At 44.6% G+C, this 72,089-nt stretch overlaps 1 long non-coding RNA gene across 1 annotated transcript; it reads left to right on the top strand.

Moving 5' to 3' along the window:
- Positions 1-7,795: 7,795 nt before the first annotated feature.
- LOC310852191 lies at positions 7,796-46,287 on the top strand. Its single transcript, XR_014568023.1, has 2 exons — positions 7,796-7,949; positions 46,089-46,287. It is a non-coding gene; the product is annotated as an uncharacterized lncRNA (long non-coding RNA).
- Positions 46,288-72,089: the final 25,802 nt, after the last annotated feature.

Below are 72,089 nucleotides of genomic sequence, written 5' to 3' on the forward strand. Positions count from 1 at the left end.
CCTTGGGGACTCAATTTACAAATGGAACAGACCCAACAGGAAGATTCCAAGGGAAACTTCACAAACTGAAACACCTACTTACAGGTTTGCAGCGTTCTGTTTCCAAGTTGTTCATAAACTAAGCTGTTCTAAAACCAAAGTACCACTGTACACTGCTTTCAGTTCCATTATGGAGGAAAGATGCTGAGTTCTGGCCTATCAAGCAAAGAACCTCATGGCAAGTACCTACATTAGGTTTAGCTTAATATCTCAATAACTGGCTCTGTTTTTCCTTTAATATGGAAGTAACACTAAAACACGGGTGGCGCTGTGGGTTATACCACAGAGCCTAGAACTTACCAATCAGAAGGTCGGCGGTTCGAATCCCCGCGACGGGGTGAGCTCCCGTTGCTCGGTCCCTGCTCCTGCCAACCTAGCAGTTTGAAAGCACGTCAAAGTGCAAGTAGATAAATAGGTACCATTCCAGCGGGAAGGTAAACGGCATTTCCGTGCACTGCTCTGGTTCACTAGAAGCAACTTAGTCATGCTGGCCACATGACCCGGAAGCTGTACGCCGGCTCCCTTGGCCAATAAAGCGAGATGAGCGCCACAACCCCAGAGTCGGCCACGACTGGACCTAATGGTCAGGGGTCCCGTTACCTTTTTAACACTAAAATACATCTGACATATCTGTGTCGCAAACAGACACAGTGGGAGGGGCTGTATAGAAATGGCATCATTGTGGTCTGCTGAAATTTGGGCTGCTACCCAAGAGTGACTGAGAGAAGACCATTTGCTTACTATAAAAAGCTCAGTGTTTCCCCACAATTCATCCCATCCTCTTCTAACACTAAATATAGCACCTACTGGTGTTCTCTGCAGAGTTGAAGTGGGGAGCTTCTTGAGTTTTCGAAAAGATACACTCATTTCTTTATTTCCCATTGGTGTGTGTGCATCTGGGATCTCTTATTCCAAGATGTACATCACATGCACATGTGTGTTTGTGTGTGTACATGTGTGTGTGATGTATTTATCTCCGGGGGTGGGGTGGGGGTTGTTAGAAGAAGAAGAAGAGTTTGGATTTGATATCCCGCTTTATCACTGCCTGAAGGAGTCTCAAAACGGCTAACATTCTCCTTTCCCTTCCTGCCCCACAACAAACACTCTGTGAGGTGAGTGGGCCTGAGAGACTTCAGAGAAGTGTGACTGGCCCAAGGTCACCCAGCAGCTGCATGTGGAGGAGTGGAGACGCGAACCCGGTTCACCGGATTACGAGTCAACTGCTCTTAACCACTACTCCACACTGGCTCTCTTAGAGAAACCCAACATCTTTTAGAGAAACCCAACATCTGCAGGATAAAATGAGCCTCTTGACGCCGGAATTGTCATCAGTGATGACTTTGACAAAACGAGCAATACATAATTTGCTAGCTCCCTCACAAAGCTGAGACAGATTGACGAATAAAACACCAGAGGAGTCGCATATGGGACGAGTACTGGTCCTGCGTCTGAATTGGAGCATGTGCAGGTGGTTGCTTAGCAGTGGTTATAAGAAGCAGGACATCCCTAATTTGGAGGGCTGTTTGCATCTGAAAACACTGAGCGCTCAAGAGCGATGAGTTCCCCACAGTAAAGCAGAGCTGATGCTTGCCAAAATAGCAGTTATTTTTGTTCCATGGTTAACTTGAACAAACTAGACAGCCCAAGGCAAAGCAGTGAGTGGGTTACACTCCAGCGAATTGGCCATTAATGGTGGCTTAGTAATATATCCGGGGGGGGGGGGGGGGGAGCCCTCTTCAGCAGCAATCCCATGGTCCCTCATAGTTAATGATAAACCTGCAGAAACAGAAGCACAATCAAGTTATTGCTTTTACAGGTGTAGACTGTATAATGGGCAGCCTTGGAACAATCTCTGCTTTCTGAGGCCTTGTATGAAGGATGCTCAGATGAAGATGCTCAGAATTTAGCCAGTCACCTGCCACATATTTCAGGACACACTTGCCTGCTCTCCATCCTAGTTTGAATTTAATGTGCATGCACCTCTGTGCAGTCCGTCATTTATTCTTCCTGTTGGAACAGCGCTCATCATCCCTTTAATATTAATAATAGCTGCTCTTATTAAGGAGCATCTAGCTGTCTGCTGTTGAAAACGAAAACTGGACTTGGATTGCTTTGATCCAACATCCAACAGCTCAGTGCTTTTGCTCCCTTTTTTAAATGGGAAAGCTAGTCATTTTTGTATACAGTTCCCAGGCATTTTAACACATTGCTGTTGGGGTTTTTTATGGATGGGATCTAGGCAAAACTAAACACTTTTTTTCTATTTGTTTAAAGAAATCAAACATGCTTAACTTTGGCACAACTTTGCTCAATGTTAGTTTTGGTGTGTGTATATATATATATATATATATATATATCACCGACTCATCAGTTTACTATTAGCTCAAAAGTTAAGTCTTTTGACGTGTGGCTAAATTGTTCTCGTTTTCTCACCATACCTTGCTCAGGACTGCTCTTAAAGCAGTCTGCCTCATCCAACACAAAGACTGGACTTGCCTTATAACAACAAAAGAGATGGGAAATCAGTACAACCAGGGCCGAAGACCTGGCAGTCCTACTTTTTCTGCCCAGAGATATATGGAAAGGGGCATTTAGTCATAGCTACCTTTTGGGTTAGCCTAATCCTAATCCAAAAGACCTGATTGGCCAGAAAACAGTAGATTAATGGAAACATTTGCAGATCTTTTCTGAGTTCAAATTGAAGTGTAAAGTGTGTGAGAAATGGGAAGGCGTATGTGGTTTTGAGATTATTTTTGTGTGCATTAAAATGCTCGATATTCTCCTTGGGAGGACTTTGGACCATCCTTCACTGAACAGGCCATATAGACCATTCAGATTTGTTTATTCTCTTTGCTCACAGTTCTCCTACTTGGTTAAGAGTGTATAGATTGGCTTGGGGTGGGGATAGGAAATAATAGGCAGTTCTGTTATTCAAAAGCCATTATTCAGAAATGAAAGTGACAATTTCCTTTTTTGTCTAAATGATCAAATTGTGGAGGCCTCATTTCAGCCACTTGCAACTGGACTCCATGTATATTGAACCTGGCAGCCCGGTGGTATGCCGTGTCCAAACTAAAATGACCACAGCCCATCATAGGTGAATGCAGAGTGTCTTCCGAAATGGAATTCCTACACACTGACTGGCTGTCTTTATTCCTTTTCATTACCTCCTATTAGTGGCTTTTCTGACTATCAGGGACATAATCAGAAACTCCAAGAGTCTAAGCTAATGAGTGTGTCAGAAGTCGGTACAAGAAACAGCATGGTGTGCCTTGACACTGAATACTTAATAGGCCGTCCTCGGAAGCCATGGAAAACTACAGTAATTGAGAAGCGAAGACGGTTTGACTCCTGCAGATGACGTTTTATGAGCACTGCGCAGGTTCTGCTACACTAGGGATCTTTGAAATGCACAACATTAGGTTATTACAAGCCCTTGTAGCTCTGTGATGTCAACAAGTCTTACACTTTACTTTCAGAGGTCTCAGAACCTGGTCTTTCCAAGGCCTGAAAGCTTGTACAATCAGCTATTGTCATATCAAGCATTTTAGCCTATCTAAATGAGTAAGGGATCAGGAGTGATTATTCACAGATGCAAGTGGTGCTGTGGTCTAAACCACAGAGCCTAGGGCTTGCCGATCAGAAGGTCGGTGATTTGAATCCCTGCGATGGGATGAGCTCCTGTTGTTCGGTCTCAGCTCCTGCCCACCTAGCAGTTTGAAAGCACATCAAAGTGCAAGTAGATAAATAGGTACCGCTCCGGCGGGAAGGTAAACAGCGTTTCCGTGCGCTGCTCTGGTTCACCAGAAACTATTTAGTCACACTGGCGACGTGACCCGGAAGCTGTCTGAAGACAAATGCCAGCTCCCTCAGCTTGTAGAGTGAGATGAGCATGCAACCCCAGAGTCATCCGCAACTGGACCTAACGGCCAGGGGTACCTTTACCTTTTACCTTTATTCACAGATTATGGTTCTTCAATACAATATCTTTCTAGAGTTCACACACACATGGCAAGTTTTACTACAGAACTGAAGAACCAACCCCAAGTCTTAGGATGGTGATGTTTCTGGCATGCTCTGTTCATAAAAATGACGCTAAGGTACATATGATGCAATATTGTTTTCACGCTTTTTCATATTTCCTTCTCCTTCTCCTCCCCTCCCCCTTTGTCTCCTTCACAGTCAACATTTAAACTTCAATTTTCTCATAGGGTCCTGCATTTCTTTTTTTGTTTATACTATTTTCTGAAGTCACATGACTTGGATTCATTAATCAGAAGGAATATCCCTTCAGTCTGTCAAAAATTCCACGGGTGGAAGAGGTTGTAGACAATTTTCACTGATGCTCCCTTCCTGTGGCCAAAAAACAATGTCCTCTCTTCTACCAGTGGGAATGAATGGAGTTCCTCTCAAGAGATTCTCATGATTCAAACCCATGTCTTTCACTGGTGCTGGGAATCTTAATTGGATAACAATAAGTGTTAAAGGATGAGGAATTTATTTAATGAAGCAGGATATATTTTTAATGGCATTTGAACAAAAAGTTGTATTTAAAAAATGTTGTATTTAAAAACAGCGGATGGCACTGTGGTCTAAACCACTGAGCCTAGAGCTTGCCGATCAGAAGGTTGGCGGTTCGAATCCCCGCGACGGGATGAGCTCCCATTGTTCGGTTCCAGCTCCTGCCCACCTAGCAGTTCAAAAGCATGCCAATGCAAGTAGATAAATAGGTACCTCTCCGGTGGGAAGCTAAATAGTGTTTCCGTGTGCTGCTCTGGTTCACCAGAAGTGGCTTAGTCATGCTGGCCACATGACCCAGAAGCTGTACACCGGTTCCCTCGGCCAGTAAAGCGAGATGAGCGCTGCAACCCCAGAGTCATTCGCGACTGGGCTTAACTTTCAGGGGTCCTTTACCTTTTACTAATGCATAAGTTGAAATATTAAGAAATGTGTTTTCATAACTGGTGACTATTCTGAATATTATTAATCTTGTGTTTGTATTGACTGTACTAGGAGCTGTACCCCTGCTTGCCCCACTTACCAGACACCCCATCACTGTCCCCATGTTAACCTCCAGAGTTTCACAATACACGTAACTACTAAGCTCCCTTTTCACCTTTCCCAGAACCCTTTCTGAAGCCACATCTCTCTTCTATTCTGCACCCCCACTTTGCACCCCTGTTTCCACCTTCACCCCATGCCTCCCCACTTTTGTGCAATCCCTCTTGCTCACAGGGCACCTCCTGCATCTTCTCCCACAAACTTCAACTACTAAGCACCCCTTTCACCTTCCGCTAAATTATAAAGAAACAATTCCTTTCTGTTCTCCAGACCCTTTCATGCCCCTGCTTACATCTTCACCCCATTCCTATGCCTCGTACTCTCCGTGTGCTTGCAACAACTCCTCATTTCCAGCTTCACCTATTTTCCTCTTTCTCTTCCTCCTTCTTTCATTTGCTCAACTGCCCCCGCACACAAATTCGCCCCATTTCCATGCTTCCTCCTTTTTCTTATTTTGCACCCCTCTTCGCACATGTGCGCTCTCTCTCTCTCTCTCTCTCTCTCTCTCTCACACACACACACACACACACACACCCCATAATTATCAGTGTTGCTGTGGTTGCAAATGCCTGTTCAATTGTGAAAATGCAGGTTATCTCACCATTTCCTGCAGAGCGTACCCCTCAACTGCCCTGCCGAGACCACATAACACCAGTCCTGAAAGACCTACATTGGCTCCCAGTACGTTTCCTTTATTGCCTTAGGAGCAATGCCACATCACATGGCACCATTTCCAAGAATTCAGGGATGCATGACCAACAGGACGCTGTGCAAATCTCTCTACACAGCTTCCTGCTGACTGGAATTCCCGAGAAGGCCCAGGACCAGCTAAGAAGCATCCGCTTGCCCAAAATTTCAAAGAAGTTTCTCCCCTCACTCCTGAAAGCAGAAGAATGGTCCCCATTTTGTCTGAGTTAGACTGTTGCATGTCGAGGTCCCCAAGCCACCCCTCAAATAACTCTCAACACTCACGTAATTTTTGTTTAAGGTTTTTTGCATAATTTTGGCCACAACTTTATTAGCATACATGATTGTTAGTGGTTGCTTAGGCATTGGTTAAGACTATCTGTCCCCCCTGCCTGGGGACAGAACTGACTTCTGGATTCCACTGAAAGCCAGTAAGAGAAAACAATATTGGGGAGAAATGGAGCTGAGGCACAGGCCCTCACTTTTCCCCGCATGCTCCCCTGGGCTTACTGGCCCTAGCCCCATTCCAGGGATTCGGACGAAAGCATGGCAAGCCCCTGGATTCCTTTAACGGAATTCCCTTTCCGCAGCAGCATCAGAGGGGCAGGCCCAGCTAATCCTTACCCCTCCTCCAACCAATTTATAACCAATGCCTAACCGCAGCTTACAAGTTGTGACGATATGCTACGCAGTAGGCAAAAACCAAATGGCCCAGCCAATCGGCCAGATGGACAAAATTCCTACCAGGCCCCTGCCCCAAGAGCAGACAACCCCATGACAGGCATAGCAAGGTCAATGCAAAAACCCCTAATTACAGGGCGGGTGGGCAGGTGTTCTGATGCACGCTGCAAAAGAGAAAGTTCCAAAGCTGCGTGCACAGGATAAAGGCAAAGGTAAAGGGTCGTGACCGACTCTGGGGTTGCGGCGCTCAACTCGCCTTGTTAGCCGAGGGAGCTGGCGTACAGCATGACTAAGCCGCTTCTGGCGAACCAGAGCAGCGAATAGAAACACCGTTTACCTTCCCGCCGGAGCGGTACCTATTTATCTACTTGCACTTTGATGTGTTTTCAAACTGCTAGGTGGACAGGAGCAGGGAGCTCACCCCGTTGCAGGGATTCGAACCACTGACCTTCTGATCGGCAAGTCCTATGCTCTGTGGTTTAACCCACAGCACCACCCGTGTCCCTTCGTGCACAGGAAATAAAGCCTTAAATCCCTCCCACCAAATTGCAACACACAAATTGCCCCAGCAACTCGACCACTGAATCATTGCCACGGGCCAACCTTTCAATTCTGCCCGGCAACAGAGGGGTTGCCTGGCAGACCCCACCACAACCCACGTTCTCTATTAAGGGAGAACAGTCTTTCTAAGGACATTGAGGGGGTTTGCCCCAGGCTTATTCGGCACAATTTACAAGACAATTCTTGGTTGCTAACTCCTATTCTTCCAGGAGTGACTTCCCAGGCTTGTAGCATCTGAAAAAATGGGCGCCATGGGCGCCATCTCATACTCCCAGCTCTGCTAATTTACCTGGAGGTGAATGAATTGTTTGGCACGTTGAGTCAAGTCTTTTCTCTGCTTTGTAATGGCCCACCTGAAGAGTGGATTTCTTTTATGCTCTGCCTTTGTTGCATCCATTCACCAAGTGTAAAGGACCTGAAGGTTTAAATGAAAACTCCAGTATTTCACCAAAGCCTTAAAAACAACAACAGCGCTGCAATGCATATATGAGAGGCTGGAATAAGAAGAATGCCTGGCTATAAAAACTCTGATAGCTTTAAGGCCAATGTGATTGTTAGGGGCGTTATTCACTGTCACCCTGTTTAGTAGGATGCAGGCGTGAGTTTTTAGTTCTGTGGCATTTTGCTGACTTTACAGTAAAATTGGGTTTTCCTCCTCAGATTTTAATGTGCTATGTCAGGAGTAAATTCTGTAATAGATGCCTGGGACTTTCTGTCTTATGGACTGATTTTATAACAAATCCCCCCCTTCTTTTCCTCAGAGAGGGTAATTAATGGGGTGTACTATTATTTCCATATGAGATAATGTTCACAGAAGTTTGTCCATTGATGTTATGTAGCTTTGCAAATCCTCTCTCCCCCCCCCCCCACACTTTTCTTTTTAGGAGGACAGCCAAGATCTTAAAGCGACACAGACTCAAGTAAGAGATCCAACTTTATTTTGTGGTACACTGAAAATTTCTGTTTCTTGTCACGAATACCATGATGCTTAATACAAGCATGGTGGAAGTGTGGTAGTGACTATATCATACCCTCCAAGAGATCACAGCCCAAAACCGAGCCACATCTGCCAGACCACACTCTCAGGCGTGTCACATGACTTGTGTGGAGCCCCAAAATGGGATGTTCCAAATAATAATAATAATTTTTATTTATACCCCACCCATCTGGCTGGGCTTCCGCAGCCACTCAGGCGGCTTCCAGCAAATTATTAAAATACAATAATTCATCAAATATTAAAAGCTTCCTTAAACAGGGCTGCCATCAGATGTCTTCTATAAGTCAGATAGTTGTTTATTTCCTTGACATCTGGTAGGAGAGCGTTCCACAGGGTGGGCACCACTCCCGAGAAGGCCCTCTGCCTGGTTCCCTGCAACTTCACTTCTAGCAGTGAGGGAACCACCAGAAGGTCATTGAAGCTGGACCTCAGTGTCCGGGCTGAACAATGGGAGTGGAGAAGCCATGTGGGTGGCGTGCCATGCCCCCGGGACATGCGCCAGCCCTGCCCCGGTGCCAGAGCATGAAGTCCCACCACTGCATGTAGAGCGCATTGCAGTATACCTACATACATTTATAAGGAAGATAAGCAGCAACCTGCTCATGATAACAACTAGGAGCTCCAGGTGAGAGTTGAGTGCAGGCTGGGCACCAAACTACCCCAGAACTGGCACGACATGTTCCCCACCAGAGGTACTACAGCTCCCCTAACACCCCCCACACCCCTATCTGTTGCACACACATTAATAAATAAAGCAATGCTTTTTTGTTATCCTTTCTTAAATCTTTCCCCGTTTGGAGCTTGGTTCAATTTCCTATGACGAAAGCCCATTTTGATTTCCTATTAGGAAACTCGGATGGATTTGTTTGGAATCCTTTAGAAAGTATGCCAGGGTTCACAGCATCACAACACTGTTTGGCTAGCGATCAGTCAGAAGTCCAAAGATCAGGACACGACTCCATGTGGGCTTGTAAGCATTGGCGGCGGGGAGGGGGAAGGCATCGCAGAGACAACGGTTGGGACAGCACATTCCAAATCAGCAAACAACCCTCTTGTTTGTACTGAACCATTTACTGAGCAAGATTTCCACCACGTAGATTATGGGAGCATACTTAACAGAGGAACTATGGCAAGGTAAACCCTGATGAGTGTTTCATTACATATTAGTCCAGTGGGGCCTCACTGCTCTCTACAAGTTCAACGTACTGAGGGATGAAAGGATCAGGGATCAATTTATAGAGTAAAAAAGAAAGAGAGAGAGAGAGAGAGAGAGAAGGACCAGCTCTCACTGAACTACCACTTTTTCTGGAAGGAGATGATTAGCTACTCTATAAAATACTTCCCCTTGGCCAGTTAAGATTAGCACTGCAGTGAGTGTGAGCATCTGATGGTGCCTTAGCCGCTGTTCATGTTTCCAGCAAATGAGCTGTAGAAATTATTAGACCCCTAAATGAGTATTTCAAAGGCAACTTCAAATGAGGAAAGTGCCAGTGTGCACATTTGAAGTATTTTTCAAGCAAAATAATAATAATGTCCTCCATACACACCCCACCCTTCCTCCAAGTTGCTCAGGAATGAGCAAGCTGAGATGGAGGCACAGCAATGTTTATTTATTTAGCTAAAAGTGAGGCACGGGGCCAAATTATACGCAATAAGGGGGCATGGGTGAGGGGGAAAGAACTCTCCTTCTCCCCTGCCTTGCCTCCCGCCCTCCAGCTGAAATCAATGGGTCAGAAAAGCAATTAGGTCTGTCTGAATTTTGCCCATAATTTGTATTTACTGGAACTTCAAGGACATATTGCACCACAGACAAGCTGAGTTAGTAGTCGTTTCCTGTCCCTCATAAGCCCTGAAGATGGTATTCCTGTAACTAGCATAAGAATCGGTTAGGCAAGAGATCTCAACAATCTCCGAAACTACAATTTGCAAGGTTCGTATACAGGTCTGTCGTGCAGCTATACCTTAATGTTGCAAAATAGTTATTTAACATAAGCTCAGCAGGGACTGATGCCAGGGTCACTCACACCTTAGTCCCACATTGTTTCTCTTCTGCCCATGCCCCTTCTTGGATTCACATGCTGCTCCTCCAAATGCAATGCCAGCTTCCTGCATTGTCTCTAGTCCTTACTTTGTGTGTTGCTGCCCCTCTGCACTGTTGAATCTGCTGATGTTCAAGGCAGCATGGACAGCCAACCATGGACAGTGGGGTTGAACTGAGCCCTGAATTTCTAAAAAGAAAAAAGGGCTGAATCTGAACTACCCACCCTGTGATCTGGAAGCGTACCCTTCTAATCCCTGATTTGCAAGAGTCACTATAAAGGTAAATGTAACGGACCCCTGATAGTTAAGTCAATCGCGAATGACTCTGAGGTTGTGGTGCTCATCTCGCTTTACAGGCTGAGGGAGCTGGTATTTGTCTGCAGACAGTTTTTCCAGGTTATGTGGCCAGCATGACTAAATTGCTTCTGGCGAAGCCAGAGAAGTGCACGGAAACGCCGTTTACCTTCCCGCTGGAGTGGTACCTATTTATCTAGTTGCACTTTGACATGCTTTCGAACTGCTAGGTTAGCAGGAGCTGGGGCCGAGCAACCGGAGCTCACCCCGTCACGGGGATTCAAACCGCCGACCTTCCGATCGGCAAGCCCTAGGCTCTGTAGTTCTCTATAAATATAGCCTGTAACACCATTCAGTTCATATATATATATGATAAAAGGACACGGGTGGCACTGTGGTCTAAACAACTGAGCCTTTAGGGATTGCCAATCAGAAGGTCAACAGCTTGAATCCCCACGAGCTCCCGTTGCTCTGCCCTAGCTCCTGCCAACCAACAGTTTGAAAGCACACCAGTGTAAGTAGATAAATAGGTACCGCTGCGGCAGGAAGGTAAATGACGTTTCCATGTGCTCTGGCTTCCGTCACTGTGTCCCGTTGCACCAGACGTGGTTTAGTCATGTGGACAAATGCCGGCTTTCTCGACCTGAAAGCGAGATGAGCGCTGCAACCCCATAGTCGCCTTTGACTGGACCTAACTGTCCAGGGTTTACTTTACCTATTTTATATATTCGATTCCTTCAACCTGGATAAGCCAGCTCATATTCTGGGATTTGAAATCCTCATCAAACACAGAATCATTGAATTGTAGGTCCAACCCCCTGCAGTGCAGGGATCTTGCCCACAGCCATCCTTGGGTGGGCTCAAATCACCAACCTTCTGGTTAACAGCCAGAGACACTTGGGCTTTAGAGATCTGGAGTTCAAGCCTCACCAGGGCTGCTAGCCATATTTTTCAGACAATCACCAGCTCTCCCCTTTTGAGATTAAACACTTTACAGTTAAATTCAGGGAATAGGAGTAAGGCATGTGCATCACTAGAGAATCCCGAAAAAAGATTCCATGAGTTGGGATGAGCCCTTGTTTGGGTAGGGTCATTGTGGCTTAAGTGTGAGGGGAAACCCCTGAGGTCAATTGTTTTAATGAGTTACTCAGTGGTGGAATTCACATTGCACCTTCTGAAAAAATATGCTTTCCTCTTCCTTTACCTCATATGCTTCAGAGGGGAGCTGAGAACCAGCCAGGGCACAAAGATCAGATAAGCATGCATGGAAATCAGCCCGTATTTTTAAAGGGGGTTCCTGATTTAAACAGTGGCAGGAAAACATCCAGAGTGAATGAATGTCCTGGATGGAACCAAGAGTGCAAACTGCCCTCTGAGGCAAGGTTTAAGGGGTGATGAGGACAGCAGAGGCAGTTATGGGGTGAGGAGCCTGTGGTGTGTAATGTGTGCATGACAGCAACAGTGCAAACGAAAGGGAGTCTAACATCCTCTGGTATATTTGTGTTCCCTTGAACTCTCCTGGTTTCGGACGGAAACAAATGTCTAGTCCAAACAAACAGCATATCTCAGCTGTAACCCAAAAGCACGGGGATGCACCCAGGACTGACACCCATCCCTTACCAGCAGCCCAACGAGGCTGTGCCTTGGCCTTCCAATAAGATACAAGCTCAGCTTCTATCTAGGCCCTCAAGGAATTTTCCAGCACTGGGTGTCTCTGTGTCAATTGCATTCGAAAGCTGTCACAAGTTGTAAAAGAATCGAGAGGGAAGCTTGGGTTTTGCCATCTCAGCTATCCTGCTCCAGCACATTTTAAAGGAGATACACACACTCGCCCTCCCACTTTGCCCTGTTTTTTGTTTGTTTGTTTGTTTGCTTGTTTTCCCTGAACTTCATTTTAGGTCGTTTGCTCAGTGTTACGTATAGGATTTTTGCAAAGAAAAGAAAAGAAACTAGACTAATTGGCTTGCTTTAATGCCCCCAAAATATATCAAACACCTTTATAATTGCTTTTATATATGCATAAAAGTTCCCTGCTAGGTTTGCCATCAAGGTCTCCACTTTATCTGTCTCATCTGCTGCTTTTGAGATCAGAGGGTTGGGCTCCCCCCTCCCCTCCCCCTCCTCTCTCTCTCTCTCACTCAAATCACATCATTGTCTTTTCAATATCGCTCTGTATGTATATTGCTATGGCCCCTTTCATATAAGCTAATAATCTTCTAAAAGATGAGAGAATTGTACCTTAAGCATTTACATTACTGTGGCCAGAATTGTGTTTTCTTCTCCTTTATTTGCGCTGTCAGATACCGTGAAGAGGCGGCAGAAACCTGTCTTTAGGATTTTTATTTTCTTTAAATAATTATAATTTTCTTTAGAATCATAGAATCATAGAATCATAGAGTTGGAAGAGACCAAAGGGCCATCGAGTCCAACCCCCTGCCAAGCAGGAAACACCATCAGAGCACTCCTGACATATGGTTGTCAAGCCTCTGCTTAAAGACCTTCAAAGAAGGAGACTCCACCACACTCCTTGGCAGCAAATTCCACTGTCGAACAGCTCTCACTGTCAGGAAGTTCTTCCTAATGTTTAGGTGGAATCCTTTTTCTTGTAGTTTGGAACCATTGCTCCGTGTCCGCTTCTCTGGAGCAGCAGAAAACAACCTTTCTCCCTCCTCTATGTGACATCCTTTTATATATTTGAACATGGCTATCATATCACCCCTTAACCTCCTCTTCTCCAGGCTAAACATGCCCAGCTCCCTTAGCCGTTCCTCATAAGGCATCGTTTCCAGGCCTTTGACCATTTTGGTTGCAGTTTGACAAACGTTCCAGTTTGTCAGTGTCCTTCTTGAACTGTGGTGCCCAGAACTGGACACAGTACTCCAGGTGAGGTCTGACCAGAGCAGAATACAGTGGCACTATTACTTCCCTTGATCTAGATGCTATACTCCTATTGATGCAGCCCAGAATTGCATTGGCTTTTTTAGCTGCCGCGTCACACTGTTGGCTCATGTCAAGTTTGTGGTCAACCAAGACTCCTAGATCCTTTTCACATGTACTGCTCTCAAGCCATGTGTCACCCATCTTGTATTTGTGCCTCTCATTTTTTTGCCCAAGTGCAATACTTTACATTTCTCCCTGTTAAAATTCATCTTGTTTGTTTTGGCCCAGTTCTCTAATCTGTCAAGGTCATTTTGAAGTGTGATCCTGTCCTCTGGGGTGTTAGCCACCCCTCCCAGTTTGGTGTCATCTGCAAATTTGATCAGGATGCCCTTGAGTCCATCATCCAAGTCGTTGATTAAGATGTTGAATAAGACGAGGCCCAAGACAGAACCCTGTGGCACCCCACTAGTCACTCTTCTCCAGGATGAAGAGGAACCATTGATGAGCACCCTTTGGGTTCGGTCAGTCAGCCAGTTACAGTCAGCCAGTGGTAGCATAGTCAAGACCGCATTTTACCAGCTTCTTTACAAGAATATCATGGGGCACCTTGTCAAATGCCTTGCTGAAATCAAGGTAGATTACATCCACTGCGTTCCCTTCATCTACCAGGCTTGTAATTCTGTCAAAAAACGAGATCAGGTTAGTCTGACATGATTTATTTTTCAGAAATCCATGCTGACTATTGGTGATCACAGTATTCCTTTCTAGGTGCTCACAGACTATTTGCTTAATGATCTGCTCCAGAATCTTCCCTGGTATTGATGTCAGACTGACTGGGCGGTAATTATTTGGGTCCTCTCTTTTCCCCTTTTTGAAAATAGGGACAACATTTGCCCTCCTCCAGTCTGCTGGGACTTCGCCTGTTCTCCAGGAATTCTCAAAGATGACTGCTCAGACAATGAGATGTTTTAATAGCGCAGCCCTATACACTTCTACTCAGAAGTAAATCCCACTGGGTTCAATGGCGTTTACCCCCAAGTAAATGGGCATAGGTTTCGATCTTATTATTTGATTTTGATGCCTGGTGATGCCTGATTTTGATGCCTGGCGATTATTTCCTGCTTTGTTTGCAATGAGCAGAACTGTGTGTTATTTTGGACAATTTACACAATCAAGTATGTTGGGATAACAGCTCCTTGATTCACTCATTCAGCGTCTTTGTTTCCATATTCAAGGAGTGATTTACAGAGGGTGGAAATGAGAGATCTGTAATCTCAGGGAATATGAGGGACTCTTGGCTGTTTCATCCACCCTAAGATGTGAGACCCTGCCTGTGAACCACAGAATCCACTAAAAATTTGGAAGGAACCTCATTTCTCCATTGACATCTTTGCCTGATGCACTGCAGATGATTCTAGGGGCACATTCATGTCACACGGGGCACTGAGAAGTCTCAGAGTCAACCTATGTGAAGGGAGAACTCCATCAGGAATACATTCAATGCTTCTCTGTAACTTCTCATTTCACTGGTCATAATGAGTGAGCTATATTTCAGGAAAGTTGGTCCAGCATTATAAACTCTCACACTAAATCACCCCAGTGCCAGGCCTTCCAAGTGTCCCTACTTTCCAGGGACATCCCGGATTTACAGAAGCTGTCCCAGTTTCTGATTTGATCCTGGAATGTCCCACTTTTCCTTCAAAGGTAAAGATACCCCTGACCGTTAAGTCCAGTTGCGGACGATTCTGGGGTTGCGCGCTCATCTCGCTCCATAGGCCGAGGAAGCCGGTGTTTGTCCGCAGACAGCTTCCGGCTCATATGGCCAGCATGACTAAGCCACTTCTGGTGAACCAGAGCAGCGCACGGAAACACCGTTTACCTTCCTGCTGGAGCGGTACCTATTTATCTACTTGCACTTGACGTGCTTTCGAACTGCTAGGTGGACAGGAGCTGGGACCGAACAACAGAAGCTCACCCCATCGTGGGGATTCGAACTGCCAACCTTCTGATCAGCAAGTCCTAGGCTCTGTGGTTAAGACCACAGAGCCACCTATGTCCCTCGCTTTTCCTTAGGTTGTCCCTACTTTCATTGGAGAAACATTGCAGGGTGTGGAAGAGGACACCCCTATATTTATGAGAGAAATGTTGGATGGTATGAAATAAGCTCCAAGGAAGTCTCAAGTTTCCTCGGGAAAAATCTGAAAACCCACTGCTGTAAACCAGGATCAGTGGGGGTGGGGGGCAAACCCACTCTCCAGATACAGAAGGAAAGACTGGAACCTCATAATCTCAAGGCACCATATCAAAGCTGGTACCACACCAGCTTCGCGGTCATGAAACACATGCAGTGAGGCCTAGTTGGGACAGTCTGGTATAGACACATAGGGCTGTATCCAGCCCAGAAGTCTTCCAAAATGGAAAATGCATTTCCTCAACTCTGAAAATTTCCTGCACACCCTCAATATCCGTTGGGGGGGGGGGGGCAGAGAGCGCTCAGGGAGGGGAAGGCCAAGTCACATTGCACAAGTGGAACTCTATGTAGGCAACATTAGATACAAGCCACAACATTAAAGCCTTAGACCAGTGCTTGCTTCCAAACCTGACCTGCAGTTTCTAATGCCTTCTTCTGGACATACCTGTCTACCTGCCCAGTGCCTGCTTTGCTTCACCTCCCCCAGACTTGCTTCCATTCAGTGATTCCTGACATTGATGCAGATGCACTCCGAGACTGCTAGCCTTGACACCTGACAGCTCAGATCTTTACAATCAGCAGTTTAAGCATCAAGCCACGCCATATGCTGTAGGCAAAGACAGCATTTGTCCAGACTTCATCCGAGCTAATGCTGGTGGGATCAGAGAATCGGAGAACTGTAGAGTTGGAAGGGACCTTGAGGGTCATCTACTCTAAACCCCTGTGGATGCAGGAATCCAGCCCACAGCCGTCCCTGGGTGGTCTTGAACCTTCCCAGGGCCAGTGTGGTGTAGTGGTTAAGAGCGGTAGACTTGTAATCTGGGGAACCGGGTTCGCGTCTCCACTCCTCTACATGCAACTGCTGGGTGACCTTGGGCTAGTCACACTTCTCTGAAGTTTCTCAGCCTCACTCGCCTCACAGAGTGTTTGTTGTGGGGGAGGAAGGGAAAGGAGAATGTTAGCCGCTTTGAGACTCCTTCGGGTAGTGATAAAGCGGGATATCAAATCCAAACTCTTCTTCCAGTTGGCAGCCAGGCACACTGACCCATTGCATCACAGATTCCCTTTGTTCATTCCTATCCATAATATAGTGTTGCCACTTTCTCCTAATGCTCAGGTGGTGATAGTGGCAGCAAAACCTGGGAGGTCAAGGGTGGGATCTATCAGACTGCAATGTTCTACTCCAGTGCAAAATAATTACCCTGCCTCCCTGTGTTGTTGTTTTTAAATGCATGGTTTGGTATCAACTTTTCGTTTAGGGCTGAAGCAAACGAAAGAGCAATCAGATTTTCCGCAAATCACCATTTGCTGTGATTCAGCGGTAAAAAAGTGTGTTTTCCAGGGCAAACGCCAAACCCCTCAGACCTGAGAGAGACCCCTAATGGAGAGAATCTTGGACAGCCTCTGAAAGTCAGCATAGAACTAGATGCACCAAGGTTTGAATCAGTAATACGGCAGCATCCTCTGTTCCTGAGATTTATAGCATAGTTGGGGAGGCAGGGGGGCAGCTGCCCCCCCAATCAAGTTAATCAATAAAGAAATACCTAACTAACTGACCAAGCATGTGGCAGATAGCTCGGTTTTGCCCCCCCCCCAGTCCTGCCCCACTAACATAAATCCTGGCTACGCCCATGTCTTATGCTGTGTCAGACAATTGGCCAGTCCAGCTCAGAGTATTGTCTACTCTGACTGCCAGGGGCTGTTCAGGGCTTCAGGTGGGAGTTTTCACTGACCCTAGTACTTATCTTAGATTGGATTGTGCCCAAATGTGTTTAGGATGAAGTGGGATCAGACCTTCTGCTTGGTTTCTGGCTGATTTGTTTTCCACACCACCCATTTTCTACCTACCGTGGCAAAACCCCAGTTGATTCTGAGGGAGCTAGATTACCACCCTAGACTTTATATAGGTCACACTGCACTGTTTGAGCAGTGCTGCTCTTTCCTCTGCGCAAAGAGAGAGCGGTGTCACAGTCTTCTTGATGGAGAGCTCTCTGGAAGTACTTAACCAGTTGTTTTACTCTCTCTCTCTCTTTTGCTGCACCTTGGAAACTTTGTTCTTCATTTAATAAAAAGTTAAACACTTTAGCAAACAACTTGAAGTGGGTGCTCTTATATATCATCTTCAGTTTATATCCAGCATTCATTTATGATTTTATTTCAAGTATGCAGGCAGTGAGGACTAATCTAATCTTAAAATCTAGCTAAAAACAAGTTTAATTTCTACAGAGCCTTGACAGTTTCCAATTAAAAAGCAAATTGACTATTTTGCAATACCGATACACCAACATCCTTCGCTTCCCCCCTTGTAATGGAACCAATGTGCCCGTCTTAATATCTCCATTTAGCTTAGAAAATGTGTCCAAAATATTCCTGTGGAAATTAGGAAATGATTTTCAATATTATCAATGCTGTAAATGCAATAATACATTATAATCTTCCATTTCCAGGCTCTTCCTCCATGCAAAACATCCCAAGGCAAATTGCAATCAATATGAAGCTAAACTTAGCACGGAGGCATTTGCCAAGCGATGACCACATGCTAGTTCAGACCCGCTGCTGTACAGGGTTTTTTAGAAGGATTGGGTTTATTGCATGGTGGTTCTGTACACTGCTTCAGAAGAGGCTAAGGGAAGTGGACTCTTAGGGAAGTGGTTCCCACACCATTTTGGCCCCTGTGCCCTATTGCATTGCTAATGAAGCTGAAGAGGTGCCTGGGCAGTTCCAAGTCAGACTGCAGGTGGATGTGGATGTTCCTCTGTGCATAAACAAAGTTTCTCTCCACACACGAAAATACAATATACATTAGAGATAGGTGTGGGGGACAAATTTATTTGAGGTTGTCTACCAGCTCCCTCTGGTATGCAGGCTGAGACCCTACCTGCCCGCGGACTGTCTCGCCAGAGTGGTGCATGCTCTGGTTATGTCCCACTTGGACTACTGCAATGCGCTCTACATGGGGCTACTTTTGAAGGTGACCCGAAAACTATAACTAATCCAGAATGTGGCAGCTAGACTGGTGACTGGGGGCAGCCGCCAATACAACATAACACTGGTCTTGAAAGACCTACATTGGCTCCCAGTATGTTTCCAAGCACAATTCAAAGTGTTGGTGTTGACCTTTAAAGCCCTAAACGGCCTTGGCCCAGTATATCTGAAGGAGTGTCTCCACCCCATTGTTCTGCCTGGACGCCTTCTGGCGGTTCCCTCACTGTGAGAAGCAAAGCTACAGGGAACCAGGCAGAGGGCCTTCTCAGTAGTGGCCCCCGCCCTGCGGAACGCCCTCCCATCAGATGTCAAAGAGATAAACAACTACCTGACATTTAGAAGACATCTGAAGGCAGCCCTGTTCAGGGACGTTTTTAATGTGTGACATTTTAATGTATTTTTAATCTTTGTTGGAAGCCGCCCAGAGTGGCTGGGGAAACCCAGCCAGAAAGGTGGGGTACAAATAATAAATGATGATGATGATTTGAAATTTACCTTACTTGCACTTCCTGAAACAACATATGTACTGAAATTCAGACAACCTGAAAATTCACACTTTTCCAAATTTTGCACTGCAGCTCTCCAAAAATGCAGATACCATGGTAAAGTATGAATGAATGCATATATTTAGGGGAAATATTTTGCAAAAGTGTATATGTTAAACAAAACAGCACAGAAAAATATGAGGAAAATTCGGGAAATTCGTACTGAAAGGCTAATGAATTTTTGTGAGGACTTTAAAAAAGAACAACCCTCAAACCGTTATGGAAATGTGGAGAACTGATCTCAAAATTGGAAAAATGAGAAACTGAGAGAACCTAAACAAACAAATTGACCCATCTCTAGTTAGGGAGAAGGGTTCTAGCCTACTGTATTCCCTGTGTTTTTCGGAAAGCTTCTCCCCATAGAGAACCGTTTGATCAGATGTTTTTATGCCTGCATTGTGAAATGGTACTGTGCCAACACCAGTTTACCATGTCAGTGGGGTCAATGAATTGTGTGTCTCTTAAGGCCAAACTCAGCAAAAAGTTGGAGTTGCATGACTGGATATTCCAGCTTTTAAACAACCTTTAGAAAGGGGAGGGAAGTGGCAGGAGACCCCAAAATGCATCAGGACTACTGTGCTGGGAAAGCTGTTTATCCCCCTGCCCTGGACTCTGCCAGGCCATGTTCCCAGTGTAAATTGCTTTCCCTCCCCAAAAAGCTGTGATTTCCCCAATAAGGGAAAAGCTACAGGTACCTGGAGAATCTTGGAAGCTCCTCAGGAATGAGAAGTTCAGGAGTGTAGCTACATTTCCCCGAAATACAATTTTCTCTTCACTTTGATCATCCCACAACGTGTACTCACACAGAATGCGTTCCAGTGGACTGGGCAACAGCCAGGCCAATAACCCACGTGAACCAAATCTGGAACCCAAAACACACTCACAATCCTCCCAAGAATATTAGAGAATTGTACAGTTGGAAGGGACCCTGAGGATCATCTAGTCCAACCCCCTTCAATGGAGGAATATGCAGCTCCCCTGCTGAGTGCTTGTGGGCCCCAGTCCTGCCACTCACCACCTGGCCTAGGGTGAGGCCTGACGGGCTCCATAAAGATTTTGATTTATGTGGGAATTGTTTTCCATTTGGTTGTGTTTTTTGATGTGGTTTATTTATTGTTTATGACTTTTGATATTATGTAAATCTTGTCATTGTTTTTAACTATGGAAAGGCAGCATACAAATAAGATGATGATGATGATGATGATGATGATGATCCAGTTTACCTGAAGGAGTGTCTCCACCGCCATCGTTCTGCCTGGACACTGAGGTCCAGCTCTGAGGGCCTTCTGACGGTTCCCTCACTGTGAGAAGCCAAGTTACAGGGAACCAGGCAGAGGGCCTTCTCGGCAGTGGCACCCACCCTGTGGAACACCCTCCCTCCAGATGTCAAAGAGAAGAACAACTACCAGACTTTTAGAAGACATCTGAAGGCAGCCCTCTTTAGGGAAGCTTTTAATGTTTAACAGACTGCTGTATTTTAATACTTTGTTGGAAGCCGCCCAGAGTGGCTGGGGAAGCCCAGCCAGATGGGCGGGGTATAAATAAATTATTGTTGTTGTTGTTGTTGTTGTTGTTGTTGTTGTTGTTGTTAGGGGTCAAACCTGAAAGCTTGGCATTATCAGCCCCACACTGTAACCAACTGAGCTACCCAGGCTGACTTAACCCATTTTAGTCATTTTCTCAACAAACTGGATTCAGGCCTCCACTCAAGTTGGGCTTGGCCGTCTGTCAGTAACCATCTGCTCCACCCCATTCTGATGTCCCCCAAAATTTGACACCTCCTTACTTTCTGATCCTTTTCTCTTTTCACTCCCCATGGCCAACTGATGTCTAAGTTTTATACCACTGCCCTTGGACCATCTAAAACACAGTATGGCCTTGCAGTGCCCTGGACAGTATTGGGTTTAGAATACAGGTATCAGGGGGCCAACACAACCACTTTAAGGGCTTTGTTTGTTTTGCAATCAAGCAGCATGTAAGTTTTAAGAGGGACGTGGGTGGCGCTGTGGGTTAAACCACAGAGCCTAAGACTTGCCAATTGAAAGGTCAGTGGTTCAAATCCCCGCGACGGAGTGAGCTCCCGTTGCTCGGTCCCTGCTCCTGCCAACCTATCAGTTCAAAAGCACGTCAAAGTGCAAGTAGATAAATAGGAACCGCTCTAGCGGGAAGGTAAACGGTGTTTCTGTGCACTGCTCTGGTTCACCAGAAGTGGCCTAGTCATGCTGGCCACATGACCCAGAAGCTGTACACCGGCTCCCTTGGCCAAAAAAGCGAGATGAGTGCCGCAACCCTAGAGTTGGGCACGACTGGACCTAATAGTCAGGGGTCCCTTTACCTTTAAGTATTATGAAATAAATTAAAAGGATTGTGGCATAAAACAGTAAGGTAAAGGTAAAGGTACCCCTGCCCGTATGGGCCAGTCTTGACAGACTCTGGGGTTGTGCGCCCATCTCACTTAAGAGGCCAGGGGCCAGCGCTGTCCGGAGACACTTCCGGGTCACGTGGCCAGTGTGACGAAGCTGCAGCTGGTGAGCCAGCGCAGCACACGGAACGCCGTTTACCTTCCCGCCAGTAAGCGGTCCCTATTTATCTATTTGCACCTGGGGGTGCTTTCAAACTGCTAGGTTGGCAGGCGCTGGGACCAAACGACGGGAGCGCACCCCGCCGCGGGGATTGGAACCACCGACCTTTCGATCGGCAAGCCCTAGGCGCTGAGGCTTTAACCCACAGCACCACTCGCGTCCCTTTTGCATAAAACAGTACGTTGGCCCAGATGCCCTGTAATCCTTGGCCAACTCTGCAAAAGCACTTGGCATTCAAGGCCTGGCAATGACCATATTATCCAAGGCCCATCATTCTTTTTCACATTGTATGTTGTCAGAATCAGCACCCATCAGAGAATGTGCCTCTTAGGGATGGTGTGGGAGGTACTGTATACATCTTGCTATCTATGCACATTCAATGTTTTAGACTACATGTGTTCCTAGAGAATCATTGTTGGTTATTGTAACATTAAAATAATTATATACAGCTAAAATAACCTGCAGGGGGTGGGAGGAGACTAATTTTAATTATCCAAAAGCACCGCACCCCTTAGAATCTTGTTGTGAGTTTTATCCACCCCACACTGGAACCAATTCCCTCCTCCCCACTACTGAAGCCTAAAATGGTGCCTCTGCCAGCAGAGTTGGAACCATCTCGAATGCGGACTTCAAAATGATAAAATGGTCTGGGTTCCAAAACTTCTGCTTGTATCAGAAAAGGCAGCCCGATCACTGCCAGCCACAAAAATCCCAAGAGGGGGCAGGAGACACTTTTGATAAATTAGCAAAGTCAGCTCTCAGCACTTTTGTTTAAACCTTAAAATACATGCTCTGCCATCCAGTATTTGTACTCTGCCAAAGTTGGATGACAGAGCAGGTTCTCTGTCTTGGTGCATCACTCGAACGAGCAAAATAGACTTGCCTGTCATTTCCAAAGCAATAATATTTCACATCATACTAGTATCTAAAAATACGTGTAAGAGGAGAATTTAGATGCAAAGCAGGGGAGGGTAATAAAAAAATATGGAGAACACCTTTCACTTCACCATTGCGTACGCTAGATATAGCTGCATAGATCAATAATGAAATGTATTAATTCTTAAATGCTGTACCTACCAAGAAGTGAAAATGTAGGAGAAGAAAGAGGACCAGAGTCTGGGGAGAAGAAGGAAATTATGTGCATTTGCTTATCGGGGAGAAGGGGAATTAAATGCCAAATGTATTTGACTGATCACTGTTGGGACAGAAGTCAGGATGATCCTCTGATCCTATACAGTAAAACAGTTCTTATACTCTTATGAGTAAAAGAAAAGTTCCAGAAGTTCCAGGGGATGAGGGACAGACATACTTCTCCCTGTCATGCTTGTGTGATGCACAATATGTTCCACACAAACACCCCAAATGTTGTGTTCAGGAGCATTTAAACATGCTACCTGACAAATGAAGTATGTTATCAGGGCCAGAGTTAGGTTTGATGAGGCCCTAAACGACTGAAGGTAATGGGACCCCTTTATATGTCCAGCTGTCCTTTGTCAACAACAAATTGCCACTGTTTTTTTGTGTTGAATATATGCTATATAGGGATGTGGGTGGAGCTGTGGGTTAAACCACAGAGCCTAGGACTTGCCAATCAGAAGGTTGGTGGTTCGAATCCCCGTGACGGGGTGAGCTCCCGTTGCTCGATCCCAGCTCCTGCCAACCTAGCAGTTCGAAAGCATGGCAAAGTGCAAGTAGATAAATAGGTACCGCTCCAGCAGGAAGGTAAACGGTGTTTCTGTGCGCTGCTCTGGTTCGCCAGAAGCGGCTTAGTCATGATGGTCACATGACCCAGAAGCTGTACGCCGGCTGCCTTGGCCAGTAAAGCGAGATGAGCACCGCAACCCCAGAGTCGGCCACGACCGGACCTAATGGTCAGAGGTCCCTTTATCTTTTTATATGCTATATGGTAATTTATGGACCTAATAGGTATCCATAAATGTGGATTTTATCAAAGTCATTGTTCAGCTGAAATGCAACTAAGAAGAAGTAGATTAATAGTGTAGGCACCCTATATATAGAAATGGGCAAACCAATGATATTTTAGGGAGCAGGCTAGCAGGCAGGGCACATTACGTACATCATAGGAGCCTACACAACACAAAACACTGTTGCTGTATGTAGGTTTTATTTTATTTGTTTTTTTATCATATTTTGGAAACGTACATCCAGTCTTTTTTTCCCTTTAATTTTTTTGGGGGGCCCCCAAGAGAGTGGTGCCCTAAGCTATAGCTTGTTTAGCTTATACGTAAATCTGGCACTGTATGTTGTGGAGCAACCAAGCAAGAGCTGCAACATGATTGTATTGTCAGGCAAGAGGGCTACTCCAGTTGACAAAGCATTTCTGCCCCAGTGACAAAATGTCAAGGTTACAAGCAAGTTAGGCAGCTCTGTAAGGGACTTTTTTATTTTATTTAAGCATCAGCTAAAACTTTAACAATGGGACACCAAAAGCAAGGTAAAGGACACCCAAAGCACCGTGTTGTAGTTATTTAGTCATTTAGTCGTGTCTGACTCTTCGTGACCCCATGGACCAGAGCTCGCCAGGCACTCCTGTCTTCCACTGCCTCCCGCAGTTTGGTCAAACTCATGCTGGTAGCTTCAAGAACACTGTCCAATCATCTCATCCTCTGTTGTTCCCTTCTCCTTCTGCCATCAATCTTGCCCAACATCAGGGTCTTTTCTGGGGAGTCTTGTCTTCTCATGAGGTGGCCAAAGTATTAGAGCCTCAGCTTCAGGATCTGTCCAGGAACTAAATCTCAGTGGGGCAAGTTACAGATAGGTAGCCGTGTTGGTCTGCCATAGTCAAAACAAAAAAAATTCCTTTCAGTAGCACCTTAAAGACCAACTAAGTCAGTTCTTGGTATGAGCTTTCGTGTGCATGCAGTGTATCTGAAGAAGTGTGCATGCACACGAAAGCTCATACCAAGAACTGACTTAGTTGGTCTTTAAGGTGCTACTGGAAGGATTTTTTTTTGTTTTGTCAGTGGGGCAAATCCTTTAAAAACTTAGCAGCAGATAAGCCCATGGAAACTTATTTTTTCAGCTGTGCCCTGGCTAGGCACTCTTGAGACGCAACAGTAAACTGCAACCAGAAACCTAGACAATATCCCATTTTTGGAGAGGAGGTTAAAAGTAACCCACAACCCCAAAATATAGTTTGACATACCGCTGACCTAGCTAGTGGAAAAGCCAACTTAAAATGAAGAGTAGACTGAGCTTTTAGCTCAAGTTCAGTGTAATATTCATCTTAGATTGTAAAGAACAGCACATAGGCTATGTGTCAGGATAAACCTCAGTCCAATTTAAAACTCTCAAATTTCAGTTCAGTTGGCTAAATCTGGCTACATCTGGTTGAGTTTTTAAAACTAGAAGGTAACTTGCATTTTAACAAACCTTGGTTAAAGATGGCTTTGAGATTAATTAAGTGCAGCATATAAGCAGAAGGCTGAGGCTAAATTTCAGTTTGTCACAGTCCAAGTTAAATCTCAGTGCTTTATTTAGTTTCAAAATCATTTAAAAACTAGTCCAGTTTGCAACCTTCCGCTAGGAGTCAGACTCACACATCCCTTGAGGGGCTTTAACTTCCCACATTCTCACCTTAACTCCCCACTTAATTACCACCCGTTTTCCACTCCCCTGACAAAAACCTCAATTCACAAGGGGATAAACTGACCTAGATCCATCCCTGTTTCAAATTTCTACTCACCCCTTTGTGCTTTTCAAACAAGGCCCTTCTGATCTAATTGGATTACACAGCACCTGTAGAAATCCGGTCGGCGCGATAAATCTAGGGCAACCTAGCAAGGGAGCCTTCGCCGATGTAGCATTTTGGCTCCAGTGACAAAGCAGCAATGCAGCAAGCAAGTTAGGCAGCTGCATGAGTTCAGCATCAGGGAAAGGGGGCTAGGGCACTAACCCAACTATTAAATCTAGCAAATTCAAAGTTCCAAATAAATTAACTCAAACAGCAGTAGCAGGTGTGCAGGTAGAAAGCCAGCAAGGGTGCATAGACTAGGCTTCCAGATGTTTTTGGCCTACAACTCCCATGATCCCTAGCTAGCAGGACCAGTGGTCAGGGATGATGGGAACTGTAGTCTCAAAACATCTGGAGGGCCGAGGTTGAGGAAGCCTGACCTGGGCTATCCAGTGAATTTTGCAGTATGTCACTGTCACATGTGAGTGCGGTGTAATTTGCTCCTCACACTTGAAAATCGTTCTTGAAAGCAGGGTTGCTGACCTGTAGATCATAGAATTATAGAACTGCATAGTTAAAGGTACCCCAAGGGTCATCTAGTCCAACCCCCGTGAAATGCAGGAATCTTAAGTAAAGCATTCATGACAGATGGCCATCCAACCTCTGCTTAGAAACTTCCATGGAAGGAGAGTCCACAACCTCCCAAGGGAGACTATTCCACTGTTGACCAGCTCTTAACTGTCAGAAAGTTCTTCCAGATGTTTAGTCAGAATCTCCTTTCTTGTAACTTGAAGCCATTGGTTCGAGTCTTAGGCTCCAGAGCAGGAAAAGGCAAGCTTGTTCCCTCTTCCATGTGACAGCCCTTGAGATATTTGAAGATGGCTATCATATCTTAAGGAAGAAGAGTTTGGATTTGGATTTGATATCCCGCCTTTCACTCCCCTTCAGGAGTCTCAAAGCGGCTAACATTCTCCTTTCCCTTCCTCCCCCACAACAAACACTCTGTGAGGTGAGTGGGGCTGAGAGACTTCAAGGAAGTGTGACTGGCCCAAGGTCACCCAGCAGCTGCATGTGGAGGAGCGGAGACACGAACCCGGTTCCCCAGATTATGTGACTGCCGCTCTTAACCACTGCACCACACTGGCTCTCAGGAAATCAGCCCTGAGTGCTCACTGGAAGGACAGATCCTGAAGCTGAGGCTCCAATACTTTGGCCACCTCATGAGAAGAGAAGACTCCCTGGAAAAGACCCTGATGGAGGGAAAGATGGAGGGCACAAGGAGAAGGGGATGACAGAGGACGAGATGGTTGGATAGTGTTCTCGAAGCTACCAACATGAGTTTGACCAAACTGCGGGAGGCAGTAGAAGACAGGAGTGCCTGGCGTGCTCTGGTCCATGGGGTCACGAAGAGTTGGACATGACTAAACAACTAAACAACAACAACATCATATCTCCTCTCAGTCTCCTCTTTCCCAGGCTCAACTGTTCCTCATAAGGCTTGGTTTCCAGACCCTGAGAAAGTTTTCAAATAGTTTTCAGAAAGCTTCACATCCATGGCATACATTTAAAGCATATGGCTTCCCACGAAGGATCCTGGCTCTTGTAGTTAACCCCTCACCAAGCTACAGTTCCCAGATTCTTTGCAGGAAGCCACATGCTTTTAAATGTCCTATTCCATCAGGGCTCTCCTTGTGGCAACCACCATGTATGTGCGAATTATTTCTCTATGTTGAGCAACCTAATGCTGAGAGATGCTTCCCACCTCCTCTTCTTACACTTCTGCCCTCTGTTCAAGAGTCAGCAGCATTGCTCATGTTGATTATGTCACCTATTTGTTCAGCAAGCAATTTACTAGCTTCCTTTAAGAATCAGGATACCATTTAAGGTTTAACTTCTAGTGTTTAAGGCACTTAAGGTGCCAGATCCAATTTACTTATGGCTGCTGATCGATGGGGACTTACTCTTTGGAGCTTACTCTCATCTTTGGGGTACTTCTTGTTTGTTCCCATGGCGTTTTTGTATGTGAGATATACGTGTTTCTTTAACCAAGTGCCTGGGCATCATCTGCTCCAAGCACAAACCTGCAACACGGGCCCCTTCCTCGTCAAAGGGCCGTGGCTGTTTTGATATATTGGAGGACTGATCTGTGTCCTTAATGCACTTTTGTTTAAGTTCTTTGGCTTTCAGGCTACTTTATTGGTGTGCATATGGCATTTTTATATATTAATTATACCCATGTGACAAATGCGCTATAGTGAGTGTCCCCTGTCTCTGCTATATATTAATCAACTGAAGGCAGCTTCACACAAATGGAAGGAAATGGGGCCTTGCCTCTGGCCCCAGCCACAGTGTCACTGAGTTTTCTTAGCTCCTACCTCAACATCCAGGGGACGCAGGTGGCACTGTGGGTTAAACCACAGAGCCTAGGGCTTGCCGATTGGAAGGTCGGCGGTTCGAATCCCTGCGACGGGGTGAGCTCCCGTTGCTCGGTCCCTGCTCCTGCCAACCTAGCAGTTCGAAAGTACGTCAAAGTGCAAGTAGATAAATAGCTAAGGTAAACGGCTTTTCCGTGCGCTACTCTGGTTTGCCAGAAGCAGCTTAGTCATGCTGGCCACATGACCCGGAAGCTGTACGCCGGCTCCCTCAGCCAATAAAGTGAGATGAGCGCCGCAACCCCAGAGTCGGTCACGACTGGACCTAATGGTTAGGGGTCCCTTTACCTTTACCTCAACATCCACACATTGAACAGGTGGAATCAAGCAACAGGGGAACATCTGTGCATAGACTTTACAGGCACAGACTTCCAGGTGAGCTAGAACACAGGGCTGTGAGGGTTCCAGCCCAGGTGGAAGACTATGTGCATGGACATCTACATACATGGCTTTCCTGCATTAGGTATCCATACTCAAGGCATGGGTGCTAGGGGTAGGAATGCAACAAAACATCAAGCAGAGGGCAACAGAATGACTATACTTCTGGTTAATCACATGGAGCTTCTCCACCCACCCGCTGCTGCTTGTGGGGCTGCCCTTGAGGCTGGTCCAGAAGCAGAAGCTGGTGTGAAATGCAACGGCACAACTGCTCACTAGGCAGATACTTTCAGAAGCAAGCCGGCAGTAAATCACACCACGCACATTGCAGTCAACTCTTTATTAGCAAAAACATCATCTGCAAGGACCTGGTGCACTGTCAGGCCTAATGAGCACAGCAACTCAGTCTTGGTTGGTCTTGCCCCCCATGAAGCAGTTGCTGAGGACCCTCTCCTCACAGCTGCCTAACTCCCCTCTTCTTCAGGGTTTCCCCAAGCAATCAGAAACTGTGCCTGTGTGTGTCTCTTTGGTCCTCCGACTGCATGCCTCTTCTGGTTCTGGGACACGAGGGAGAAGGGGAGCTTGTCACAGCAGGGGTGGAGACACCGATAGCTATTCACCAGCCTGACTTCTCTCTGCCTCTTAGTCTCTCGCTCTCTTCCACAGACTCTCTCAGCTCACTAAACCCTGTTATATCCTGTAACCTTCCAACACTCTCTTCCCAGTCTTCTCCCTCTTCTTCCTGTGACCACTCATCATTGTCCCACCATCACTCTCTGGGCTCTGAGCCTTCTTCCCTTGGTGCTTCTCCAGCTGGTTCCTCCCACCACCCAGCCAGTCCATGACAGATACTCTCTTCAGTTAAAGCACCCCATCCCCAAGAATTGCAGAGCTACCTCTCTCAGAGTTGCAATTCCCCAAACTCAACAAAACAGTTCTCAGAATTCTTGGGGGTGCTTTAAACGTATGGCATGTGCACAGCTTCTGATTCACTGCAGGACATAACTTGACCAAACCAAAGAGGCAGGTGAGCAAGCGGAACTGGGAAAGATTTGGCCAGGCAGCCTAAATAAATAAAACCATGCAGACCTGAAATCCACCAAGCTTTGTTCCTCAGGCAGGGACAGAGAGAAGTGTCAGAGAGCTAAAACAGTAGCCAAGGAGGATGTCTCAAAAGGTACTCACTTCCAGATATACCCCAAATGCCAGCATGTTGGTCTTCTCCCATATTTTCCCAGCTATTGTCTTTGCAGATAATAAAATGTTGCTGAGTTAGCTGGAGTCAATAGAGTCAAGAAATATCCAGCCCCTATTTCCACATACAGTGGTACCTCAGGTTACATATGCTTGAGGTTACAGACTCCGCTAACCCAGAAATATTACCTCGGGTTAAGAACTTTGCTTCAGGATGAGAACAGAAATTGTGCACAGTGGCAGCAGGAGGCCCTATTAGCTAAAGTGGTGCTTCAGGTTAAGAACAGTTTCAGGTTAAGAACGGACCTCCAGAACGAATTAAGTTCTTAACCCGAGGTACCACTGAACTAGGATGTGCAGGACTGAATCCTCTAGAACTGACAACTGTAGGAGTACCTTGAACAATGTCACTGCTTGTTTGGTCCTATACCTACATGCCTGAGGGGGCAGGTATATGCAAAGAAGAGTTTTTGTGAGAGGATGGTCTGTGCCCCTACATACAACTCTGTGGACCTGTATGGAAACCGTATAGCTAAAGGTCTTCATAACTTTCACCTAATAAGGCGCAAGGATACTCTTGCAAGGTGCTTAATCAACTATTTGCATACTCAGTCCCAGACATGCAGGAAAATTTGGGCAATTTTCAAACCCCTGATGGGTCCCTCAGAAAGTGTGGGGAGGCAGAATGTTAAGCACCTGGGAGTCTTGGCTTGGAGTATCTCAGGCTGTGTGGATGAGAAATTTAACCACCTGCATTGCAAAGAAATGCAAACTTTGCAATCGCTGCTAGAGTGGTTTATATATTGCACATGCACCTGATGAAACCACAAAGAAATTGATTACAGTAAAATTATCACTGAAGGCCAGGATACCAACCCAGCCCTCCTTTTTTCCCTGTAAGGGTTGGATATGTTCAAGTTTTGTTTATGCTTTTTTAGCTTTTATGGATCATCCTATCTGAACACTCATTATTGACACTAGCAATCAGATTTTAAGTGCAGCTAAGTACACCATCTGGCTTGTCTTTCTTGTCTACTCCTTTGTAGACATACATGGAGATCTGCTAATCTAAGAGTGTCTGGAGCTCATTATAGCTGCACCAGTTGCACTGCAATCAGCTTAGTATGCATTTCCCTCATGAACCCTGATTTTCAGTGTTTAACAACTTGTGCAAAATTGCATCAGACTAAAGCACAGAATACAGATTTCCTCTCTCTCCCAGACCACACACACACACATTTATTTCCCCTTAAGAATTACAGAAATTAAATGAGTTTAATTGTTTCATTTAATTTCCCCCCCCTTTTTATTTCTTACACCAGCAACTGTCTGATATAGCAGGTCAGTCATTGTAGCAAACTCATGATTAAGGAACTTAGATAAGTTTGGTGCAATATCTGAATGGACAAATCATGGTCTGCAATCAACAGACAAACTGGAACCAGAAATGGATTTATTTAATTTTTAGGTATAAAAATATTGATAGACTGCCCAATATAAAATAGCAGGGTGGTGCACAGCTAAAATTTACAAAAAGTGTAGAATGCTGTAAAAACATTGCAGAATAATCGTAAAAATGACTGGCTCATCTTAAAAGAAGTTAAACAACTGTTTAACTGTTGTGATAAAAGTATTTGCACAAGCTTTGAAGGTTAGCATTGAGGGTAGCTGTTGAATCTCTGATGGAAGAATTTCTCAAGGCATGGAAGCAGCAACCCTAAATGCCCATCTTCTAATTGGAGTTAGTCAGGCATTTAAAACACAGGGGGATAGCTAACAGTTGTTAAGTTACTAAGTTTGTGGTAACTCTGGTTTGGCATACTGAGCCCACTGACATTATGGCCATCACTTTGTCTCCAGAGGCTGGTGATGCAAGAGCCAGGAGTATCCTTCTGAAGTAGAGAGGAAAGAAAAGGTATGGAGGAAAGGTGATGTCAGGGAACTGTCATCGGAGCAAGAGGCGGAGGCAAGGCTCCAAAGTGATGCTGGAGAAGGGCCCAGCAGGGAGAGAGGCAGCTCATTGGCTGGGGAAGGAAATCAGCGTAACACCAGGGGTAAAGGGGGGCAGATGGGGGAATCGGCGAGGGGGCTGCAGGACTCCTCGCCGGAGACCAGCAGGGAGACCACGGGTCCTCCACTGCCCACACCCACCCTGTGCAGAAGACTTCCGTGCAGGGAGAGTAGGCAGAGACTTGGTGTCAAAGAACTTCTTTGCTGGAAGAGGTTCAAGAAACGCCTACTGACGGATTCTGCCAGCGACTGAAACAGCCACGGAGTGAAGGGCTGTCCAGACAGAAAGGGTTTAACCAGGTAACCTAGCCAGGAGCGGCGGCAACTTACGCACGAGCAACCCCTATAACCATTACAGGTATGGAGGTAAATCACGTTGCAGTTATTTTGTGAAAACTGTGTAGGGGTGGAATCAGGTTAGTATACAGTGGTACCTCCGGTTACGGATGGGATCTGTTCCGGAGGCCCGGTCATATCTCAAAAAGTCCTCAAATGGAGGCACCCTTCTGTGCACACACGTGGCGCGATTGAGCGCTTCTGCGCATGTGTGCTGCACACAGATCGCTTCTGTGCATATGCACATGGTGAAACATGGAAGTATACACTTCCAGGTTTGCTGTGTTCACAACCTGAAGATTATGTATCCAGAGGGCTACATAACCCAAGGTACCACTGTATTACAGATTGGGGTTGGAGCTTAAAGGAAACATATACAGGCCTACTAGTGATGTATGGAAGTGAGAGCTGGACCATAAAGAAGGCTGATTACCAGAAGAACTTATACTTTTGAATTATGGTGCTGAAGGAGACCAATTTCTGTTCTTATCCTGAAGCAAAATTCTTGACCTGAAGCACTATTTCTGGGTTAGCAGAGTCTGTAACCTGAAGCGTATGTAACCTGAAGCGTATGTAACCTGAGGTACCACTGTTTTGTCAAATTGCCCTTGGCTAAACTGTGATGTAGAGACATCACCTTGCCAACAAAGGTCCGAATAGTAAAAGCTATGGTTTTCCTAGTAGTGATGTATGGAAGTGAGAGCTGGACCATAAAGAAGGCTGATCGCCCAAGAATTGATGTTTTTGAATTATGGTGCTGGAGGAGACTCTTGAGAGTCCCATGGACTGCAAGAAGATCAAACCTATCCATTCTGAAGGAAATCAGCCCTGAGTGCTCACTGGAAGGACAGATCCTGAAGCTGTGGCTCCAATACTTTGGCCACCTCATGAGAAAAAAAGACTCCCTGGAAAAGACCCTGATGTTGGGAAAGATGGTGGGCACAAGGAGAAGGGGACGACAGAGGACGAGATGGTTGGACAGTGTTCTCGAAGCTACAAACATGAGTTTAACCAAACTGCGGGAGGCAGTGGAAGATAAGAGTGCCTGGTGTGCTGTGGTCCATGGGATCATGAAGAGTAGGACACGACTAAACGGATAAACAACAACATACAGGCTTACAGCTCTAAAATTCATATACAGTTGTACATCGGTTTTCGGACATATCCATTGCCAAACGTTTCAGTTTTTGAAAGCCGAAAACCTGGAAGTAAATGATTCCATTTTCAAACGCGCATTGGAAGTCAAACGGCTTCCGTTGAGTTTTTTCCAATTATCTCCATAGACTTTGCTGACCGCCCTTTGTGCCTCAGTTGTCGAACGTTTTGGAAGTCGAACGGTCTTCCAGAATGGATTATGTTCAACAACTGAGATACCACTGTATGTGGTTCTCATTGGGTCAGAATGCGTCAGGAATTTCCCAGAATATTGTAGTTGGCAGCAGTGTCCAGACCGAAATCGGCAAAGTGTCCAGGAAAATCCAGACATATAGCAACAGATGTCAGCAGTGTCGTTTTTGCCAATTTTCCATTAAAAAATGGCTTTAAAAAGTCTCTCTCTTTTTGCAATTTTGCAAAAAAAAAACAAAAAAACTCAACAGCTTTTCTGTCTGGATTGTCACTGATTGAAATATGGCAAGCCTATGTTCTCACAGAGGCCAAAAGTCAATTGTTTTATATCTACCACAGTCCTCCTCGCTCTATGGCAGGGAAGTAATTCAGCCATTTTGGAATTACACCTTAATCATGAGTCATAGATGTGTGAACTCGCCGCTGTAAGTATGTCCTACCAGGAAACACTGTTGAGTGTCAGCCTTGCAGAAAATGTGTACTCATTTAGGGCAACAAAGGGTAGATGAAGTTAATATTTCTAGCACAGGAGGAAGAATGATTCAGGATGTTCTCTGAGTCTTTGGAGGAAATTGTCACACCTGGGAAATTGGTTGGATACTGATTAGAAATGTGCCTGGTGGTTTTTTATTTTTCTTCTTTTCCCCCCTAGATGACTCAGTATAAAACAACTGCTTAGAAGTATTTGACTTGCTTCAAACACTTATTATTGAACAAATTGCACAGTCAAAACTATCCTGATTTTCAATTTCCTGTTCCTTTTTCTGCCAATCCTCCGTTCCTGCATGTGTGACATACCTAAATTTGACAATCTTTCTAGTTTACATAGGGCACTAAGGCTGCAACTCCAATCACACTTACTAGGGAGTAAGCACTACTGAATATAATAGGACTTAATTCAGAGTAAGCCAACAGAGGATCAGGCCCATGAATTGTCTCCAGGAGAATTCACACTTAAATTGCTTTAGAAGGGAAACATATTTGAGCCTTTAGGGGTGAGGACTTCCCAATGAATTTGTGAGCCTAGGGTTGCCATATGCCTGAATTTTCCTGAAACCGTCCTCTTTTTCAGGGGTAAAATTTGACTCCGGATGGTATTTTGAATTTGCCAAAGTGTCCGTGTTTTTGCAAACAGGAAGTGTGCATGCAAGGATCACTCTTAACCTTTTCCTATCTCTATGAATGCGCCCTCATGGTACATGCTGAGATGGAGCTCATGATTGAACCAAGGCTGCTAGCTAGACTTCTCTGAGCAGCTCCCTCGATCTGAAAGCAAGATGAGCATCACAACCTCATAGTCGTCTTTGATTGGACTTAACCGTCCAGGGGTCCTTTACCTTTACCTTTTTTACATGTGGACCCTAGACCTGAGGCTCGGACCCTCACTTTGGGGTGCTCTATTCATAAAATAATAATAATTCATAAAATAACAACAACAATAATAATATATTATTTATACCCCGCCCATCTGGCTGAGTTTCCCCAGCCACTCTGGGCGGCTCCCAATCAAGTATTAAAAACAATACAGCATTAAATATTAAAAACTTCCCTGAACAGGGTTGCCTTCAGATGTCTTTTAAAGATAGGATAGCTACTTATTTCCTTCACATCTGAAAGGAGGGTGTTCCACAGGGTTGGTGCCACTACCGAGAAGGCCCTCTGTCTGGTTCCCTGTAACCTCACTTCTCGCAATGAGGGAACCGCCAGAAAGCCCTTGGCGCTGGATCTCAGTATATATAAAAGTATATTCACAGCTCCTTCTCCTGCCTACATCCACCATTCTGAAAATGAGCGGCTAGAGTGTCATTACCCTGTCCCAAACCTCTATTTTCCATTCATTTTAAAATGCTTATCCAAGCCTTTTCTCTTCAACATGTAACAAAAAGTATTTTTTCCTGACCCTAGCAAGGCTATGGTCAGGCAGCAATGCTAAGGCCATTCTTTTTCTGTGATGCAGAGGTTTGAGGTATCACTGCAGGTCTCATTAGTACTGCAGCACTAGTAGAAACTTCTGGGATGGCTGGAAGGACCTTTCCATCTGGAAGTCGGAATTTTGTGTTTTTCTTGCAGTTCACAGAGCAGACGTCTCTCCTATAAAACACACCATGGAGTTACCTTGGATGTGGAACTTTAAAAAGGAAAAAAAAACCCCTGAAAAGGCAGGAGCTTAAGCAATCATTTGTACATATTTAGGCAAAGCAGACTGGACAGATAGGTGAAAAACAGAACTGTCACATTATGTTGCTTCTGTTCGATGCATATGTGTTTGTTGATTTGCAAACTGCCATTTTAAGTGGAAATAGTATTGGTTCACCACTGGGGAAAGAGCTTTTTAATTCCGAGAAATTAAGCTTCATTATACATCTGCCAATATTATTGTTAGAATTGAGTTAATCTCTCTCTCTGCATGTAACATTGGCACGAAAGTGTGTGAAACAAGGAAGGAATAATGGTACAGAAGTTCTGTCTGTCTCTCTCTCTCTCTCTCTGTGTGTGTGTGTGTGTGTGTGTGTGTGTGTTTGTGTGTGTGTGTTGAAAAACACTCTGTACCCCTTTCCCTTATTTTCCATATGCACTTTCCAATACCCCAGAAAATATTTCCTATGTCTCCTTCCTCCCGTCCTTGAGTATTGTCAAATTGCCCTTGGCTAAACTGTGCTGCAGAGGGACACGGGTGGCGCTGTGGGTTCAACCACAGAGCCTAGGACTTGCTGATCAAAAGGTCGGCGGTTCAAATCCCTGTGACGGGGTGAGCTCCTGTTGCTCGGTCCCTGCTCCTGCCAACCTAGCAGTTTGAAAGCACAAAAGTGCAAGTAGATAAATAGGTACTGCTCCGGCGGGAAGGTAAACGATGTTTCCGTGCGCTGCTCTGGTTTGCCACATGACCCAGAAACTGTCTGCAGACAAACGCCAGCTCCCTTGGCCAGTAAAGCGAGATGAGTGCCGCAACCTCAGAGTCGGTCACGACTGGACCTAACGGTCAGGGGTCCCTTTACCTTTACCTTAAACTGTGCTGCATCTTCAGACTATTGCCCTCCAGATGTTGGACCAAGTCAGCATCAGTTTCAGGGAGGATGGCCACCAACTTGGATGGCTTTAAAAGGAAGGTCACTTCAGTGCTGCTTATGTAGTGGTTTGACTTCACCCCGGGAGTTGCACTCCATTGTCTCTTGAGACAAATAGATGCCTTCATCATCCAACAAATGCATGGAGGATAAGGCTATCAGTGCCTACTAATCCTGATGGTTGTGATCTACCTCCACTGTTGTAGGCAATATGCTTTTGCTTACCTTGTTGCTGGGAACCACAGGAAGAGACAGTGCTCTTGCAGATTCCTTCAGGCACCTGGCTTGGCCAGAGTGAGAGCAGGAAGCTGGACTAGATGGGTCATTGGCTTGATCCAGCAGGATGTACTTACATTCTTATGTCATATTCAAGACATCTAAAGCGTTGGGTTGGGGAAGGGCTGCTCTGTTGGCTAGCCAACCATCCATCAACATCTAGTAGCAGTGTCTGCAGATTCAAAGAGGAGACACAGGGTAAGTATGTAGGATGAAGAATGTCAGTGACTGGTGAACACAAAGCACCGTCTCTCTCTTGTGAAGGCCAAGCCTTCCACTCCAGCCATTATCACCAAACATTCTTTCAGGGCCTTGTCCATCTTTGATGCCACCTAGTTGAAGCTTTCACATTTCCGCTGCAATTCCTTGGTGGACGGGGATCCTTAGGATGGGACTCTGGCTGGGGGAGTGGGCTGCTCAATGGACTTCCCTGCTCCCAGATCTCAGGGTCGGCATCTTCTCCATCCTCTGGCCCATAGCTGTCAACTTACAGATTTGAAAATAAGGGACCAGCAGCCTCAAAAATAAGGGATCAGCAGCCAAAATAAGGGGTTTTCCAAGCACAGGTATGTTCAACTTCTGAGCCCCTCTGAGCCAAAGGCAGAAAGCTCAGCCAGCAGCCAAACGAAGCCTCAAGCCTCAAGGAAAACCACCGTCACCTCTCCGCTGGGAAGCACTGAGCAAAGGTGAGTCCCCAGGCAACACAGCCGATTTGATCAGCACAAGGCATGCAAGCTCCACCCCCAGTCATTCTTAGACTTCTTATTGGGTGAGCAACGCAGCCAAGCAACACAGTTGGAGCCTCCCTCCTCCCTGGCCGGCAGGGAGGGAGGGAGAGGAGCTGCTTCCTTTGAAACCTGGGAAATTTAAGGGACATCATGCATGTCAATAAGGGACAGCAGCGGGACATGGCGCTGGGATAAGGGACTGTCCCGCCAAATAAGGGACGCTTGACAGCTATGCTCTGGCCACTTGCTCTCCAGTCAGAGGAACTTGTCAGAGGAACTTATGGTTGATCAGTCATTTCTATCCTGATGAACAAGGCAATCATTTGACATATGGGAAAGAGGAAATGAGGCACTCAAGCAAGCCCAAAAAGGGTTGTGTGTCATGTGCCCCAATTCAGGTTGCACAGAGCAATTCATGCTCTGCTGGGACTGTACAGAATCCCAGCTAAGATACATGGATGTTGCAATAGCAGAAAAGGGGCTCTAAGAGTCCTCTGCTCATCCCATTCCACACACTGTACAGGAAGCATGGTTTGTTCCCCCCACCCTTGAAATTCTGAAATCGCCCAGGAAAAAATAACAGAAACATACAAAATTATATTAGAACAAGACGATGCCTATGAAGGGAGAAAATCTATATATGTTTTGTTTACTAAAGAGCCACTACGATTACCCACTCTGTGACTGTTAAATAAGATTTTGCTTAATTTTCTGCATTCTTTGTGTGGTATAAAACTGAATAATAGGAGTCCATCCCTCTGAACAGAAAATCATATTACTGATGCACATCTAGCTTTGCAGTTGATAAAACATAAGAAAATATTCAGCAGCAAAAAAAATAAAATAATGAGTTTATTCATCTTATAGGCAGAAACACTGTTTGCCTTTGCATAATTCCATCTAGGCATCAAGAGGTTATCAAAAAAGGGTAGAAAATGCAATTGACTTTTCTATGCCTATTTTCTTACCCCCCAAATCCTCTTAATTTGGGGGCAGTCGACAATTTAAAACCCATTACAATACTGTTTTATGATTTCAGAAAATGAAGGAATGCCAAGAAGTAGCCTCCTAAGGTTTCATCATCAACTTTCTCAGTGCTCCATTTCTGTAACCTCTCTTCATTCAATCAAATTGCCAGCCTAGTATTGTTCAAATATATGCTCTTCATAAAAACATTATTCCCATTCTGAGAGAGGTCATAACCCTCATGTATTTCCTAGAAGAGTTCATTAATAAGAGCTATTAGATCCAGTTCACTTACACCTTCTAGTGTATTTCCAATTTCACAATTATTGGAACAGTGTAGGCAAGTAGAAAATAATAGTATTAAAGCAAACAATATGGAAAGTCTCTTTCAGGATCTGAAAACATAGTTCATGGATTGAAATTGACTAGCACAAACAATAGCCTGCTATCTACCATAAAAAAGCTAATTAGCAAATCCCTTTGATAGTGAGCATTCTTAAAGAATGGAGAATTTAGTTGGATCCTTTCCATTGTTTGGTACATATTTTCCATGACGGCGGGGGGGGGGGGGGGAATAAGACGAGGTTGAGCCTCCATCAAAATCAATGGCAATGCTCCTAATAAGTGCAATAATATTTCTGCTTGTCATTTGTAAATATGTATCTGCTATTGCAGCGAATAAATAGCCAAACAGCTAAAGCCATCCATGAATGCTTAATGATAAGGCTTTGAAGGATAACAACAGCTGTGACGCCTAGCAGCTTTGCTAAAAGTAAAATATGGTACTTTTTCTGCAATATTCTGTAATTCATTTGTGATGGAATGGCAGGAAGAGTAAGGATCAGGCTCCCCACTTTAACCCCCTCCCCCCGATAACTGTTTGTTGCCAGAGAACACAATCTTGCATCCATTTTGTGTCCCCACGCTATCTTGGCAGTAGCGGAGTAAGAGGGGATGTGGTGGAGGCAGTGGAGGCAGCCCGCCCTGGGTATCATCCAGGGGGGGGTGACATCACCGTGGCACCCCCTCCGGGGGCCAGAGCAGCTAGCTCCATCTCTACATCTTGGCACACATGTCTCCATTTTGCCTGGAAAGGTTATCTCAGTGATTGCCAACACAGAGCCCATGGCCACTCACCAGTACAACCTATGGCACCTGTGAAACACCTCCATAAATATCCCCTCAAAGCCACAAAGCACTTCTGGTCTCCATTGGCTCACTCTAGAAAGGACCTAGAAAGGAATGCTGTGATCACCAATAGTCAGCATGGATTTCTGAAAAATAAGTCATGTCAGACGAACCTGATCTTGTTTTTTGACAGAATTACAAGCCTGGTAGATGAAGGGAACGCAGTGGATGTAGCCTACCTTGATTTCAGCAAGGCATTTGACAAGGTGCCCCATGATATTCTTGTAAAGAAGCTGGTAAAATGTGGTCTTGACTATGCTACCATTCAGTGGATTTGTAACTGGCTGACTGACCAAAGGGTGCACATCAATGGTTCCTCTTCATCCTGGAGAAGAGTGAATAGTGGGGTGCCACAGGGTTCTGTCTTGGGCCCGGTCTTATTCAACATCTTTATCAACGACTTGGATGATGGACTCAAGGGCATCCTGATCAAATTTGCAGATGACACCAAACTGGGAGGGGTGGCTAACACCCCAGAGGCAGGATCACACTTCAAAACGACCTTGACAGATTAGAGAACTGGGCCAAAACAAACAAGATGAATTTTAACAGGGAGAAATGTAAAGTATTGCACTTGGGCAAAAAAAATGAGAGGCACAAATACAAGATGGGTGACACCTGGCTTGAGAGCAGTACATGTGAAAAGGATCTAGGAGTCTTGGTTGACCACAAACTTGACATGAGCCAACAGTGTGACGCGGCAGCTAAAAAAGCCAATGCAATTCTGGGCTGCATCAATAGGAGTATAGCATCTAGATCAAGGGAAGTAATAGTGCCACTGTATTCTGCCCTGGTCGGACCTCACCTGGAGTACTGTGTCCAGTTCTGGGCACCACAGTTCAAGAAGGACACTGACAAACTGGAACGTGTCCAGAGGAGGGCAACCAAAATGGTCAAAGGCCTGGAAACGATGCCTTATGAGGAACGGCTAAGGGAGCTGGGCATGTTTAGCCTGGAGAAGAGGAGGTTAAGGGGTGATATGATAGCCATGTTCAAATATATAAAAGGATGTCACATAGAGGAGGGAGAAAGGTTGTTTTCTGCTGCTCCAGAGAAGCGGACACGGAGCAATGGATCCAAACTACAAGAAAGAAGATTCCACCTAAACATTAGGAAGAACTTCCTGACAGTAAGAGCTGTTCGACAGTGGAATTTGCTGCCAAGGAGTGTGGTGGAGTCTCCTTCTTTGGAGGTCTTTAAGCAGAGGCTTGACAACCATATGCCAGGAGCGCTCTGGTGGTGTTTCCTGCTTGGCAGGGGGTTGGACCCGATGGCCCTTGTGGTCTCTTCCAACTCTATGATTCTATGACTCTCTCTACACCCCCCCATGGCAGCCAAGTTATGTTATACCACGTGCCCATAGTAGCCATTTTGTGACTGGTGCCCACAACACTTTCTCAAAATTCTGAACACACCCACTGTGTTAGCTAGTGTGTGTTTCAAGCTAGGACAGCATACATTTGCAATTGTATTGAGAATGTAAGAGAAAGGGCAATTTGCAGATCAGCTCCTAGATGCTGGTAATAAGTGAGGCAGTGGCAAGACAATGCAAGCTGCACAGCATGGCAATGCTTTCTTTATGGGACAAAGCCAGAGTGGCCAAGCCCTCTGTTCCCTGGCATGAAGCCTCTTGAGATCATTAATGCTGAATCTCCCTCCATGTCCCTAATCTGACCCAAATACTGTATTCCCTATCAATTGGCTATTGAAATTTTGAATGCCGTTATAAGTGCTATAAAGGTAAAGAACCCCTGACAATTAAGTCCAGTCATGAACGACTCTGGGGTTGCAGAACTCATCTCACTTTACTGGCCGAAGGAGCCAACGTTTGTCCGCAGACAGTTTTTTCAGGTCATGTGGCCAGCACGATTAAGCCGCTTCTGGCGAAACCAGAGCAGTGCACAGAAATGCCATTTACCTTCCTGCCAGAGCGGTACCTATTTATCTACTTGCACTTTGACGTGCTTTCAAACTGCTAGAATTAGGTTTATGATGGGGAAAGCTCTGCATTAAGCTAACTCATCTTACCTGTTGCAGAACACAGATAAGTAGTTTGCAGATGTATTTAAAGACACATCTCTATATACGTTACAAATTTCTTTAAAGACATGTGTCCCAAGCCAAGCATGGAAACATGTTTCTTCTCTTATCAAAATTCTTTGAGCTTCCTTCAAAAATTTTGCCGAAGTTTTGCCCAAGCAGAATGCTTCAAAGGGTGCTTTAAATGAAATTCAGTTCTGCCCACCCCTCTGCAATAATTTTGCTAGTCGCCAGATCTTTGGCCAGCCCAGGATCCTCTGCATTCTTTTCTGAATTTGCCAGATCCTGAGATTGCAGAAACACTTTTCTTCTTGCAGTTTCTTGGAGGTGGAGAGAGTGATTTTTCAGGGTGTGTGTGGGGGGGCGGAATTACCAGAGTCCTTCAAAGTTTTATCGTTTTAGATTTTGCATAATCCCTCATTCAGAGAGGTATGGTTGGTTGTTGTTTTGGCTATTGCTGTTAAAGGAGGGCATCCGGATTCCCAACAACCAATTAGTGACAGTGGTGTACTTATTGTGCAGATAGCCCTGTCATTTGGAAAAGCCCCTGAATGTGAATGTATAGCTAAAAGATTGCTGTTAACTTCAAGTTAAAATTGCTGTGGAACAGTTTAAACATTAGCCAAGAAGCTGCCATGATACGCCTGATGGATGGTTCAATGCAGAGCAACATAAAGGTTTGCCATGCATTGGTTAATAGTTACACAAGCTATTCATCCTTGATTAGGTGTTTCATTTCCATTTCTATAATTGTATGATAATCAGCTCACCTCCTTTTCTTTTATTTCTATGAAATCAGAGTGGTGAAGGAAATGAGAAGGAAAACTCCTTAAAGGGCACAATCCACAAAAGTTAGTTGCAACGTGGGCCTAGTTCTTTATGAGGTTGTAAACCAGGGGTCGGCAAACTAAGGTCCGCGTGCCGGATCAGGCCCAATTGCCTTCAGGATCCGGCCCGCAGACTGTCCGTGGATCAATGTGGGGATTCTGTTTGTTCAGGCTGTGCCATTTCCCCCCTGCGCCATTCCATTCCCCCCCTCCCTCACACACACCGTGGCAGTGCCTCCTCCCTCCCTCCTCCTGGCTTCTCCTTGCCGTGCCTAGAGGAGGAAGGGAGCTGGCTGAGTGCCATTTTAAGCAGCCCCTCTCCAGAGCCAGCCCTATCATGCCGCTCATCTTCCTGCCGCAGCTGCCCTTGTGTTCCTGTGGGCCAGATGACAGTGGTGGTGGTGGCAGCCCCTGGGAAGGTAAACACAGCCGCTGGGGGTGGGAGGAGGACTACTTGCCCCCCTCGCCTCTTCTTCCAGCTCCCCCCACCAGTACAGTTTCTCCGGCCCACCACAAGGTCTGAGAGACAGTGGACCGGCCCACGGCTAAAAAAAAAATGGCGACCCCTGTTGTAAACTGAATCATAATCAGACCTACAGGCTGTTTCCCACAGTCAGACCTACCCAAAGATTGAAATTGTTTCAAACTGATATTGATCACTGGCCCTCCCAAGCAATACGCCAAAGAACACCTTGAAAAACATGTCACCATCAAAGTAGGTCTTCTGAGACAATGCCACACAACACTTGTTCTTAATTATTGCAGCATTTTGGACACCTTGATAAAGATTGCCATTGATTCCAAAGAGAAAGCGGTGGTTAAGTTAGAAGCACATTCTTTGGTTCAATAAAATAAAAATGATGAAATCATTTGAAATATATTTTTTTGAGGGCATTAAGGCATAAGATCCCCGTAGATTTGTCTCTGTAAACAAAAATCCAACAAGAATGCTATGTCCAGGGGAAATTTGTATTCTTCCCTCATCATCTTTGTCAATGACATGTGGGACAATTCTGGTTTCTCTTCGGATCGTGTGTGGGACAACTCTGAAGAACTGAAGAAGATACAAAGAAAAGAAACAACAAGTGGAAGCCACATACAGTGGTACCTCGGGTTACATACGCTTCAGGTTACAGACGCTTCAGGTTACAGACTCCGCTAACCCAGAAGTAGTACCTCGGGTTAAGAACTTTGCTTCAGGATGAGAACAGAAATCGTGAGGTGGTGGTGCAGCGGCGCATTGGCAGCGGGAGGCCCCATTAGCTAAAGTGGTACCTCAGGTTAAGAACAGTTTCAGATTAAGAACAGACCTCCAGAATGAATTAAGTTCTTAACCCGAGGTACCACTGTACTCAGATGAAAGACCAAAATCATGGATACACAAATCAGTTTTTCCCAAATGGAAAAAAAGTTATTGCAAGCTAACTGGCAGAGACAAATTCAGGGTGGAAACATACTACAGTATTTTAAATAAGCTACAAATGGAACTAGAGAGGTGCTCGTTTGTTTACCCAGATGTTGTGGATTTCTTTGGATTTCTGGTAAGTATGGACCATTCTTCTGCAAATCATGGTGCACTGGAAAGTATGAGATATAATCCACTGGGAGCAGTCAAGTACAACATTCCTTGTTTTGCTAGAGTGGACATACAAGGGAATGTTTGGTCCAGCCAGTCAAAATTTCCTGTTCCTCCTGGCCTAGAGCTTCCTTCCTTCCATGTGACTGGTGGGTGGGCGTGACCTTTCCAGACCTGGTAAAAGGCCAAGGCATGCTCCTACTCTCTCTCTTTTCCATCTTCCTTTTGTCCTGTGAACTTCCCAGACTGCTAACAGCAGTAATAAGGTCAACCCACATATGGGGCAAACCTGTTTGTATATGCTTGAAACTTTAAGCCTAGCAGCAAGAGTCTTGTTGCGTGCTGAGGTCCCCAGTACACCCCTTCCCCAATAACTCACACATCACACTTAATTTTTGTTTAAGGTTTTTGGCATAATTTTGGCCACAACTTTATTATCATACAAGATTGTGAGTGGTTGCTTAGGCATTGGTTATGACTAGCTGTCCCCCCCGCCTTGGGGGACAGCGCTGACTCCCGTGAGTCAGCGTGTGGAGGACCAAGACCAGGGACAACTGGGGCTGCGACACAGACCCTCAGCTACTCCCTGCTTGCTCCTTGGGAACTTACACGGCCCGCACCCTGCTCCAAGGGTTTGGACGAGGGGATGGTAAGCCCCAGAATTCCTTTAACGGAATTCCCAGCAGCAGCAGCATTGGAGGGGTAGGCACAGCCAATCCACACCCCTCCACCAACCAATTTAACCAATGCCTAACCACCAACCTTACAAGTTGTGACGATTTGCTACGCAGTAGGCAAAACCCAATTGGCACGCACTAATCAGCCAAAAGGAAAAATTCCTACCGGGCCCCCGCACCAATGCAAACGACCCCATGACAGGCATAGCAAGGTCAGAGCGAAGCCCAAACAAGGGAGGGCGGGCGGGTGATCCGGTGTCCACAGCAAAAGAGAAAGGAAAGAGCAGTGGACCTTACTTAAATAACCTCAGGTCCCACCCCTAAATTGGCAACATCCTATTTACCCCAGCAACTCCAACCTCCAATCTTATTCAAGGCTCTTGAATCTATCCTGCCTGGCAACTATGGGGTGTTCTGTTAGCCTCATCCGCAACCCGTGCTCTCTTTCAGTGAGAACATGCTTTAGCACAAGGATGGAAGAATGAGGAAATCCCAACGAAAGAACAGTAGCAAGAAAAATTGATGAGCTGTGCGGAATTGGCTAAGTTGACATACAAATTGTGTAATAAGGACAATCGTGACTTCAAGGAAGAATGGGGCCTTTTTACAAATTGCCTAAAAAGACAACAAAACGACTTGGACTCCTTGGCAGGTTTTGAATAAACATCCACAAAGTTATTAGATGAATATGTGATAGATAAGGTAATGATATGTACAATTTTATAATATGCAGAGGATAATATGTGTAAAGAAACAAGGGAGGGGAGCTGAGAGAAGTCATTGTGGGGGGGGGAGGGGGGATGTAAATGGTTATGTTGATTATAATTTATTTGCTAAAATTGTTCAATAAAAATATATTTTAAAAAGAAAGAAACTTTTTTTGTCATTCAAAATAAATTTTATTCGAAATTAAAACAAAACATATTATCCAGAAACATATCATCCTTATTTCCCCCCATTTTTCCTCCCTCCCCTCCCTCCCCCCACAGAACCCCCCCACCCCCCAACTTCCCTCAGTTCCAGTCTTTGATTTCTCTAAAAATGCTGTTTTCTGCATGTTACACAGTTGTATACATCCTCAAATTATTTAGCTGATTATTATCAATAAAGAATTGTGAATGTTTATTGAAAACCAGCCAACGAGTCCAGTTCGCTTTGTTGTATCTTCAAATACTTTGTAAAGGGTTCCCATTCATCTTTAAAGTCACAGTTATCCTTGTCCCGGAGCTTGTATGTCAGTTTTGCCAGTTCTGCATAGTCCATCAATTTTTCTTGCCATGATTCTTTGGTTGGGGTTTCTTCAGTCTTCTATCCTTGTGCTACCAGAACTCTCGCGGCCATAAGAAAGAAAGAAAGAAAGAAAGAAAGAAAGAAAGAAAGAAAGAAAGAAAGAAAGAAAGAAACTTTAAGCCTAAAGCCTGCCTTCAGGGATCACACTGTGCTCTGCCTGATCATGAGTAAACTTTCTTTTTGTTACTTATGAATAAGACTATGGTGTCTTTATTCTTTTAGGAGGGATTCAAGGGGTCTTACCAGTAAAATATTAGAAACATTTCAATCTGGACAAGCCAGACTGAATTGCATATTGTCTTAAGAAACTCACACGAGTTTGCAATTAGTTTTCTGCTGTGTAAAGGGGAATGAACTGTGCTAAGTAAAGGAACTTGCTAGTGGAAGTTAGGAAGGATATTAATAAACAATATACCCTCTCCTGCTACCCTGAACTTTCTCACAGAAAAGGATGCAGAAGCTTTGGGGATGGTTTCTAATCTCTCTGCTCTCTGAGCTAAAACATTTCACTCATTTCCTAGATACTGCAGAAGAATGTGATGGATCTGAGACTACAGCACAGCGTGGTTTGAAGATAATTTACAGTAAAGACCCAGCAGAAGCTTTTTCCAAATGTTACCATAGCTTGCCTCCTTTATCTCACTCTGACCATTTCGAATTGTGAAGGAGAAAGAGGATTCTCCAAATCATCTTTTATTAAAAATAAATTATGGTCAACAATGCGGCAGTCAAGACTATCATCATTATCTGTTCCCTCTATAGAATACTATCTAATGAGGGAAATGTCTTTGATAATCTCATTTTTGAATTTGCTGCCAAGAAATGTAGATATGAGATATAACTTATATAACTGCATAACTTTTACATTAATATGAAAGTATCTCGGTGTTATGTGTAAATATTTTCTTCGTTTATTTTTTATATTAATTGCTGAAACATGAAATCCATATGCAGAAGGACTGAAGGAGAAATATTGCAAATGAAATCTTTATTTTTTTATCTTTGAGTTTTAGAGACATAAAACCTTAAGATTCTGTTTCTGATATAGATGCTTTTTGAAATGATTATATGCATAATTAGTTTGTTTGGGCGGGGGATAAATAGTGTTCATACATGGCATGCTATACTGAAGGTGATAAGGTGACTGAATTGAACGTTCTTCCCCTGAGCCTCTCAGATTTTAAAAGGGCTCTATCCCTATGTCTGAAGTGGTAAAGCCCAGAAACAGGTTTACTCCGTGAGATTGTAAATTTCATCCCACTGCTTTCAACAAGAATTAGAAATTATTAATATTGGCTGGCTTACGCCATTTGGCCGCACAATCTGCCATGTAAAATCAGATGTATTCTATCACAGAGTTAAATTTCAAGATGTTGAAAATAAATAAATAAAAGTACATTGTGAGCTCCAGCCTCATACCATTTTTCACTGGTGCCAACTAAAAGAGGTAGACAATGGAGAAAGATCTTGATTGATGAACATTACCAAGTGGTAAGAAACAAGAACAGCTAATGTAAAACAGTGTTGGCTATTAACATGGAGCAGAAAATGTAGCTCATTGAAATACAGAATTTATCCATACACTGAATATTAAAAATGATATATGGGACATAAATGGAAATAGTGATATATGTAAAAATAAATAAGAACTGCAATCTTGCCGAGATGATACTTAATCACTGCATTGGATTCTTGAGTATCAAAGGCTGCACTCCATGAATCAATTAAGCCACTGTATTTAGGTTTAAGTCAATTAGTCCAACTGAAGAAAAAGAGACTAATAGTCCAAGTGATCCAATTTGATTGATCAGCTTCAAATCTGCTCATATATCCTTACAACTGAGATCATTCTAATGGGAATAACTATATTGGACCCTGGTTGAACTGGGTCCTGAATTGCCACCTATTGATGAAATTATGGGGTGTGGCAGCTAACCTGCTGCTGTGTGGAGGAAGAAGACACAAACACCAGTGTTGATCGAAGAAGTGGTACAGTTAAGCCTGGACCAAGTCCTGGACCCCACAGCCCAGCCCCCCATCCAAGTGACCACCTGGAAAGTGACAGATGATAGCTAGTGGCAAACAGGATCTACAACACTTCCTAGGTCAGTGAAGGCCAATGCTGGTCACCACAGCATCTATTCTTCTTCTTCTTCTTCTTCTTCTTCTTCTTCTTCTTCTTCTTCTTCTTCTTCTTCTTCTTCTTCTTCTTCCTCCTCCTCCTCCTCCTCCTCCTCCTCCTCCTCCTCTTCCTCCTCCAGCCAGCGTGGTGTAGTGGTTAAGAGCAGTGGACTCATAATCTGGTGAGCCGGGTTCGCTTCCCCGCTCCTCCACATGCAGCTGCTGGGTGACCTTGGGCTACTCACACTTCTCTGAAGTCTCTCAGCCTCACTCACCTCACAGAGTGTTTGTTGTGGGGGACAAAGGGAAAGGAGATTGTTAGCTGCTTTGAGACTCCATAAGAGGAGTGAAAGGCAGGGTATCAAGTCCAAACTCCTCCTCCTCCTCCTCCTCCTCCTCCTCTTCCTCCAATCATCATATTATTATTTTATGCTTTAAAGGAGGGCAGCCAACCAGCTCATTTGGTCCTTGTTACTTAAAAGAATTATTAACCTTTTCTACAACAAAATGGTGCTTTGCCCCAAGCAAATGTGTTGAGCATATATTACTTCATTCAGGATGGATTGTGCCCGTAGATTGATCAGCCATTGGGTGCCAGTGGGCTGCTGGCATCATTCTTGCACATCATGGGGGTGTGCTGATGTCTCTTACAGATGCTGGTGTGTGCAAATGGAATCGGGTGGGGGGAGTTTCATTTTAAAATGGTGGGTGCTGGGGCACCCAGGGCCGTGCATAGTCCGCACCCCTGATCTGGAATCAATAAAGTTGTGGCCCTTCTTATCTCTGAGTTTGTTCACTACACCTTAGCTAGAGTCACTGCACGGTGATAGGGGATGCTATGACTGGGACCGCAATGCATTTGCATGACCCTTACTGAACTAAGACATGTTTTTAGGAAATAGTTGCAGGGAGGGATCAGTTTAGAGATTATTTCTAGCTCCTTTCTAATTGTCTCTATTAGAAAAGCCTGGTTATAAATATGTTAACAATAAAACAGGTTTTAGAGCATGCACCTGCCTAAAGCTATGCTGGCAGAAACGCTATAAAAAGATAAGGGGATGCATTGGAAAGGGTGAGAGAGGAGCGAGATGAAGAAAGAACAAGCAGCATCTAGGCAAACAGTTGTGTTGATCGGCTGCTGAATAGCCTACTCAAAAGGCTGACAGAATAAGATGAGTCTTTTAGAACGAAGGAAGATTTAATTCAATAGAGAATGCAAAGGGAAAAAATGGCACTCTATTCATTTGCATGTTAGTTATTAAGCAGATGGGGAAATGAGACTTCTCTCCCTTTAGCTTTCTACAGAAATTTGGAAGTTTCAGTATTTACTGCAGCTGCGATTTGTCTTTCTCTGTTTGTAATTCCACTCATGTGATACATACTTCGGAGAGAGAGAGAGAGAGAGAGAGAGAGAATATTAACTTGATCTGAAATAGTGATGTATTGTGTTCTGGTTCTGTTGGTTCTGCTCCATTGTTCATTCACAATCAGTCAAGAACGATCATACATTTGGGTCACAAGAAGACAGTGAATGGTTCTCAGTTACATTTGAGGGCACTGCAATCTTGCCGAGATGATACTTAATCACTGCATTGGATTCTTGAGTATCAAAGGCTGCACTCCATGAATCAATTAAGCCACTGTATTTAGGTTTAAGTCAATTAGTCCAACTGAAGAAAAAGAGACTAATAGTCCAAGTGATCCAATTTGATTGATCAGCTTCAAATCTGCTCAAATATCCTTACAACTGAGATCATTCTAATGGGAATAACTATACTGGACCCTGGTTGAACTGGGTCCTGAACTGCCACCTATTGATGAAATTATGGGGTGTGGCAGCTAACCTGCTGCCGTGTGGAGGAAGAAGACACAAACACCAGTGTTGATCGAAGAAGTGGTACAGATAAGCCTGGACTTCTGGGCCAAGTCCTGGGCCCCACAGTCCAGCCCCCCATCCAAGTGACCATGTGGAAAGTGGCAGATGATAGTCAGTGGCAAACAGGATCTACATTTGAGGGCACCTGAGTGTCCAAAATAACTAGAAATTCCTTTCTATTGCCGGTGGGAGAAGACTAAGCAGGTAAGGGCTGGTTGGCAGCATCCTGGCCTCTGCCTGGTTGGCTCCCTCAGGCAGCAAAAGTGCATGCATGCTTTTTTGTCTGCATTGGTTTGTGTCTCCTGTGAGATATCAGCCTGCAGGTAAGAGCATGTTTCTGCTGATTGCAGTGAGTGGGACTGTTTGATTGCTGACTGACTACATGCAGCTGGGATGTGATCCATATCCTGCCTTACTATTACAGCAGCCTCTGCCACAGGAGGCTGAGTTGTCCCAAAGTGGTGACACAAGATTATTAGAGAGGCTTGTTTTTTTTAAAAAATATAATAATAATAATAATAATAATAATAATAATAATAATAATAATAAAGTCGTATATACATTTTGTTTCATTAATATAAGGTAAAGGGACCCCTGACCATTAGGTCCAGTCGTGGCCGACTCCGGGGTTGCGGCGCTCATCTCGCTTTATTGGCCGAGGGAGCCGGCATACAGCTTCCGGGTCATGTGGCCAGCATGACTAAGCCGCTTCTGGCAAACCAGAGCAGCGCACGGAAACACCGTTTACCTTCCCACCGGAGAGGTACCTATTTATCTTTCACTTTCACATGCTTTTGAACTGCTAGGTTGGCAGGAGCAGGGACCGAGCAACGGGAGCTCACCCCGTCGCGGGGATTCGAACCGCCGACCTTCTGATCGGCAAGTGCTAGGCTCTGTGGTTTAACCCACAGCGCCACCCGTATCCCTGTTTCATTAATAGATACTGCTTAATCCCAGAGTTTGCTTCTAAGCAGTTCTGAGTTCTAAGCAGTTTTCAGCATAGCCCAGTTGGTTAGAGCATTGTGCTTATAATGCCAAGGTTTCAGGTTTGATGCTTGTATGAGACAACTGCATATTCCGGCAATGCAGGGGGTTGGACTAGATGACCCTCAGGGTCCCTTCCAACTCTACAATTCTATTTCTCCGGGGATAGAAGATCAACGAAATCAAGATACACAAAGCTTTTAAAATATAGATATCTATAGCTGAAATACCCAAACAAAAACAAAACCCAGTAAACAAAAATAAAGCAATTAAAAGACAGGAGATTTGGGTCGAGAAATCAGTGGATTGCCTGAGCAAACAGCTGGTGAAGTGATAATAGTGACAGGGCCTTCCAGAACACTGGAGCTTGCAATTCCTTTTGGTTTTTTTATGAATCAAGCATCAGAACTCGAGAAATAATATCTAGAGAGGCATTTCAGCCAAACTCAACAGACACATGAGTTGTCAGCCATGAGCCTTCTCCCTGCCACAACAAATGATGGACAGAGGGTTAAAGAGGATTTCCAGCTGTGATCATAGAAGAGGCATAGGCAAACTCGGCCCTCCAGATGTTTTGGGACTACAACGCCCATCATCCCTGACCACTGGTCCTGTTAGTTGGGATCATGGAAGTTGTAGTCCCAAAACACGTGGAGGGCCAAGTTTGCTTTTGCCCGTCATGGAATCAAGGAGGCAGGTTCCTTGGAAAGCTGGTTTTCGCCACCAAATTTCAAGCAAATTTAGAAAGAGAAGACATCTGTAGGAAGTCCAAGCAAAGGCAAAAGAACTGATTCATGAAATACCTTAAGAAGTGTTTCACACCTCTTTACCTATAGCCTCAAGAAAAGGAAGCCTTGTAATTCAAGACCTTCCACAAATCTGGAAGATAATATGTGAGGAAGAATCTCCAGTCAGTTCAGTGGAGGAACCAGTTTCCCAGGCCGACATCTGAGGTGATCCCTCCATTAAAGTGAAGGCAGAAGCCTTTAAGGATGAGGGAATTGGGCATGTACAATGGAGCACCTCTGCCCCCATGAAATTGCTGTCCTGAAGTGCTACAGGTGACTAGAAAGAAGCCCTGTTTATTTCTGGAAATGGTAATCTTGCGGTTTTGAAATAGGAGACGCAAATGCTCTCAGATTTAGGTCTTTTTGATCATGCAGGCTTCGGCTCAGCTATAGAGGATTCTACTAGCAATTTTCTAGATACCCATATGCCCTTCACACTTAGATCCAAGTTTACTTATCACATGTGCAGCTTACATTATTATCAAAAGAGATAAAGCGGCTCCAAAGGAAACAGGATTACCCATGAGAGTGATTAGATTTTAAATTACCAGAGTAAATAACAAACTTCCTGAGCAGCCACGCAGAATATCTGACTTTTCTTGAAATCTTGTTAACACAGGAACATTTATCAGCAGTTAGCAATGCATGATTCCAACAGGACCGGACTAATTACCGCCCTCGATAGTTCAGTCTCCAGTTCAGTGGGTTGAGCTGATATACCTGGTCCTGTCACGGTCATGCGGTTTGGGCAACGTACGTAAGCCAAGCAGCAGCCACCGTCATTCCATTATCTGGGAAAAGCCTATCTGCAATACAAGGTTCGGGCCATTGGGCCACCATAATTCCTGAAGTGGTAAGAGGTTCCAAGGACCATGCTACAAGGTCAGTTTCCTTGTGAAGAAGGCAGTGCCAGCAACGTCTGGTGCCTGCCTTTTGAAATAAGGTTACCAGATTTTTTTCAATGAATCTGGGGACACAATACATACATACATACATACATACATACATACATACTACACGTTCAGGACATTGATGCTCCAACGATGGTGGTGGCAGAGGGCCGCTGCTGCCTTGACCTCAACCGCCACCTTCCCCCTTCCTCCGAGGCATCTATCTCCTGTCTCCATGAGCCTGGGCAGCCTCTGAGTTCTTGGTTTTTTGGTGGTAGTGGTGGGGAAGCGGTGGGGAAGCGGTCAGACATGGAAGGCGGATGTCAGGGAACTGCCATTGGAGCTAGAGGCGGAGGAAAGGCTCCAGAGGGATGCCGGAGAGGGTCCCAGTAGGGAGAGAGGCAGCCCATCTGCTGGGGAAGGAAATCAGCGTAACACCAGTGGAGAAGGGGGGCAGATGGGAGAATCGGAGAGGAGGCTCCAGACTTCCACGCAGGGAGAGTAGGAGGAGACTTGGCGTCAAAGAACTTCTTTGCTGGAAGAAGTTCAAGAAACGCCCACTGACGGATTCTGCCAGCGACTGAGACAGCCACGAAGTGAAGGGCTGTCCAGACAGAAAGGGTTCATCCAGGTAACCTAGCCAGGAGTGGCGGCAACTTATGCACGAGCAACCCCTTAGAACCATTACAGCGGAGAAGGAGGGCTGAGAGCGGTGGCGAGGCTCAGGTTGCACAATGCCTCCCTTCCCATCAGAGCAGCCCCAATCCCATTCCTACCTGTGTGTAAGCAGGAGGGGGCCAGGATCCCTTAGCTGGGAAGGAAGGCTTCACACTGCCTTTCGGAGCAGCCCCATCCCAACTCCTACTTGTGTGCAAGCAGGAGGGGGCAGGGATCTCTCAGGCAGCACAATGCCTCCCTTCCCATCGGAGCAGCCCCAATCCCATTCCTACTTGCGTGCAAGCAGGAGGGTGCAGGGATCCCTCAGCTGTGAAGGGAGGCATCCCATTGCCTAACTGAGAGATCCCCGCCCCTACTTGCACGCAAGTAGGAGTTGGGAGGCTGCTCCGACGGCAGCATGAAGCCTCCCTTCACAGCTTAGTTGCTGGGGTGAGGGAAGGTGGAGGCAGCCCGGAAGCTGCATCTTAGAGCCCCTGCACCACCATCATATGGGGACTTCCAAGTAGCTCCCGAAGTCAGCCAGAGCCAACTGCTCCGGGCTGCTGAGACTGCCGCTGTTGCATTTCCCAGGGACATTAGATGAAATCCGGGGACATTCCAGGGATGGAATTTGTCCGGGGACTTATTTGCAAATCCGAGGACTGTCCCCAGGAAATGGGGATGTCTGGTAACCCTAAAATAAGTTATTTATTGAGAGGCTGGACCATAAAGAAGGCTGGTCGCCAAAGAATTGATGCTTTTGAAATATGGAGCTGGAGGAGACTCTTGAGAGTCCCATGGACTGCAAGAAGATCAAACCTATCCATTCTGAAGGAAATCAGCCCTGAGTGCTCACTGGAAGGACAGATCCTGAAGCTGAGGCTCTAATACTTGGGCCACCTCATGAGAAGAGAAGACTCCCTGGAAAAGATCCTGATGTTGGGAGAGACTGAGGGCACGAGGAGAAGGGGACAGCAGAGGACAAGATGGATGGACACTGTTCTTGAAGCTACCAGCATGAGTTTGACCAAACGGCGGGAGGCAGTGGAAGACCGGAGTGCCTGGCGTGCTCTGGTCCGTGGGGTCATGAAGAGTTGGATATGACTAAATGACTAAACAACAACAACAAAAATGAGAGGTTGACTAGTTAGCAATTCATAGCACATACATGTAGTACTAATCTGCAGGCAACATCAGTCAAGCACTATGATATTGTAAGAGCTCTCAGAGGGTTATTCAGTGGTCCCTGGGACGCCTTCCCCGGGACCCCAGGATATATCAGAAAGGACCACACACAAACACACAAGCATCCCTTAGGACTGCAGCCTCAGCACCCTTTTCCAGCCAGCTCCAAATCTCAAATTCGTTCCCTCCCTCTGTCCAAATTTAAGAACACAAAAGCTGTTCTTAAAGCTCCCATTCTTGCAGGTCGAGCACAATGCAAATTATAGTGGATTGGAATAGCCACCTGCCATCAAAAGTCATTAATCAGGCAACTATTTCCCACCTTCAAGTGCCAGTCTCAAAAGAAAAGAAAGAGAAGGGAATATTTTGAAGAAGCACAAAATGTGATTCATGCTTCTTTTCCTGTTTCTGGTCAGAAGTGCATTTTCATCCCTGCAAGATCTTTGAATCTTTCATGGCTTCCAGAATTGCTTTTTTACAAATTCTGATTACATCTAGGAGATACCCGAGAGGTACACCCAGGGTCCTTTGCAGCGTCTGGCATGGTGCTTTGTTGCACCAGTAATTATACCACCCGAAGTGGCTGTGTAGATGCCTGGGCATCTGGGGCAGAAGCCATAGGCAATCCCAGCTATTTAGAAGTCATTCATTGTGGCCTTTTCTTGAGCCATTTTTCATAGCAATGAAAAAATTATTTGTCTCATGGCCCAGGCGACTGAGCCATGTATAGATTGTCCAGTATGCAGACTCAGTTTTGCACTGTTGGGGAACATCATCCAGCCCCAGCATTGAACTCGGTGCAGCACCCTCTGCCTGCACAAAACTTCCTACTTGCATTAGAGCCTTTGTTGGAGTTGCTGTCAAAATTTGGCCTAAAGTCAAGTTGAATTGAATTTGGCTGGAAGATGGTGTGACGTTAACATAGGAGAGTGCTGGAGGTGAAATAGTTAAACAGGTTACCCTATCAGAACCCAGGGGGTGGAGTCAGAGGGACTATAAAACCAGCTCTGGGAGGGGCAAAAGGGGAGTTCATTGGGAGTTGGGTGGTTAGTTGGAGTGGGAGTGAATTGGGATAGAGTCTGTGGGTAGGTTGAGTTAGTGTAGCGAAATAAGTTGAGTCAGGAACAGTTAGGAGCTAGGAAGACAAGTAAATATCTGAGAGGTGGTTTAGTGAGGGAGAGCAGGTAGCGGAAGTTATAGGTCTGGATAGGCACCCTATGATTGTAATTGACCGATACCGTTTATGAAACCACACGCTTGTTAAACTGCAATAAATAAACAGAAGTTTATGTTCCAATTTAACCCTGACTGGACTCAGTATTGTCCCAGGTAGGGCCTGGGTGGTGGCAGCGAGAAATCAAGTGGTGGAACAGCGATCAATAGATGGTGAAACATCCGGGGACCCTGTGTGATCGCCACAGATGGTAGATAAGAACAAAATTTCTTGGAACAGGTAGGGACATCCCAAGGTTTTTCCTGAAGCAAATGTGGAGGTAACATCTTAGGTAGAGCATTTGAAGAATTTGAAGAAAGCCAAAATGGCAAAGACTAGCAAAATGTCAGCAACGCTGTTCACACACAGCCCTAGGCCCCAAGAAGCTTTCGATTGTGGTCATTAGTCATAGAAAGAACTGTGTGTTTAATACATTTCAGTTCTTACTGTAGGAGATAAACACATTTGAATATTTTAGAACAAAAAAGGGAAACAAAGAGACATATGGTTTGTTAAAACTTTGTTTTCCACCACAATTCTAAAACTTGAGCAAGATAGTAATGGTTAGTCAGATGGCTCAGACAATTAATCTGGTTCCTTGTATTAAAAAAAAAGGAAAAGAAAGAAGGAAAGCACTTGGTGCGTCAGAAATCATTAAGACTGCAAACGAGAAGCACCTTCCCTTTCCTCAGAATTCAAAGGAACAAGGTGTTTTTCAAGCTGATAAAAAAAATAAAAATCAGCTGGCTAATTCTTCTGGGTAGAATTGTCAGCCTTCCAGCTGCCTGCAACGCTGAATCATGTGCTAACCATCCCATCTCAGGCAAAGTTCTGTGAGATCTTTTTGTTACGGAACTTGAGATAACTCTTCTGGAACTCAATTTAATTCTGACATCCTATTCATTTCCTGCTTATTTCCCATCGCTGACCCTGATCTTATTAAAAAACCTCAAGGAATGCCAGCTACTGCAATATTTTTTTTCTCCTTTTTTTGACAAGTTGCTCTGGAATGTATTTAATGTCTTAAAATTGTCATTGATTGAAACTAGCAATTCTAAATGAGTAATTTAAATCTAATTTCATCTCTCTTTTTTTATTTCTGTGCCTCCCCTGCCACACATTTGACATTTTCTGGAGTGACTGCAAAAAAGAAAAAAGGGAAGTGTGGTTGACCATTAAAAAAGAGAATATTCCTCTCCGGTTTGTTTAATTTAATTTTTTTTGTCCCCTTCAGGATGTTAATGTGGAACTGAACACTTAGAATATTTTCAGGTGCAAACAAGACACGGTGCAGGAATCATGTGAAGTGTCTCTAGATGTAGGGGGTGTTTCTAAATAAAATGAAAATCAGTGTCACAGAAGGTTCAGGGAGAAGTGTCATTTGCCTGCTAAAAAACAAACTTCTAAATATTCTTTTTTTCCCCCGCATGGGGAAATGTACATGGAATTAGGGCAGGGGTCTCCAAGCTTTCCTTGCCTCAGGCTGGTGTCTCAAGCGACGATTGCACCGTGGGCTGGAGGGTGGGGGAGTGTGCGTCCGTACACTCACGCATGCTATTTCCGGCACACTTCTGGGTTGGAGCAGGCCCATGCGCATGCTCACAAGCTATTTCTGGTGCTCCTCTGACCCAGAAATGGGTCCCCGCACTGCACCACACCAGTAAGAGTGGGCAGCAGTGGGGGTCACCACAGGCCAGATAAACAAGTCCCTCAAGCCTTACCCGGCCCCCGAGCCATAGGTTGGTGACCCCTGAATTACGGTCTCTCTTTTCACCATGGGTGTGAAAAGAGTTCGTGGATGGGCAGGTAAATTTGAATGGCAAAATAGCTCTCAGAACCAAACAACCCCAGGAAAACTCATACACAAAGAGACACACACACAAACTATTTTCCTTTGTATAAAAATGCCAAATACATTACTTTGACTTTCCCCCTAATATACATGCTTTGGTAGGCTGTTTTTATTTTAGTTGGAGAACTGTATCACAAAATTTGGAGAAGGGCAGATTTCAAAGGAGAGCTGTGTTTCGGTTAGCACATGATGTGCCTTCTCAGTGGTGGCACCCACCCTGTGGAATGCCCTCCCATCAGATGTCAAGGAAATAATGGTTTTAATCTGTTGCGAGCCACCCAGAATGGCTGGGGAAACCCAGCCGGATTGGTGGAGTATAAATAATAAATATTTATTATATTATTATTATTCTGTCCTATCCCTGGCTGGGGTCACAAAAGGGAGAAGCTGACCACGGGATTCAAGGGCTTTGCCTCCATCTGAACTGAGTCCAAATACTGTACAGTGGTACCTCGGGTTAAGAACTTAATTCATTCCGGAGGTCCATTCTTAACCTGAAACTGTTCTTAACCTGAAGCACCACTTTAGCTAATGGGGCTGCCCACTGCTGCCACACCGCTGCTGCGCGGTTTCTGTTCTCATCCTGAAGCAAAGTTCTTAACCCGAGGTACTATTTCTGGGTTAGCGGAGTCTGTAACCTGAAGCATCTGTAACCTGAAGCATCTGTAACCCGAGAGACCACTGTATATTAGGGAAGGCTGTGGGAAGTTACACAGTCTGCTATTGATCTCTTTGATTCACCGGAAGAAACTGTGAATCAAACGTACCCCTGGAAGGTGCATCTGTCAGGACATTTTCTCAGTGAGGAACATCCTATCCCGGACTACCCTGAGTCAAATGGCAACAATGTCCCTGCAATCTCATACTTCCTTCATTTCACTGATATAGGTTCCTTGCATCTGGCACACTGAATATTGACGCATGTTGATTTGGGCGTAAGCCAAGTTTAAATAAGGAGGACTTATACCTGAGTGAGTATGCAGACAATTACATCTGTAGATTATTCTCTCCTCTTTCCTCAGGATCTTTTCAAGCACTGAAAATAGGTTTTCACTTTCAACCACTCCTAGCGATGGCGCTGTGGTCTAAACCACTGAGCCTCTTGGGCTTGCTGATCAGAAGGTTGGCAGTTCGAATCCCCACGACGGGGTGAACTCCTGTTGCTCAGTCCCAGCTCCTGCCAACCTAGCAGTTCAAAAGCACGTCAAAGTGCAAGTAGATAAATAGGTACCACTCCGGCAGGAAGGTAAACAGCGTTTCCGTGCGCTGCTCTGGTTTCGGTGTTCTGTTGCATCAAGCTGGCCACATGACTCGGAAAACCTGTCTGCAGACAAACGCCAGCTCCCTTGGCCTGTAAAGCAAGATGAGTGCTGCAACACCATAGTTGTCTGCGATTGGATGTAACTGTCAGGGGTCCTTTACTTTTACCTTTTAGCGATCCAGTGCAGTTCAGATTCCATTCCTTTTCCTTTTTTTATAATGATATTTATTAAAGTTTTACAAATAGGAAGAAGTTACAGAATAAAAAAGGAGAAAATAAAAATAGAAAAAGATGTAAAAATACATAGGAAAAATACAAAATAGACGAAAAATAAAAAACAATTAAAAACAAATCAATCTTTTCATATCTTATATTTCATTTACTTATTTCCCTGACCTCCTCACACCTCCCTTTTTTGTATTCCAGTTCACGTGGTTAATTCAGCAAATCTTTTCCCTCTTTGTTTTTATCTTAATTCCATGTCTTAACATATTATAGCTTTATATTTTCATCTGATTATCAATCCATTTTTACATAGTCTTTTTAACCTTATTGCTAAAGCCACTTCATTTCAATCCAACATCATTTTAGCATTCATAAATTTTACAATGTTTCTGCAAATAGTCTTTAAATTTCTTCCAATCTTCTTCCACCAACTCTTCTCCCTGGTCTCGGATTCTGCCATTCATTTCCGCCGGTTCCATATAGTCTATCACTTTCATCTGCCATTCTTCTAAAGTGGGTAGATCTTGTGTCTTCCAATACTTTGTGATGAGTATTCTTGCTGCTCATTCCTTTTCCTTCCTACCTCAAACATCCTCTTCCAGAAAGCACTAGAGCACTCTACTCTTCCCAAGATGCAGACCCAGGAAGAAGCTGTCACCCTAAACACGTTGCAAGCATGCCTAAAATATAAATAAAGTCTGCAATGGCTGTAAAGGTAAAGGGACCCCTGGCCATTAGGTCCAGTCATGGCCAACTCTGAGGTTGCGGCGCTCATCTCGCTTTATTGGCCGAGGGAGCCAGCGTACAGCTTCCGGGTCATGTGGCCAGCATGACTAAGCTGCTTCTGGCGAACCAGAGCAGCAGACCGAAAAGCTGTAATTCACATAATATCCCAACCAGTTTTGAAGGGGGCGGTGGAGAATTGTCAGTGGGTATAGCTACATTACACATTATGTTGTAAGTGTGGCAGGAGGACTTGAGTGCTGGCACTTTCCCACCATGCCCGTAAAGAGACTGTTAACTGTAATTGTTTACCGTAATTGTACTCTGGAATTGAGAATGCCGGCATGTGTATTGCTGAAAGGTTTAACATTGGAAAATGTGGTATACAAAAACTAGAAGAGATCTTTCTGAACTTCTAGCTGGGTTAATGATTAAGTGTTGATGTTCTCTGCTCTTCCACATGAGTATTTAACCTTACATCATGTCATTAAGGTATTCAGTTGCAAACGGTCATTTTGAAGGGAGTTGCCTTTGGTCTTTTGTTCTTAGGCACATTCAGAGAAAGGTGTGCTATTGATGCCTCTGCAGGAGGAACTGCCTCAGGCTGGAATGCAGGCTAATGGAGTAGGGAGAGAGAGAGAGACCTTTGATTTTCATTCTGTTTAGAATTATAGTATTTCTAAGAAGATGCTGTGTCTATGCTTTGGCAAGCATATGTCTTATGGAACTATTTGGATGTACCATTGATTTATTTTTGTACCTGTTTTGAAGAAGTTCTGTTTAGTAAAGCTTTGGAGCATATTGATGGGTCCGGAGAATTTTTATTTCAAGAAGAGTCAGCTTCATGCGCCCAATTGCTTCAAGCTGCACAATATTAGTATCTGCAATAAAAACCACTTCAGGGGAATGTATGAACTATACCCCACGGCAAACAGTTCGTGGGTCAAATGTCCATTTTCTTGCTCCATACACTAAGTCATTTATAAATATTGTATGACCAGGCCCAGCAACAGAGTTCTGCGCTGGTTTGGTGACGCCTCTCAAATCCATCCCCTCCTTTTGCCTGAAAGAAGTCACCTTTGGCTTTTCATATCTCACCACCTCCAGCTTACCCATCCCTCAGTTATGGGGTCCATTAACATTATTGCTCTTTTTAATTCACTGTCTGCTGCGGCCAGTGCTCCTCAAATGTCAGTACATCCATGCTGAGAGATGAACAGAGAATGGCGGTGAGAGTGAAACTTGCTGGGCGCTAGAAAGGTTGTAAACCAGGGATATGCAACTGGCTTGCTCTGAAAAAAATGAGATTTGTTCTGCCAGTGCCCCACAGTTTCCATTTTTTGTAATTTCTACAGAGAAATACTGTTTGCCTGTTATGGTTCTTGGTAGCTTCTTAATCAAAAGAAATAATTGCAAGCTAGAGGTGCCATCTGGCTTTTATGTTATGAGAGAATATGCATTTTGCCATTTCTTATTTACCTTGTCCCAGGGACTTGCTGAAAATAAACTATGTTTATTATTTGTCATCCAGCCCCAAGAAGGGCTATCTTTCTTTATAGCTGAGAGAAGTGATTAGCGCCCATGCTAAATTGGACTTCTACTTCTTTTACGGAGAGGCAGCCAATTCTATGTAATTGTACAAGATGGTTGAACAACACAGGCTGCTATTCACTGAGAAATGAACTGCTCATTTTAGTTAGGCCAATAATGAACTCAAACTAATTCCCTGCCATCCACAGAGTGGGTATGTATGAAGTGATGCCCTCCTATTCTTTGATTAACCTGATCAATCGCTACCTGCTTTGATCAAATAATTTTGACAGTTTTCTGGATATTCTGCAAATTGGAAAAAATAAATAAATCAGAATTGATTCTTATAGGGACTAATTCCTCACAGGCCTTTTATTCGAGATGACAAATAATGACTGAATACTTAGGACTGGAAATAGCCAAAGACATTTCAACAAAAGTGAAAATATTTTTGTACCCTTTGTTATGACAGGGGAAAAAAGAGCTAGAAAAATGCCTACCTCTTGAAGCTGAGCAGGAACTGGGTGCCAAAGTCCCATCCCCACCCCGGTTTCCTTGCCTATTAACTCCCAGCACCCTTTCCTTGTCCCACCACATTTTTATTTATTAATTAGATTAATACCCCACCCTATTTCCCAAAATAGCCCAAGGTGGCAACCAATGTGACAAGCCCAATAGAAATGCAGACAGTGCAAGATCTCATCTTAAAAGTCTATTTGAAAGAAAAAGGTCTTCCTTAGGTGCAAAAAAGATAGCAGGGATGATGGCTGCATAACATCCAAGAGGAGGGAATTGTGTTTAATTATTACTGAAATTCCATTAGTATTGTGAAGCGGGTTATGAAACCTAAAAACCTATTCAATAGCAAGTACAGTGGTACCTTGGTTTACGAACTTAATCTGATCCAGAAGTCCGTTCTTAAACCAAAGTGTTCTTAAATCAAGGTGTGCTTTCCCATAGCAGCAGGGGACTCAATTTACAAATGGAACACACTCAATAGGAAGCGAAACATGTTCTTATTTCAAGGCAAAGTTCACAAACCAAAACACCCACTTCCGGGTTTGCAGCGTTCTTAATCAAAGTTGTTCATAAACTAAGCTGTTCTTAAAGCAAGGTACCACTGTATAAATAAAAGCAAGTACCTTCTTATGCGGTCCATGAAAATAATCAGGGGGGAAATAATTTAGGTGTGAGACTCTTGATGCATTCAAATAGCTTCTACCATTTGAATGAAGCTTGACTTCTCTGTCTTGACCTGCATTAATCTACAGTTCAAAGGTTTGGCATGACAGCTTTAAGGAAGCCCAAAGTTTTTCAAAGTACTCTTGCAAAGATGGCAATCAGGTCACAGATCTAAATGTCACTATTGTACGCCCGATTTGCACATTTCCAAAGCCATTTGGTAATTTTTGTCGTTTTTATCTGCATGCATGAAGTGATCTGGAATACAGAAGCAATTGAGAATCATATTTAGTTTGTAACACTTCAATTAACTTAAGTGCTGAAACATGCCTCTTTCCTAGGAGCTCGTTTAATCTGTTACTGTTACAAGGAGAGATATTAAACAAATGCCCTACACAACCCCCAAATGCCAGCAGCTACCGAAAGCTCACTTTGGAGAACGCATGTCCCTGCATTCACATATGCGACAAATGCCCTGAGGTCATATTGCTGTGATGAAAATAGTCCCTTCTGAAAAGGATTTGCATTGTTTCAGTTTAACCACCAAATCAACTAAGGGGAAACATGATGGAGACTCAATATCTTTAGGAACTGTACTGAGAAAAGAAATTTTCATCCTGCTCTCTGACTGGATCTACAAGTTATCACAGTTGCAGGCAGCCACCAGAAATGTGATTTGCAGGGCCATCTTAAGTATATCTAGTGCTGTGGTGCAAAAATCCCTTTGGCGCTTAATTCATTCCAGAGGTCCGTTCTTAACCTGAAACTGTTCTTAACCTGAAGCACCACTTTAGCTCATGGGGCCTCCTTCTGCTGCCACTGGAGCACAATTTCTGTTCTCATCCTGAAGCAAAGTTCTTAACCCGAGGTACTATTTCTGGGTTAGCGGAGTCTGTAACCTGATGCGTCTGTAACCTGAAGCATATGTATTCAAATTTATTTATTTACGGCTATTAGCCCATAAAATATGTACAAACCTAAAAGCACAGAAACATAAAAACCAATACATCTAACAACAGAAGGGGAACACCACGATGCAAGGGTGGGTCATTGAGCAGTGACAAATAACAGCTTGGGGCCCGGAAAAATCCAAGGGACGGTTCACAGAAAAAGGAGAACTGGAGACGAGATCCGTCATGCACTCTCATCATAACTGTCCGATTAGTTTTTGTTGTTGATGTTGTTTTTTGGTGGTTTTTGTGTGTGAGATAACCGCATTCAGGAATCTCGCCACCTGCAGAGTTACAGAAGGATCTGTATCCTGCAAAAGCAGTGCAGCATGTGACTCAACAGGCCTGCCAACCAAGCGCAGTAAAGCAGGACCCAGGAATTTAGTCCTGGCTATGCTATGTAAGGGACAGTTGAACATTATATGTGGAAGAGATTCAACTGTTTTCCCGTCACACTCGCATAGCGGAGACACCAAACCCTTGGAAAATCTGTGGCTCAGCAGGTTCGATGGAAAAACATTGAACCTTGCACGAATAAATGCAAGTCGGTGTGGTACAGATGAAAGAGATGACATATATGATGGAAGGCCAAGTGGTGGGGTTATTCCATGATACCTGGGGGAGCAGACACCCCCACCCCTGGAGAGGTTGTGTTGATTTTCAATGTCTGCTAATCTTTGCTCGATAAGGCTTTTGGCTGAGCGTAGGTTCATCTTTAAGGAGTCTGCTGGGGAAATTCCGATGCTCAGAAGTTTGGCATGGATTTTTCCTACCCACGGATTAACAAAGTCATCCCGCCAGAGGCACTGAAAGAGGTAATGGTCGGGAAGCCTATGCCAGCTGGACAGCCAGTAGCCAAAGACTCGCTTCCAGATGACAGTCTCCAATGATGCAGTCCTTAGCTCCAGATGTATGGCTGCATTGCTCACACACATAGGGAGTTTCAGGAGGCGACGGAGAAACTGATTCTGCAATGTCCCCAGCGATGTTAAATTGGACCCTGGGGCCCAGAGTGGGGCAGCATAACAGAGGGTGGAAACCACTTTTGCGTGGTACACCTTCAATGCAGAAGGGATGTGGGAGGCTCCATCGACCGCAAAAAATTGGAGTAGAGTGTAAAGTATTGTTTTCCCTTTGTTCAGTAAATACTGTATCTGTGGCTTCCAGCTTAGGTTGTAGTGAAAAAAGACTCCCAGGTATTTAAATTTGAAAACCTGTTCTAATTGGACTCCATCTAACTTCCAGCTGTAAGTTTTCCGAGACCTGGTAAAGACCAGTACTTTAGATTTTCCATGATTAATTGTCAGATGGTTGAGTTTGCAATAAGCCGCAAAAATCTTTAGAGCTCTGCATAAACCGACTCTAGTGTAGGAAAGGATCGCTGCATCGTCAGCATATAGGAGCAGAGGGCAGCGAAAATCAGCTAGGCGGGGGGCATGAATGTTGGCTTGAGACTCACTCAGAAAGAGCTTCATGTCACTAATAAACAAGTTGAAGAGGAGTGGGGCCAAAATGCAGCCTTGGCGCACTCCTCTATTTATTGGGACCTCATTGGATAGGTTTCCCGCCGGTGTGAGTCTCACTCTAGCCGACGACCCGTGGTGTAATTGGGTTATAAGCCATAACAGCCTTCTATCTATGCCCCATCTCTCTAATTTCTTCCATAGACAGTTTCTTGGGATACTGTCGAAGGCGGCCTTTAAGTCTATGAAAGCGACACATAGGCGCCCCCGACTCGGGGCAGAATATTTTCTGGCAAGATGATACATAATTACCATATGGTCCGTGGTCGAATAATTGTTCCTAAAGCCCGCTTGCTCATGGCCAATCAAATTTGAGTCGTATGCCCAATGGGACAGCTTAGACAGCAAAAATTTTGCATAGATTTTCCCGATGATAGACAAAAGGCTGATGTTCCGGTAGTTCTCTGGGTCAGCAGGGGGACCCTTTTTATGGACTGGTACGATCACGGCCTCCTTCCATGACCTAGGGATAAGCCCCGTAGAATTAATTGCATCAAAGACTTTGGCCAGAATTTCAGCCCACCACCTCGGTTGCGCAACAATAGCCTCAGCAGGGACTAGATCCGGCCCAGGGGCTTTGCCCGTTTTCAGATCTAGTATCAAGTCCATTATCAGCTCTGGGTCGGTAGAGGGCCACAAAGGTAGATGGTCGGCTCGGAATTCCGTGGATGAATTGGATTCCTCTGCCAAAGAGAAATATTTACTCAAGAATTGTTCCCATGTGGGCGCAGGGATAATCGCCAGTGGGTAATGTAACCTGAGGTACCACTGTATGGTGGAAGCTTCTAATCATCTTCAACCAAAGATGTGACAACTCCTTCAGAGTTTCCCAGTTATTATTATTAATAATAATTTATTATTTATACCCCACCCATCTGACTGGGTTTCCCCAGCCACTCTGGGCAGCGTCCAACAAAAGATTAAAAATACATTAAAACATCAGTCATTAAAAACTTCCCTAAACAGGGCTGCCTTCAGATGTCTTCCAAACATCAGATAATTGTTTATTTCTTTGGGAGGGTGTTCCACAGGGTGGGTGCCACTACCGAGAAGGCCCTCTGCCTGGTTCCCTGTAACTTCACTTCTCACGGTAAGGGAACCGCCAGAAGGCCCTCGGAGGAGGACCTCAGTGTCCGGGTTGAACGATGGGGGTGGAGATGCTCCTTTAGGTATTCTGGGCCAGAGACTTCCGGGTTAGCGCCATTGGTAATGGCGGAATTCCTCTGACTAGGAGGAATTTGCTCTGTGAAGTTGATGGACTACATGGAACTGGCAGAAATGACTGGCAGAATCTGAGACCAGGGAGAAGAGTCGGTGGAAGAAGATTGGAAAAAAATTAAAGTTTATTTACAGAAACATTGTAAAATTAAGGAATGTTAGAAGGATGTTGGAATGAAGTTATGTGGTTTTAGCAGAAATGTTATAAAGGATTAAGGAAAAATAGATTGTTAATTGGTGAAAGGAGAGAATGTAAAGTTACATTATATTACGATAAATTATAGGACAAAAACTGGGAAAGATGGAAAGGATTTGCTGAAATAGCTAACTAGAATACAAAAAAGGGAGGTGTGAGGAGGTCAAGGAAACAAGCAAATGAAAGATAAGTTATGGGAAGGTTTGATGTGTTTTTTAATTGTTTCTATTTTTCTGTTTTTTTTCTTTCTTTTTCTTTTTTTATTTTTTCTTATTGTGATGTGTTGTCTTGTTTTTGCTTAATTTGGTGTTTTCTCTTTTCTATTTTTGTAACCTTTAAAACTTTAATAAATATTACCTTTTTTAAAAAAAGGTATTCTGGGCCGAGGCCGTTTAGGGCTTTAAAGGTCAGCACCAACACTTTTGAGTTGTGCTTGGAAATGTACCATTCAAGGGTGTTGTGGGTAGGGCTTCAGAGCACATGTGGAAGAAAATGCCTGAGCAGGGTTTTAATTGCAACATCCAGTTCTCATTGGCTTATCACAGAAGTGTCTCAGAGTGTTTTGCTGCTCTTACAATGCTGTTTTTACAATGTAATCAGCAGCCTCGCATGATCTTATCTCTTGCTGGGCTGTACCACTTCAAACTGCAGGTGGGGGATTGCATGCTTCCCAAATAACTGTGCATACAAAAATATCGTTTCGGGAGAAGGATTCTAGTCTCGCTCTCTCCTTGACATGCTTGTTTTTATGTGCAGGGAGTTTCCAGCTGAAAGGATGTCAGGCAGGTGGGAGATGCGCTTGCCCAAGACACTGGAGAGCCTCTGGTGGTGGTGGTAGTTTGCATAGGCAAACTCCGGCCCTCCAGATATTTGGACTACAATTCCCATCATCCCTAACTAACAGGACCAGTGAAGGTAATAAGCAAGAGTTGTACAAGATTATGATTTTAGCTGGAATGGCAGTTATTGCTTTGGGATGGAAAGAAAAGGCCAAATGGAATATGGAAAAATGGAATGATTATGTTTTTGAATACGTACAATCAGAAATATTCGCACAGATAGTGGTAGAGGATAGATGGGAAAATAAATGCCAAAGAATCACAAATAAATGGGCATTTTACAGGAACTGGATAGAAAGAGGGGAAGCCAACCCTAACATACAAGCTCGAATGAACAGACTGTGTACATGGATAAAGATATGAAGAAGGAAGGCCTGACCGGGGTGGAGGGCTGGAGTGGGGAGGGGGAAGAAGAAGAAAAAAAGTAACCCGGATGGTATTTTGAATTGATTTTGTTATGTAAGCCTTTTTTCTGAAACCCTATATATTAATGTTATGTAGTTAGGCATTGTACTATGAATGAATTTGGTTTTGTATTCTTTGTTTTATAGAATACATATAATAATAGTTACAGATAGGTAGCCGTGTTGGTCTGGTGACTTCTGTTTCTGTGTATCTGAAGAAGTGTGCATGCACACGAAAGCTCATACCAAGAAGTAACTTAGTTGGTCTTTAAGGTGCTACTGGAAGGATTTTATTTTTTTTTGACATATAATAATGTTATGATACTAAGCAAATTTAATAAAACAGTAAAAGGGAAAAAAAACAACAGGACCAGTGGTCAGGGTTGATGGGAACTGTAGTCCCAAACATCTGGAGGGCCGGAGTTTGCCTATGCCTGGTCTGGACCATGATGCACTCTTTCCTGTGTTCCCAGAAGAAGAAGCCTGAAATGGAAAGCTGAAGCTAAACACCACCAAACTGGCACGTAAACAGTAGAGACTTCTTCAGTAAATGCAGGAACCTGGAGGGGTTCTTTGAACCTCCAAGTCAAACTACAATATCCACCATCCTCCCCAAGGAACGTGTAGGGAAAATGGGTAGGATGTGGAAGAGCTCTTTTGTGGTGGCAGAGGGCCTCTCCTCCAGTGGGAACTGCTGCTCCTTTTCCCACAGGGCATGATGAAGCCGGTGTACAACACTCACAATCCTTATTGGGAACTTTGATATTCTGAGATTCAGTTCCAACCAGTGAAAAGCTGGAAGTGAATCAGGATTTACTGGAACTGAAGATTAGAGCATCAGAGCTCACCAGGAATGATGGTGCTTCTACTTTCTTTTCCTTCCCTAGGGTAAGTTTTTCCTCAGCAGTGGAAAGGTGGTATGGGGAGGTGGCAGGTAGGTGCAAATGGGCACGAGACAAATTGAGCATCCCTGCTTTGAATGTTTCCACCCTCACAGCTGTATCACTTCTCCTCGCCAGATGTTAATGCAACACAGCAACCCCAGTTGCCTACTACACATGCATTCGGCTTACAGTTCTGAAAAATAATACACTTTAGTGAGAGGAATTGCAGAATACTGTTGAAGGCTAATAAACAACATTGATTTTTCCAAATAGAAACCTCATCATTATAAAATCCATTCTGTTTAGGGTTTAGCTACATAATTATAATAATATTCAACCTATAAGCAAAGGCTTCTCCCTCACTAATGGTCTGAGGAGTGTTTGGCATCTGTTCTTTACTTGTTTTGCTTATCATTTAAAGTACATATGCCCAGACGTAATGGTGAGTGAGGCTAGAGAAATGTCCATAATAAATGGAATAAATCTATAAGCTGGAGTAAATCCTTGCAATGTCAACAGCGTGAAGGGAATGAACAGAATGAGCCAAGATGTCTGTTTTATGATGGGGGATTGGAAATGACATCTACAGGACTATAGCCAAATGCGAGTTTTCATCAGGCAATCCAGTATTAAAAAGCTGCCAAAACAAGGCGAAATTGCACATGATTCTCCATTCAAATGCATGGACCTGACTTGTGCATTGGTTCCAGTTTTGAAATGAATAGCCAGCTTTCTACTAGCCACTCCTTGCAGCTGAAAGGTCCATATAAGCATATCTGTCCCCTTTTAAACTAGCAGTACCAAAGAATCTAGGGACGCGGGTGGCGCTGTGGGTTAAACCACAGAGCCTAGGACTTGCTGATCAGAAGGTCGGCAGTTCGAATCCCCACGATGGGGTGAGCTCTCGTTGCTCAGTCCCTGCTCCTGCCAACCTAGCAGTTCGAAAGCACGTCAAAGGGCAAGTAGACAAATAGGTACTGCTCTGGTGGGAAGGTAAACGGTGTTTCTGTGCGCTGCTCTGGTTCACCAGAAGCGGCTTAGTCATGCTGGCCACATGACCCAGAAGCTGTACGCTGGCTCCCTTGGCCAGTAAAGCAAGATGAGCGCTGCAACCCCAGAGTCGGCCATGACTGGACCTAATGGCCAGGGGTCCCTTTACCTTTACCTTACCAAAGAATCTGCCCCGTTAATTAGGAAAGAAACTAGGAGCTGGCTTTCGTGTTTGCTTCTCCTTTCAAGGAAACAGACAAACTAGGACCCATCCTGTCCCATATCAGTCAAGGCTCCCATCATTCCTTTACTCATGCTGAGATTATATGCAATGTGTAATAGCACCTTGGGGCCCCATCCACTTGCTCAGCCCTTCCCAGCTTTGAAGCAAATATGCATGCAATACTAGTGTTCTCAACAGCACTGGTGCTGGTTTGCAACCAATGTGTGCATTGGAAGTGATGCACACATGTTCAGAAGCTGTTAAAGTTAATGTTCCCCATGAGCGGCATCTGAATTTGTAAGAAGTTTTGCATGATCTTCATCTAAGTAGGTTGGGGTTGAGGCAACATCTACACTTGTTCTAAGCATTCAGATATTAGAGCATGTTAAATTTTTCCAACTTTCAAATTCGCAAAATGAGGGGTGCTCTAAAGTTGTAACATGACTTAGGAATTCAAAAGGTATTTTGGTTAAGTTAATATAATGTAGTTTTGCTTGGTAGGTAAAATGGGTCTAAAATGGCACATAAATCATTAAAAATGATTGCAAAGTACTTGCTCTTATGTTATATATTGATATTAATTTCTATTGTTGTTATTATTTAGCATTACCAGACATTTTTTGAAGGAAAAAAAAATAAATTCTTTGCTTTTCCAAAAGCAGTTTATGCTCTTCTTCATCAAACATAGACACCCCAAGCAAGATGTTGGCCAATCACAAAAATAATAGCAGATTTGAATTTCTCACATCCCAAAAAACATATTTTAAAGACCACTCACTGAATAAATTTGCAAAACTGAAGTTTCACCTGCTAAAATGGCACGCTCTATTTGACTATTGAGAGCAAGGTAGCATGTTGACATCATTTGTATACAACATGCCACCAAGGAAAATAGGGCCAGCTCTCTGTTTTAGATTATTTTAAACCCAGGATACATAGCTGTCAACTTCTGAAATTAAGGGGTTGCTCGCTGTAACTATTATGTAATATGGAAGGAAATCTTAAGAAACTTAATTAAAATTAAGGGAAGGATTTGTTGAAGGTAATAAATTAGAGAATGGAATGCAGTGTAGAAAGGTATGAGGAGGTCGGGAAAGATATTTTCACGAATATAAGGGAATGAAGTTATACATGTGATTATTGTTTGTTTTTTCGATTTTCTTTTTAGATATGTATTTTCGGATTTTATTTTTTGTGTCCTTTTTGTGTGATTTTTGTGTTTTATAAAACTTGTGAAAATGCTAATAAATATTCTATTAAAAAAAACCCATAGCTGTCGACTTAGATTTGAAAATAAGGGACCAGCAGCCTCGAAAATAAGGAATCAGCAGCCAAAATAAGGGATTTTAGTCAACCAGCAGCCAAACGAAGCCTCAAGTGGTTCCCATAGCGCAGCAACCTGGCAAAGGGGATGCAGTAAGGAAAACCACCGTCACCTCTCTGCTGGGAAGCACTGAGCAAAGGTGAGTCCCCAGGCAACGCGGCTGATTTGATTGGCTCAAGGCATGCAAGTTCCACCCCCCAGTCGTTCTTAGACTCCTTATTGGATGAGCAACACAGTCAAGCAACACAGTTGGAGCTTCCCTCCTCCCTGGCCAGCAGGGAGGGAGGGAGAGGAGCTGCTTCCTTTGAAACCCGGGAAATTTAAGGGACATCATCAATAAGGGACAGCAGCGGGACATGGCACTGGGATAAGGGACTGTCCCGCCAAATAAGGGACGCTTGACATCTATGCCAGGATAACTGCACGCACACATACACAAACAGATGAAGGCTCTTCTTGGCTTGCCATCTGCCATCACCTTGCAACATCTTGTCCCATAGTGGTTTCAGAATGTTTCAGAAGCCAGCTGGATGTATTACAGAATAGTTGCAACTCCGACACATTCAGCAACAATTTAGTATCTGGCTAGGTTGTTACGAGCCTGCTCTTACAAAAAGTTTTAAAAGGCAACCTTTGTGTCATTTAAACCTACTGCCCCAACCACAGGAAAGCGACCAGTTGTTCTTCTCTGTCTTCACTACCTGACATATGTGACAGTGGTTAGCAATTCTCTATACACCTTCACTTTCCTCCTCGTGAGTTATGGGTAGTGTTCTAGAATTTATGCAGTCTAAAAGGGCCTTTGTGCTTGTCTGCCACAGCGTCATGCTGCTGATTCCATGTTCGGTTTATCTATTAATCAAAGTCGGTTCCTGCTGACCTCTGTCTCTTTGGCGCACCCAGCAACTTTGAATCAATCCCCCCAAACGAAATAAAAGTTACAGGGGTGAAATGATTCAGGGTGTGGGTCTATCATTGCAGGCAGGCGTCCCACTTTTTGTTTTCTCTCTGCCGCCCCCCCTTTCGACATTTTAAATGTTTTTAAAGCTGTTGGGTGGGGAATTGGACCCTTTGAAATGAAAACAACATGGCTGCCCCATATCCTCCCCTAATGAATGCGGTGGGCAAAGCAAGGGTGACCTTTTTGCCATCCTGAAGGCATCTGAAGGCAGCCCTGTTTAGGGAAGCTTTTAATATCTGAAGGACTATTGTATTTTAATATTTTGTTGGAAGCTGCCCAGAGTGGCTGGGGAAACCCAGCCACATGGGCAGGGTATAAATTTGTTGTTGTTTAGTTGTTAAGTCGTGTCTGACTCTTCGTGACCCCATGGACCAGAGCACGCCAGGCACTTCTGTCTACCACTGCCTCCCGCAGTTTTAGTCAAACTCATGCTGGTAGCTTCGAGGGGGTATAAATAAATTATCATCATCATCGTCGTCATCACCACCATCATCCTCCCCCTTCTCCTCCTCCAGACAAATGC

The sequence above is a fragment of the Podarcis gaigeae genome (assembly GCF_964106915.1).
Source record: "Podarcis gaigeae genome assembly, chromosome: 9".
Taxonomy (NCBI): Eukaryota; Metazoa; Chordata; class Lepidosauria; order Squamata; family Lacertidae; genus Podarcis; species Podarcis gaigeae.